The sequence below is a fragment of the Dermochelys coriacea genome, chromosome 8, assembly GCF_009764565.3.
Source record: "Dermochelys coriacea isolate rDerCor1 chromosome 8, rDerCor1.pri.v4, whole genome shotgun sequence".
NCBI lineage: Eukaryota > Metazoa > Chordata > Testudines > Dermochelyidae > Dermochelys > Dermochelys coriacea.
The window spans coordinates 15,632,317-15,685,575 of NC_050075.1; the positions used below are offsets into that span (position 1 = coordinate 15,632,317).

At 42.9% G+C, this 53,259-nt stretch overlaps 1 protein-coding gene across 8 annotated transcripts; it reads right to left on the minus strand.

Moving 5' to 3' along the window:
- Positions 1-17,034: 17,034 nt before the first annotated feature.
- KIF3A (kinesin family member 3A) lies at positions 17,035-52,860 on the minus strand. Of its 8 annotated transcripts, none has more exons than XR_006283185.1 (20): positions 52,702-52,860; positions 48,218-48,500; positions 46,619-46,763; positions 46,240-46,324; positions 44,064-44,169; positions 42,778-42,917; positions 41,907-42,104; positions 39,564-39,738; positions 37,795-37,902; positions 35,491-35,562; positions 33,545-33,553; positions 29,624-29,780; positions 28,405-28,585; positions 27,927-28,037; positions 26,636-26,761; positions 24,701-24,754; positions 23,296-23,364; positions 22,183-22,273; positions 20,796-20,840; positions 17,035-18,560 (listed from the first exon to the last, which is right to left on the minus strand). XR_006283185.1 is itself a non-coding variant. In XM_043520462.1 (20 exons), exons 1-20 carry the CDS (start codon positions 52,705-52,707, stop codon positions 18,545-18,547), a joined length of 2,211 nt encoding a protein of 736 aa, XP_043376397.1. In that variant the 5' UTR covers positions 52,708-52,860; the 3' UTR covers positions 17,035-18,544. The 8 variants fall into 8 exon arrangements, 6 of the variants coding, with proteins under 6 accessions (XP_043376397.1, XP_043376399.1, XP_038269225.1 ...); XM_043520462.1 differs by having other exon boundaries at positions 22,183-22,307; XR_006283184.1 differs by having other exon boundaries at positions 17,035-20,840.
- Positions 52,861-53,259: the final 399 nt, after the last annotated feature.

Sequence of the window (53,259 nt, forward strand, 5' to 3'; positions counted from 1 at the left end):
CAGTTAGCTATAGCAAAACTCCAAACTTTCCCAGCACGGCTCTATGCTCAGCATTATTTCCGGATGCAACACCGGTGTATGATGCTGAGGAAGGTATTGTCTGAATCCCCCATAGTCATTGTCACAGTACTATTTTCACAGCCTGATTTTTTTCCATAACACTTAGTTTGCTAGCTTCTCTTTGTAGCTGATTTACAATAATTGCTTGCAGTAAATGTGCTGGTCTGAAGGCGAATATGTGAAGCAAGCCAAAGTAGTTGCTTTTATTTGCGATTGTGTGTGTGTATATGGGAGGAAAACTCTGAGTCCCACCTGGCTAGATGCTAAGGGCTCAACTCCCACTGACTTTGATGGGAGTTTGTAGTAACTTGACCATCTTAGTGGAGTCTCACCAGGATCTGTCCTAGGTCTGGTACTATTCACTATTTTCATTAATAAGTCAAACACTGGAGTGGAGAGTACGCTTATAAAATTTGTGGATGACACCAGGCTGAGAGGGGTTGCTAGTACTTTGGAGGGCAGGATTAGAAGTCAAAACAACCTTGACAAATTGGAGAACTGGGCTGAAATCAACAAAGTGCACGTCAATAAAGACAAGTACAAAGTACTAAAGGAAAATCAAATGCACAACTCCAATATGCGGAATAACTGGCTAGGCAGTAGAACTGATGAAAAGGAGCTTGGGGGTTACAGTGGATCACAAATTGAACTTGTCAACAATGTCATGCAGTTGCAAAAAAGGCCACTATCATTATGGGGTGTGTTAACTGGAGTGTTGTAGGTAAGAGATGGGCAGTACTATCCTGCTTCACTTGGTACTGGTCAGACCTCAGCTGGAGTACCGCATCCAAGTCTGGGTGCCACACTTTAGGAAAGACATGGCCAAATTGGATAGAGTCCGGAGGACGGCAGCGAAAACGATAAACAGTTTAGAAACCCTGGCCTGTGAGGCAATCTTAAAATTGCTGGGCCTATCCAGTCTCAAATCTGCTAACAGAGTCCAAATAAGGTCTGGGCTGCTGTAAACAGGAATGGGAACAATTGGTCTTCATATTAGCAGCCGGTAGGACAAGAAGCAATGGACTGACTATAGTAGTGGAGATTTAGGTTAGCTCAGTGGGTCTCACCCTATTTACCAGTGTGGGCTGCGTATGCGGCCCACAGTGCATTATGTGGGTTGCAGATTGTGAACCACTGCATCAGACACACACACTGGCCCACCCAGCCCTGCACTGCCAGCCTGCCCTTTCTCCTTGGTGGCATGCCTGCACCTCACTGACCCCCTGCCCATCAGCCCTCTGACTCCCTATACCCAGTGTTCCCTGCCCAGAGACCCCTTCACAGAGTGGGGCCAGGAGCTGGGACATCACGGCTCAGGGCCGGGAGCAGAGCCCCAGGTAAAACCTAGGCGTGCTGCAGCACCACCCTAAAACTCCCCAGAGACCCTCCAGAGACCCACTTTCCTGCACCCTGCCACACTCACCAGCCCTCACTGCTGGCAGGGCTGCATGATGCTGTCTCCCCTCACCCACCCCCGTCCCCTGCCAGAGGCAAATTTTGAATTTATTTTTTGCAAACAGCTGGACTGCAGCTGTGTGCTAATTGGGCCACATGCGGCCCACGGGCTGAGAACCACTGGGTTGGATATTGGGAAACACTTTCTAACTATCAGGTTAGTTAAGCACCGGAATACGTTTCCAAGGGAAGTTGTGGATACCCCATCATTGGTACTTTTTTTTACAAACAGGTTAGCCAAATACCTGTCAGGGCTGGGCTAACTAAGGCCTTGTCTACACAACACAGTTTTGTCAATGCACATTAAGTGGCACTCCTCTCGGAGGCACGCATCCACAGTTGGTGCTCTATCATCAACAATGAGAGCAGTGCGCTGTGGGTAGTTTTCCCACTCTGCTACTCACCACCTTCTGCAGCTAAGAGTTGTGGGAAGGTGGCATGGATAGCAGTGCATCATGGGTGTGGGCTCAACGTCCCATAATGTCATGTTTTTTTTTCCATCCCAGCATTCCATGGACTTCTGACTGTGTTTTGTGGCATTTTTCAATGCCCCCTGTTTACTATGCACCCATCATCTCTGTCTGAAAGGATGGATCCCACACTGCTCTCATGGTCACTGTTATGAACACATCACGCATAGTCATGCAGTAGATCATGAGCTCCAAAGCTGAACCTGCTGTGTTCCATGGAAAGAAACACTACAAGATTACTTTTGGCACTTATGGAGCAGCTGAACATGGTGGACATGGTATGTGTTGTTAATTGGTATTTAATAAAAGCAAATTCTCTGAAAGATAACGAAGCTTTTGGGCTGGGGAAACACGCACTGAGTGGTGTGATTGTATGCTTATATAGGTCTAGGATGATGAGCAGTGGCTGCAGAACTTTTGGATGCATAATGCCAGCTTCCTGGGCATGTGTGCAGAGTTCGTGCCGGCCCTGCAGGGCAAGGACACCAAAATGAGAGCTGCCCTGCTGATAGAGAAGCATGTGGCAATTGGTGTGTGGAAGCTGGCGACTCCGGACTGCTGTTGGTTGGTTGCGAATCAGTTTGGAGTTGAGAAGGCAACCACTAGGGCTCCAGTTATGCAAGTGTGCAGGTCCATTAAGCACATTCTGCTATAAAAGACTGTGTCTCTTGGCAATGTGCGTGAAATAGTGAATGGCTTTGCGGCAATGGGATTCTCTAACTGCGGCAGGGTGATAGACTGGACCGGCTCTAGGTACCAGCAAAGCAAGCATGTGCTTGGAGTGGCACAATTCCAGGGGCGGCATTCTGGCCACCCTTTTTTTTTTTTTTTTTTTGGTTGGGCAGTTGCGCTCTCAGAGCTTGGGGTGGCAAAAAAACCTAGAGCCGGCCCTGGTGATAGATGGCATACATATCCCAAATTTGGCCCCGGAGCATCTGGTGATGGACTACCTCAATAGAAAGGGATACTGCTCTATGGTATTGCAGGCACTTGTGGCTCACCATGGGAGTTTCACTGACATCAATGTGGGGTGGTCTGGGAAGGTGCATGCCGCATGCGTCTTCAGGAGCACTGGCCTGTACAGAAAACTCCAAGTAGGGCCATTATTTCCAGACAAGAAGATTCCAGTGAAGGATGTTGAAATGCCCATAGTGATCCTGGGAGACCCAGCATATCTTTACACTCAATGGCTCATGAAGCCTTTCATGGGAAACCTGGACAGCAGCAAGGAGCGCTTCAGCAGTTGGCTGAGCAGGTGCAGAATGACCACAGAATGTGCCCTTAGCAGATTAAAAGTGCGCTGGTGCTGCCTTTATGGCAGGTTAGACCTAAATGAGGAAAATATTCCCATTGTCATAGCAGCCTGTTGTGTGCTCCATAATATTTGTGAGGCTACGGGTGAAAAGTTTCCCAGCGGTGAAGCATCTGGCTGCTGAAATTGAGCAGCCAGATACCTGGGTTATTAGAAGGTACAACAGAGGGGGGAGGAGGAAGGGGTTATGCCCATGTGTTATTCGAATCAGGGAGGCTTTAAAGCAACATTTTGACAATGAGCACCATTCATGTGTCTTTCTATACAGAACTCTGCCATGCTTTGTTCACTTACTGCTATACATGAAAATTGTGATGATTCCTGACTGGGATTTATAGTCAGCAAATGATCAAATTGCCACTTTGTATTACTACCAGCAGCAACCCACATGTATAGGAGACAAATAAAGCTTCGTTATCTTTCAGAGAATTTGCTTTTATTAAATACCAATTAACAACACATACAAAAGGCTTGGTGGGAAGAGAGATAAGAGTGCAGGTCAGGGCAAGATTAGGCTCTCATTCTGAAAGCGGCCCGAAGGGGTGGAGTGAATGGGGTACTGAGACGTTTTGGGAAGTTGCAAGGAATGTTTGGGAAGAGTTTGGGGAGTGCATGGAAAGCACTTCTATATTAGCTGAGGGAGTGGGGGGGGGCGAGCATACTTGTATTCTGCCTGGAGCATGAGTAGGAACTTCAACATCTTTGTTTGCTCCTCCATCACTTTTATCATCCACTCCTGGCCCTTTCCAATGCACTCCTTACTCTCCTTTCTCTCCTGCCTTTCTATTTTAAATTTTTCCTTCAGGGGCTCTCTCCACTCCCTGTGTTCTCTTATTTCTGCCTCTGAGGATTGGTGCATCTCTCAGAACATGTCCTCCTTGCTCCACCTTGGTGTCTTCCTTATCTGGCAGAGGTGCTCGGCTGGTGTGTAAGGAGTTCCCCTGAAAGCCACATCTGCAGAAGCACAAGAAACTATACACAGAAGCACAATTGTTAGTTCACACACAGCATTGAATCATTATACTAAAATACACCTTTAATAACAAACATACAAATCACTTTCTCACTATCCTTGGGAAGCATACATCTCGATTAACACTCTAAACATGGTGAGTTAACCCCCGAGGAGGGAGTTGCGTGTTCAAGATGGGGAAAAGGGTCTATGTGTTTTTTTAAGCAGATCAGTGCAGGCCACTAGAGACAATATTGTAAATTCTGCCACCATTTTCCACAAGTGAGAATCATTTAGGCCGATATCTCACTTCTGAGGGTAAGCAAGGATGCAAGGGTACATCTCCTGCACACATGCAGCTTCAGACCCCGTCCCTATGCTGCTCACCTGTGTGCCACTTTGGTTCCTGCACCAGTGACTGTTGAGTGGTGCAGGAAAGTTTCCTACACTGGGAGAAGGACCAAAGCATATGTGCCACATCATTCCCAACTCGACCTCCTCGTCAATGACTGCATCCTCAGGATTGCGTCCACTGTCTGCCATCTCCAGCCTCGCCGAACTTAGGGTTGCCAAATTTCTAATTGCACAAAACCGAACACACCCCCTGCACTGCCACTTTCATGAGGCCCTGCCCCTCCCCTTCTCTAAGGCCCCACCCCACTCATTCCAGCCCCCCCCCCCATCACTTGGTCTCCCACACCCTCGTTCACTTTCACTGGGCTGGGGAATGGGATTGGGAGTGAGGGCTCCAGCTAGGGGTGTGGGAGCTGAGTGGCGGCCAGAAATGCAGGGTTCAGGATGTGGGAGGGGACTCCAGGCTGAGGAAGGGGGTTAGGGTGTGGGAGGCAGTGAGAGCTTCGGCTGGGGGTTCAGGTTTTGGGATGCAGGATGGGGCTCTGGCCTGGGGCCAAGTGATTTGGAGTTCATGAGCAGGCTCAGGGCTGCGGCAGGGGGTTGGAGTACAGGAGGGGTTTCAGGCTCTGGGAGAGCATTTGGGTGCAGGAGTGGGTTCCAACCTGGGGCAGGTGGTTGGGGTGAGGGTGGGAGCATGGGGTTTGGGAAGGAGATAGGGTGCGGGACAGTGTTACAGATTGGGGCAGGGGGTTGGGGTGTGGCCTCTGGCTGGGCAGCACTTACCTCAGGTCAGTCCCAGTCAGCAGCACATCAGGGCTAAGGCAGGCGCCCCGCCTGCCCTGGCTCTGTGCTGCTCCCGGAAGCGGCCGGCATGAGGCGATGTGGCCATCAGTGTGGCATGTGCTGCTGGCGCCCGAGGACACCGCCCCCCCCCCCGCAGCTTCCATTGCCCACAGTTCCCAGCCCGTGGGAGCTGCAGAGCCAGTGTTGGGGGCGGGGGCAGCATGCAGCTCTTCTGTGATCACCCCTAAGCTGAGGGGCTGCAGGGACATGTCGGCTGCTTCCGGGGAGCTGTGCAGAGCCTTGGCAGACAGGGAGTCTGCCTTAGCCCCACTGCGCCGCTGACCAGACTCTTAATGGCCATGTTAGTGGTGCTGACCGGAGCCACCAACATCCCTTTTTTGACCGGGAGTTCCAGTCGAAAACCGGACTCCTGGCAACCCTAGCTGAAGTATCCATGGGGATCTTGGCAGTGGAGGTGAGGTCACTGCCAAGGATGGCGTCCAGCACCTTATAGAAGTGGCAGGTCTTCAGTGCAGCAGCAGGGCAATGGTTTGCCACCCTTGCCATCTGGTACACCTGCCTCAGTGCCTTTATCTTTGCACAGCACTGATGTGTGTCCCATTTGTAGCCCTTATACAACGAGCCATGAGAAATCTGACTGTAGGTATCCAAGCCTATGGCTGGAGCGGAGCTGGGATTGCACAGCCTCCTCGCTCCACAAACCCAACAACTCAGGTGTGCTCCAAGCAGGAGGGCATTTGCTGCATGGAGCCACCATGGTCAGCTGGGAAGATGCAATGTGAGTGCACCACACAGAGAAAAACAGGAAGCGGAATTTCAAAAATTCCTGGGCCTTCAAAGCAGGAGGGGCGGAGGCCTGAGTTCCTGGGTGCAGGGTAGCGGAGTTTGAACTGCTGACCAGAGCGGTCAGGATGGGCATTGTGGGCCACCTCCTGGGGGCCATTTACAGTGACAAAAACCAAGTGTGGCATCCACACTGACACTTTGTCACTATAACTTTGCTGCAAAAAGCTCTAGTCCTCTCATCAGAGGCAAGTTTCAGAGTAGCAGCCGTGTTAGTCTGTATCCGCAAAAAGAAAAGGCGGACTTGTGGCACCTTAGCGACTACCAAATTTATTTGAGCATAAGCTTTCAGAGGCAACACATGGTGGGGAAGGGGCATGACAAGGTTCAGTTTCTGCCAGGGTTCATATTAGAACATGTCGAGCAGCAGCCTTTCACCACTGTGCCGGTGGGAACTGACGGGTGCTGCTTCCAGCCGCAGAGGGGATGTTGGAGAAAGGATGACCTGGCAGAGCTCATTCCCCTCCTCTCGCCTGCAGTTGGAAGCAGCTCCCATCCCTCCCTGCCCACATCGTGCCAAAAGGCAGCTAATAGCTCCAGGCTGCTGCGGGCCACCAATATAATCCCATCACTCCTGTCCCCTGGTTGCAGTACGGGCAGGAAGGGGTTAAGCCCTAAGGAGGCATTGTGCACTGGGCCCCAGGGAACCTGACTGCAGGGGCTTCAGCGGCTAGGAGCACAGCCAGAGGTGGCTCAGCGGGGGAGGGTGCCTAGGGGATGGAGCAGCCCACACTCCCTGGGGCCAGGACCAAGGATGCGGGGGTGGGAGAGGGAAAGAGGATGCTAAGCCCCTGCCTGGGGGGCTGCTGTGGAGCTTGCCGTTGGGCTGGAAATCGCTTCCCCTCTCTACTCCAACACACATCTGAGGTGTGGAGAGGCGCCCCCATGCCCGCCTGTGTAGTGTCCAGCTGGTGCTGTGCAGGGCTCTGGGCGGTTCTGGCACATGCAGGGCTGCCTTCCCTGGGTGCCAGCCCAGTCAAAGGCAATGGGGGAGGAAGGAGCCTGCTGGGCAGGCTGCAGGTGAGCTGAGAGCTCCCATCAGGAGCTGGTTCTCCACACAGTGCTGGGAGCAGGACATGCCCTGCCGTGGGTTTATGGAGGAGCAGTGGGGATGGTGGGGGGCGAAGAGGCAAAGCGGGAGAGGACAGCGTGGAGGGTAGCTTGTAAAGCACTGCTGGGTGGGCAGCAGAGGCGACACATGGGGGCCATCATGTGACCTCCAAATCTTTAAATTGCCCACCCTGCACTGTCAACAGTTATGAGTCGCTGGCTCTCATCCAGGTGGTTTTTAATGGCAAAGCAGAAGAGTTTTGTCGGTGGAAGGAGCATTGCAGTGTGTACACCTCCACTGTTTTGTCGATGAAACCTGAATTTTGTCACCAAAACTATGTAGTGTAGACAAGGCTTAAGACAGGCTTATTTAGCCTTGCCTCAGCTCAGGAGATGGACTTGATGACTTCTTGCGGTCCTTCCCAGACCTACATGCTTCTATGATCCCAGCTAGATTGTTTAGCTAAAATAATTTGCAATGATCAAGTTAACATTGTTGATGTTTAAACTACCATCAATAGACTTGGCAATTACCACCACAATGAGATGCACAGAGCAGTTAGCACTTCTCTTCAACCTATCCTTCAGCGTTATAGCACTGATTCACAGTCAGAAGGTTTTCTCTGCAGTTACAGAACTACCTGTAACAGTTGGGTGACTATGCAGCCAAGATTTTTACAGTCTGCTATTGCATTTTTTGAGTCCGTTACTGAATATTTAAGATGTCTGTAGAGACCTGATTTAGAGCCCTCCATGACTTTCCCTGGATTATGGTGGGTTTTGCTCTACCCATTGACATACTCCCTAAAGGTGATTATTTTATTATATCACACTCACTTTTTTGTTCTGATCATTTACCCAAAGGAAGTAAGCAATAAAAGCATTATAGATGTGGCAGCAATTTTCATGGTACCTAGGATGCTTCTTCTCCCATCAGGGTACCTTTAATTTACCATATCAAGATGAAAATATAATAGTAAATGTCCTTCTTTTTATATGTCACCTTTTTCTATAGTGACCATTAAAGGGTCTTTTTTGCACCAGTTTAAGACACTGTAAATAGATAATGTTATGCAATGACCATTGTAAAACAAAAATTTGCTTTATATCAATATTTGTAAATATTAACATTAAAAAGAGGGAGCGAGAGCAATGAAGAGTAGACAAGGTAATCAGAAGTCACTGCAAACCACAAAATTGGGACAAAGCCCTACTGGTGGTCAGATTTGGGATGTTGGTTTGGGCTTAGCTAGGCTCTAACTTTGCTTAAAAACTAATTATACATCGCCTGGTGTAATGACATTAGAAAAACTGCAATTTAGAGTTATTTGTATGCAATTACAGCATATAAATACCATGAAGTAACTCCTATCAGTTGTTATCGGCAGGACGGAAATTTCCTATGATCAATTCAATTGTAAGATTAGAAACAAAAGTCTCATTTTTCCCTTTTATCTATATCCTGGAAGCAGATATAAGCTCATGAACAGTAATGACTTAGCCAGTTGTGCACAAAATCTATTTATATTTTCAGTGTTTTTCCAGCAGCTTCAGCAACTTCATGCCTATAAGTAGTGACACTTTTTCCAGAATCACACAGCAAGGTATTGTAAATAAATCCTCTTGATTCACAATTGCTAGATATTTGAATAATATATAATCAGACATGGGTTGTAAGGTTTCCAGTTATTCTAACTGCTTCTGCTTGTTAGCTTGCAATATCATATGGTCCTGGGAAGGCACAGAATCTGCGGGGGTCACCTATTTAGAGAGATCATCAAGATACTGGACAACATTACAAGCAGAAGGTATGTGAATTCTCAAGAGTGGTCCTTTCACTATTTGATGGGAGGGACAAATACTTTATTCAGATTCTGTACACTGCTGAAGTAAAATAAGCGCTGAGCTGACAGTGGCAGGCAAAAAAAATTGTTAAGCAAACTAGACTGAAATCATCCTCTCGTACCTCATTGAGGAGAGCAGATAACCACAAGTTATCCTGGGGTTATCAGTTTGTCTAGCCTGATGTCTCCTCTCTCTCTTTTTTGCCTTGATCAAGGTTTCCTGTGGTGAGATGAACGTAACAAATATTTTGAAAACACAAGGTAAGAGAAAAATAAATCATCCTAAATTCAGGCATAGCAGATGGTTGTTATGGGCTTCACCAAGAAACCCTGTTCAAAGAATGTGTAGCTGTAACAGTGCCGGTGGAACTGAAGAGTTTCCTCTCTTAGCTAGGAAACTGGACCAAAAATACACCCCAACATACGGATGATGAACAATTCTGTTTCTCATTCTGCTAGAGATAAAACTGAAAAGAACTCCTGAGTTAGAGTTGAGGCCACTATTCAGATATAAGGGGCAGAAGCTTGCAGGCCTTCTTCAGGCAAAACCCTTCCTCCTGGAGGTTTTCAGAATTTAGCAGAAACTATTTCTGATCAGAAAGTTTTGTAAGCGTTTGTTCAGCTCCTTTCAGTGAAGAGCAATCCCACAGAGTAGTGGTGCTGACAGAATTGCTGGGACTACAATAATTGAAAGGCTTTACAGGCTCTTACCTTTGCTGGCACAGAAAACACCACTGCAAACTAAAAAAGAATTGAAACTTCCTTTTTCTTGGAGCTGTGTGTGTGTGTGGTGTCTGTCTCTCTCATACACACATGCCACATCATTCTATATTGCTATTTTGGTTAGGCGGAATATCCCTCTAGTTGCACTTATCTGGAGGAAGCTTGTTTAGTTAGCACATAGTGATTTAATAGCAGATAATAAAGTCTCAGATGCTATTTTTCCCCTCTGAAAACTGCTGCTTAAGTCAAGTATCTCTAGCTCTACAGTTCCTGCATTCATAGAAAGGTGATTGTTACTATATGCGCAGCAACGGCAACTCCTGATACTACTCTGATGCTCATCCGCTCCCTTATGGACGATGCCCTCCACACTGCTGAACCCCTCTTGTGCCTCTGGGCGGGAGGTGACAAGCCCAGGCACTCCACCTTTGTGCCCCACTGAGCTTGGCTCTGAACTGACCTCCAGCTGGACTGGCACATAAGGAAATGAGTGCGGGAAGAGTCACTGGATGCTGGGAACCCAGAATAGGTGGTTGTGGAGATGGTGGCAGGAGGATCGCTGCATTGAGGCTGCCATGCAACTGCAGTTTGTATTGGGGACGGGGAGGTAATGTAGATGTCAGCCTCACCGCCCGTTTGTAAAAAGGCAGGAATGGTATGGAAAGGCAGAAATTTCACCCAGAGCTGTGTCCCTCCCCACACCCAGGCTTCACTTTTGACGCACACCGTTTTATAACAGATCTTGTAAAGTTTTCATTTTCATTCAGTGGCATTAAACATCGGCTCCTTCATGGGGGATGATCACTGAAAAACCACTGGGATGGTGAAATTAGCATTCAGCGGGAAACCACTGTTCACTCAATTGCCATAGAGTTTATCAATGTCGTCAATATGTTTTTCTCATACTCATTTTTACTCAGGATGATCTAACAAACCAACATTCCTTTCTTTCTAATCCAGTTTCTAGCATCTACAAGTTTAGTGAACATACCCCAAGTTCCAACCTGTCCATCCCTCGTCCTGGTAAGTCACATCCAAAGAGTACTTTAATATGGAAGCTTTGGCATCAAAGACTAAGTCTGCTCTGGGCTATGGAAAGCAGAGTCCAGCAGGACATCCTTACAGACCAGGGTAGCAAGAGAGATCTTCAAGCGCATCAGGCTCTGGGTAGAGATGTTATATCGACACACCTGTAATGTAAATCATCTCTTTTAAGGTGTTTCTAGCTTTGTCTGAATCTGTTCAGAGGCAGCTAGCGTCTATTGGTTTTCAGCCCTGGAAGAGGATGGCTTCTAAAATTGTTTAGAAAAGTCAAAAGGACTCTAATAGCTTCTGACACTTCAATTACTTCTAAACTGCCTCCTCCCAAAAATGTTATAGTTAACTTAGGTGGCGCTTTTCCTATTCGAAGCATTTGAGGAATGTTAACAGACTATCCACAACCCTCCCCTCTGAGTTAGGCAGTATTATGCCCATTTATCAGATGGGAAAACAGAGGGAATGAAGTTAAAAAGTATATGCTGTCCACATGCCAGCCTATTTTCACCTTGGAGTCATCAATTCTCAATCTCATAATTAGATAGGATGACCAGATGTCCCAATTTTATAGGGAAAGTCCAGATATTCAGGACTTTTTCTTATATAGGTGTCTATTACCCCCCATCCCGTTCCAATTTTTCACACTTGCCAATTGGTCATTCTATAATCAGATCATTACGATGTACCAGTTGATATTGGAAAGTGCTCCTTGCTTATTCCTCCCTTAGAGTTGGTGCAAGACAGGAGCTCCTGAATCAGGGCTTTCACTTCAACACTCTTAATTAGAGAAAGGCTAACAATGTAGAAGCTGATCTGAGGCATTTTATTTAGTCTGGAGAGTTAAGAACTGCCTTTTTTTTCCTGAAAAGTTGGCACTTCCTTCTCGGCTGCTAGCTGAAACCAGAACTTGTAGGCACATATTACACACACACTGTGAGCAGGAACAAGAGCAGGAAGTAACCATAACTTTTTCAGATCTCATGGTTTTAGTTCAGGATGCAGTTTTCTTCCTTCCTTAGAATCAGAAGTGGATTACATCTTCCCAGTGTTCGTCAACTATTAATAAAGGTCTCTGCTATCACCCACAGTTATGTTATCACCCAGTGAGAGTTTCTAGAAAGGAATATACTTTTTTTTCCCTCTTTCTTTTAGAAAAAGGAGACATTTGATATTTATGCAAAGCTGCAACGGTTGTTGAAAATGCCCGTTGCTGCCATCCCTACAAGTTTCCTTTGAAGGCATTTATGTTAATTTAATACAGCTACTTCAGAAGGTGAGTAATGTCCTTGCATCAGAGCCAGGCTTTTTGGCTGGGGTATGTTACACAGTGGCAGATTAACCACTGGGCCAAGAGGGCCCGTCCCAGAGGCCTCAGCCAATTGGGGGGCCCCAGAAAATGTGTGCTCCTGTGCCCTGACCCACATCGCCCAGTGCTCCTGTCAGGGAGCAGGGTCAGGGCACAGGGGCTTGCCCCATTCTGTCTGCCTGCCTGGCATTCTTGCCAGGGAGCGGGGCAAGCGCCTGTGCCCTGACTCCACCTCCCCAGCAGGAGCCCTGAGTGAAACAGGGCAAGCCCCCACACCCCGACCACGCTCACTGGGGAGGGGGGGAAGAGAGAGAGAGAGATAGAATGCAGGCAGAAGAGGTGGGGAGGGGCCCCCACTTGCTCTGGCCCAGGGCCCCAGAAAGCCTAATTGCTTCTGTACATACAGCACCTAGCAAAACGGGGATTTCTGGTCCATGACTGGGATTCCGAGGCACTACCCTACTTAGAAATAATATGATCCTGTGTTTTCAAATAGGATATATTTTCAAAGTACATTCATCATTTTTCACTTTTGAGGGAACCTTACAACAGAGCTCAACCCAAGTGTTTTTCTACTGATTGGCTGCTTGCATGACTTTTTCACCAAGTCATGGGTGATTCAAGCAAATCCTGATGAGTAAATCATACATTCACATAAACTTCATAATTTGCACCATTCAAGCCACATTTGGCTCTATGTGAGAAAAGCCTTCTCGGAGCAGGTCTAACCACAAGAAAGGTGTTTGTTCTGCCACCAGTTAGCAGCTAAAACCACCACCATAAACTAAGTACCTCAGCAATTGTACTAACATCTGTGATGTGACATTTCCTTTATAGGTAACCCTGTCCGGTGAAGGCAGACAACAATATTAAGTTTGAAACATTTCTAGAGAATCTGAAAGATTTCTCCAAAGAGATAATGAAAGAAAAGTACAGTAGAATTAGAGGATAAAATTTCCATTCACAAATGTTCAGTGCCATTGTATTATTATATTATTATTATTATTAATAATAAAGATTATTTATAATAACCTTAAAGTGGTTTTGAATCATTGTTGCTGATGTGTTATAGGAGACATTTGTTGGTAACCATTTGTAGAGCATCAGCAATGTACTTGGTTTATTCAGAAGACACAGATATAAAGAGAGTCTCTGCCTCATGCATCGTACAACGTAAAGCAGGAATGTGAGAGAGCCAAAATGCGCTGGGAGAAAGATGAAGCATTTTCTCTTCTGTCCTCTTCTCTGCTCACCAACCACACACAACACTGGAGCACAAAAGACAAGCACGTGTGTGTGTGGGTCTTTATTAGGGGTCTGAGGGAGGAGAGTGTTTCTTTCACACTGGAATTGCAAGGTTATTACACGCACAATGAAGGAATGGAAGCTACGAACTTGGGAGAGGGAGAAGGAAAGTAGGACGAGGTGAGGATCAGATGTTTAATTTTGGTATGGTGGACAAGGGCAAGTCTGCGAAGGAATTGAAGGAGGGTGCAGTGTGGGAGGAGCAATGGGTGAAGATAATTTAGCAGCTGCGTTTTGTTAGGCCAGGAAGGGAGTGCTGAATACTACAACGAAGATGGTTTCAGTAATCAAGGGAGGAGGGACCAAGGCAACAATGACTGACAAGTTTTACTGTTACACCAGAAAAGGAGGATCAGATTTTGACAATTGTGTGGTGCGAGCAGTGAGAATTGGTGCTAGCCCAGATGCTCTAAAAAAAGCTATAACTCTGACAAGAGGCCAGTGTTAGTGACAGCAAAGGAGAAAGGAGAAATTGAGCCTGGGAGGAAAGATAAGAAGCGATGTTTGGTTTCAGCTGGCAAAGGGCAAGAAGAATCCCAAAGCACGTGAGAGTCAAATGGATGGTGGGAAGTAGTCATTAAAACCATGAATAGAATATTCACAGAGTTTATTTTGCAAATCAGGTATTCAGAAACGTGATCTTATGCAAGCAAGCTACAGGGATGGCATAACCTAAGGCCAGCAATAGGCAAGCCAGTGGCTCAGAAGTACATAGAAGTTGGCTACGTGCTTCAAAGGGCAATATCAATTCTAGAGCCATGAGGTGGTGACAGATGATTTTGCAGAGTCCTTCATACAGCAGACCTCAGATTTCCTCTTTTGAGTGCTCAACTCGGCGCGCGCGGCCCTATCACCACCCCGTTTTACTACCATCAACAACTCAAAGAGGAGTTTGTGACAGCAGCAGCAAAGGGCAAGAAAGGAGAAGACAGGGAGCCAGAAGGAACAAGAACAAGAAGTCTGAGCTGAACACCCCCAGACTCCTGGGGCATTCAGCGCAGGAGTTTAGTTTCAAGTCTTTCTATCAACAAATGCCCAACGCAGCAGGTTGCACTTAACTTCAGCAAAGTGTGGGAGATTTCTGATGAAACAGCATGCAGTAGCTTTGGAAAGTCCCTGTACTCCAGTAGGGTTCAACTGGTACATCTGCTGAGTCAGAGTATTCTCAATGGAACTGCTCAGTTATCTATCGAAACCCTTTATCTATTGCCTGCACATAGCCCAAGAAAGATTTTCTTCTGCGAAAGGAAAGCACTCTAATACACCGTAGTGTGTGTGTGTGCGCGCGTGTGTCAATAAGTCATTCCTTACAGCAGAGGAAATGGAACTTAACTTCTAAAAACCTCAGCTAATTTTGCAGCAGCCTCGCCACACTGTTTAGAGTATGTAAGTATAGTTATTAACACCAAGAGCACATTTTTAAAAACATGAAATCAAGAGCAGTTTCAAAATGCTCCCCAATCTGTCATCTCGTCTTCTACATGCAGGGACTATTTTTGTTGTTGTGTGTACACAATGCATAGGCCAATGGGCCCCTAATCCAATCAGAACACAAATAACTACTACAAACGGGGACAACACTACCTGTCATCAACTCTAGCCTCTCGCCCCCACCCCCTTTCCAGGAGGGCATATAGGCATTACAGCATAGGAGATGAGCAAGTGCAAGGGATAGAAGGATGGGCTGAAGGGAGAAAGGAATAATTTTCTGAGGTGAGAACACTATTCCAGAGGATGGCTGCTGGCAGTGAGGCTACTAGCAAGGGTGGATTACCATACCAATCAGAGAGTGGTCTCCAAGGACAACAGCTGGAATCCATTTACAGCTTTAAGGATAGATTTTCAGTAGTTCTCAGAACCCAGCTGCCCCTCCAATAGATTGGCTGGGTAAGGATCAATTTTGAAAATTTGACCTGTATACGGAAAGTGTTGGTTTTAATCTATGAATCAAGAAATGAATGGGCAGCCAATACAGCTGACAGAGCCGAGGTAATGTGTGCCCAGCAAGAATCACCACTTCAAAGGTGGGGCAACTCTATTCTGCACAAGCTAAAATTTCTAAATGGTCAAATTACTCTTTCTGCAGTCAACACAGGTGGAAGATTGTGTCTGAAAACACTAGGTATTGCATTTGTGCTATGGTCAGATCTTGGAGCAAAGCAGCATGAAGCCAGCCTAGGGGTGAAATAGAAGACTTCCCAAGAGCACCAAGATGGTGCATTAAGTTGTGGTGGGAATTCAGTAAGTAGCACTTGGCTCTGAGTCATGCCAGGGTGTAAGTAGGGGCCTTACACTACTGCAGGAGCTATCTTTTGGGCTAAAGCCTAGGTAGTCTGACCACATGTTATTAAAGATTTCATGACACTTTTGCCAAAAGTAGATGTAATAAATGTTAGTTTCTGGACAAATTCTAGGGCAGGTAATTCTATTCTTCCTAGTTAAAAGTCCCCCGAATTTAAATTGGACACAATCTTCACTTCTGCTCAACTGCATACACCATTACACAATTTAAGAGCAGCTAGGTTCCTCTCGAGAGCATGCCACATTTCAGTAGTGGGGGTCTTTTAAAAAATAAATAAATAAATAAACAAACAAACTCTAGCCCAACCAGGAGTGTTGGGCTTGAAGCAAGAATCACTGGGTGAAATTTTATGTTGATCAGACCAGTGCTCATGATGCTCCCTTCTGACCTTAAAAACCTATGATCCTTATTGCTTACTTCCCTCACAGTGGGGACTGACTTAGTTAAGACTGGTAAAACTTTGAGATCCTTGGAGGAAAGATGCTCCAGAAGTGCAATTAAATGCTATCATATTTCAAAGCTCTATTGGTGATCTTAGCGACTTTCCTTCTAATGACCATTGGGTGGATCACTCAATGCAGAGTAGTAAGAAGTTGTGTGCCCAGAAGAACAGCCATACTGAGTCAGACCAATGGTCCATCTAGCTCAGCATTTTGTCTTCTGACAGTGGCCAGAGTCAGATGCTTTAGAGCAGGGGTAGTCAACTATTTTTTGTCGAGGCCCAAATTTCTTGGTCAAGGTATAGTTAAGGTCCACATTCCTGAGAACATTTTAAAAAAAAACAACAAGTAAAGAAAGATTTCAGGGTCAGTTCAAAAGCATCAGGACTTGGCCTGCGGTCCACCTATTGACTATCCCTGCTTTAGAGGAAATGAACAGAATAGGGCAATTTCCAGAGATCCATCCAGTCATCCAGTTCCAGCTTCTACCAACTGGAGGTTTAGGGGCACCTGGCGCATGGGGATGAATCTCTGAACATCTTGACTAATTGCTATTGTTGGGCCTATCCTGCATGACCTTATCTAAATTCTTTTCTGAACCCAGTTATACTTTTGGCCTTCACAACATCCCATGGCAACAAGTTTTACAGGCTGACTGTGTGTTGTGTGAAGAAGTACTTCCTTATGTTTGTTTTAAACCTGATACCTACTAATTAAATCAGGTGACTCCTGGTTTTTGTGTTATGTGAAAAAAGTCCTTGTTAAAAAGTTGACACAGAGGAGTTCAAATTTTTATTCGTTGGCAAGAACATGCACCATGTAGACACAATACTGGTATGTAAAATGTAACAAATAAAATTTATACATAAAATACAATGAATAATCAGAAACACCACTTCCAACAAAGTTAGCAAAACAATAAATAGGGAGTAATTGTACAACTAGAATTTCTTGTCTATATACAAATTGGTGAAACAGAACTGAAGAGAAATAGCTATAATTTAAAGTGTGCAGACTACAGTACAAGTCAGTGAAGGCACTAAGGAAGATTCCCCCTCATTCTAGCAATTCCAGGACCAGGAAAAAATTAAATGCAAAATATGCTCTATTAAAAGCAGTGTTAAGAATGTAACAAACTGATAAAAGACCCAGAAAATGTCAGTGTTAAGGCCAACACTTCCTGAAGAGAGGAAACTGGGAGGAAATCAGACAGACACACCCACACAAAAGAGCATGAGTTAAGGAAGACTGAACTGAGACCAGAATAACTGTATTGGCTAAAGCATAAATTTAAAAAAAGATTTAAAATGAGTTATGGACAGAATGAGCCTGCAGATAATCCAAGAGCTGCAGGGTAAATCTGTAGTCAGAAGCATATTTAGCAACTTTAAAAATAATACCCATACTCAGACAAACATTCAACCTTTCAAAGACCAGTCAAGCTTCATAAATATAAACTGAACCTACTTAAAAATATTTCATTTCAAAGTTCCTCCTTTTTAATAGCAAGGGATTTTGTTCTCCAAAGCCGAAGCTATGACAGCAAATCACAGCCAGCAAGTCTATCATGGAGTATGCTGGTTTTATGTGCAAATTGGTATAAAAGACAGAAATGACACAAGAAGCTTCCTTTTTTAACAAACATACATACAGAAAAGCTGTCCTTAACTACTGTTGTACAAGTAATATTTGTTTATCAGGGACTTGTCTTTTACAGATCTGTTCCACTGTAGCAAATGCACTTTTAGAGTTAATCTTTTAATGTTTTGGTATGAGTAGAATGGCTCACAATGGCACCTTCAAGGTGCCATTAATGGTCGGTCTGTCAGACAGACAGACCATTTGGCAAGATCGTTTTTAAAAAGCTTAAGGAGGAAGTGTTTATTTGCCTAGTTGCTGGATCCTACTGCAGCAAGGTCATAATGGTATTAACTTTTATCATAAAAACCAAGGAACTCCAGATCTTCTATTACTGACATTGGTCCCAATCCTACACCGAGCACATGGCTCCAGAAGCCCACATGAAGCTTGGGCTTCCTGCAGCTGCAGAGGTCCTCTTGCATGGACCTGGTGAAGGCCTAGGGCCATAGCAATGATTTCTGAGCCATTATGGTCTCTCTTCAGTCTTTTTAGCATGTATGACAAGTATACAAGTTAGGTACATTAGGACATTTAATAAGTTTACTGCACATTCACAGTAAGATAAGTTTAAGTACCAATACTTTAATTTTTCTTCAAGATGGGAAGAATACCTCATTTTGGGGGAAGAGCTTGATGAATTCCCTCTTATTTAAGTGCTGTGCTATAAAAAAAGAAATCTGCTAGACATTTTACTTAAATCTTGTATAAACTTTAAAATGATAGTTCCAATTGTTTTTAAAAAAACCCACGCAGCATAATAAGTTTTGTTCCTGGGTGAAGACACTGAGTATGCCTACCCTGAAATTAAACACCCACAGCTAGCCCATGTCAGTTGACTTGGGCACACAGGGTTTGGGCTGCAGTGTTGTAAAACTGTGGTGCAGATTTTCAGGCTAGGGCTGGAGCATTCCCCCTCGCAGGGTCCCAGAGCCTGGGCTCCAACCCAAGCACAAACATCTACACTGCAGTATTACAGTTCCTAAGTCTGAGTTAGCTGACACGGGCCAACCACGTGTGTTTAATCGCAGTGTAGACATACACATCAAAAGAAATGGATTTTTCAAAAAGAAAAAGGGCAACAGAGCTTAACCAGAATGCTACTGAAATTCTCAAAGTTAAAGAGGTCCTTGTGAGACCAAATTTTAACTGCCAGACTGTGCATCTTATACTTGCATATAGATCCACAAGACAGAGCTATTGGTCATAGTACTAAGAAGGGAACATGAACACATGGTATTTTGATGCATTTTTAAATATTCTGCATACTACAGAAAGAATATTTCAACTAACTGTAAATCTTGTTACCAGTACGAATGCATGAGACCTGCAGTGGAACAGTGCTATGCTTTTGTTTAGGGACTCCACCTTTTCACATCAGCAGTCACGGCTTTTTACACTCCACGCAACATTGTAAGGTTATGCTGAAGTTACAGACATTAATAATAAACGGGTTTATGAAGATTGAAGACATCTGTAACTGATGTGTTCCTGCACTCGTTACATAACACACAAGATAAAGGAAGAATTTCTCCTATATCCCAAAAGCAATATATTAAAATGTTAAATATTTAGTAGCCGCACAGTATTCAGGGGGATCAAATGAACTAGTAAATCAGCAGCCACTCAATGCAAAGGCTAATGATTTTAGAAGAAATTAAGCTACTCTCTCTAAGCGTAATGGAAAACAACAGGCTACTTGGGTGTAGACAGGACCGATTTTTGTGTGGATGCTACTATTACCTGGAGATGGGAAGTAATGGAAGCACCTCTCTATTTTAAAATTCATCCCTGGTCAATAGAGCATTGCCCCCAAAATATTAGGGCCCAGGGTGCGAAACCTAGCCACAAGCTCTGAAAACACTTAGCCTGAGCTATATCATGGGTTTGTGGGGCATTCTCTTTAACATACTAGGATTTTATCTCTCCATCCATATTGAGAGTAGAGCAATTCATACAAAAAATGCAAGGCTCAGTTACAATCAGAGAGATCAGTTACACATCCTCCACTCAGTACAAGCGCAGTCAAGGTGCAAAGCAGCCTTTTAAAAAGTAAAATATATTCTCTTGCATTTTCTTCAGCGATGGCCACCCTCACAAAAGTAGTCAAAGTTGTTGCCTAGAGAATGTGTGCATTTAAACAGTAAATAAAAGGACAACAGCACTTCAAATAAAATGAAACTAAACAGTTTTGTTTTCATTTGCACTGAAACTAAACAAAACATTGTCCCTTGCCCAATGTTCTTGGTTTAGGTTTTCAGAACAGTCACTCTTTACGCAACAATATACAGTAAGTCTACATACGTCAGTTACTAAAAGAACAGAAAGACAATTAGTCATTTAGCATATGAAATTCAAACAGCAGCTACAAATAGGGAGTATTTAAATAGCCAAGGAAGGGGGCTCAGTATTCTGATTAAGTTTATCATGGATTTATACCCACTACATGAAAACATACAACAGTGCAACACAGGACAACAGCGTAAGCAGCTAGTTTATGTACAAAGCAGGACATGAAACAGAGTTATCAGGATTTAAAGTTCTGGATCTATCCACCACACTGGGCTAATATTTTTAAAATTTAAACACACCTAAAGTTCTTGCTTTCTATACATTTCAACAAGGGTTACTGTCAATGGTTTCCCTGCACAACACAAAGAGTAATATATTGACAATTTTGCAACAACACATATATTGGTTTAACATATGTTAATATAACATACAGTATAAGGGTAATTAGAGAAACAAGTTCATTTTTGTTTACTGATGAGGCATTGTTTTGTAGCCCCTTCTGGTCAAGTTGTGCCAGTTCCTCAAATATTTTCTAATGAACTATGAATTTTAGCAAGGCATTACAACACATTAATCTTTACTCTGAAGCTGAACGCAAAACACCTACTGAAGCAGGGAGTCAATTACGGCTCCTGGCTTTGCTGAACGTTTTCTGTTTGGAGAGGAGGGGTGGAAAAAGACAAACACATTAGCAGTCTACCCAAGAAAAGGAAGGGGCTACATTTTCCAAATCTAAAGTATATAGTATTAACATTTACACAAGTTTGGTTTCTAGCCTCTAAAAATAATATGCTAAAATCTCAACACGGCATATTTAATATTTTAGAAGGCTAACTCAAAGTACAATCTATCTAGGTTTACATTTGGTTATCCATCAGTACCACCCTCATTGGACAGGTAACTTATGTGTACTCTCACATGTCACTTGTGAATCTGACCTCCAAAGTCTATGTATGCTAGAATAAAACACATCAAGTAGCCAGAGGAGAGGAATGTAGTAAGAACTACACACACAGATGTTTAAGGTGTTAAAGTAGGCCACTTCTTAAGTCACTGAGACTTGATTATGTGTCTTTAAGAGTCAAATTTACTCCACTTTATGCCTCTTAACTTGACCCAAAAAGTTAATGTTTCTTGCCAAAGCCAACTCTCCCATGATAAAAAACTACATAGCAGTATGTTTTCTCTGTTGACTATAAATCTGCATGCACTACAGTCAGTTAAAAAGCGTACCTTAAAATCTGGAGTATGTATAACATGACTGAGTAATCATAAGGTATTACATTTGCTGACTTGGTGTTACTTTCCCAATCTTAATGTTGGTGGGCTTTTTGTACAATAAACCCAAACTGGAACCATAAGTAAACTTAGCAACTCCCAAAACTTGACTCAGATTGAGTCTCTACCTCATATCACCTAAGGAACATTATATTCCTCTGTGTAGGCTTCCTCAGTGATTTTAGCATTGTTGAGGCATGTATTCACATACATCTTCCATTTAATTCCATTCTCCATTTTATTTAAATACCACTATTTATACCATGACAAATCTTATACCCCTTTTTATAGTTCTCTGCAGATATAGGACTATTTAGTTTGAAAAAGTTAGTTTTTTAAATGTCAAAATTATTTAAAAAGGGGGGGAAAAGGAACTGTCAATTTTTGAAAAAACATAGGAGAAATCAGAACCAGCTCTAATAATTTGATATCCTGGCAACAGAAAATTGCCTTTAAATCAATAGAGCATGCTTTCCAAGTATTATGACTTTTGATCAGCATTCACTATAGTTCAATGACTTTCTCTCTGGAATGCATTACACCACTGCTCAAAGGGCCTGGGGTCCTGCTGTTCATTCCTTAACTCCCATTCAAATTAAAGGGATGCCCAAATGCAGCCTTACGGACTGATCCCTAAAATAAACCTTTAGTTAGGACTTAAAACTTCACATGGAAGTTCCCAACCACATAGAAAACCATTTCACAAGAACTCTCACCTTCTACTAGTTTTAGGCCTTGATCTTCCCTTTGAAGTCCTTGGCCTCTCTAACTTCATCAAAGACTGCCTCAGGCTTTCTTCTGTGTAAGCTAGATAAACATGGGAAAGGTCCACCTCAAAGGGCTAGGGAACGAATACACAGAATCCATTTTACGACTGTGAGTATATGATCTTCTATAACACTTATCAAGAAGTGTGCTTCATCAAAACACAAAAACTATAAAAATCAGAGTTAGAAAGTTTTACAGCAGAAGATGCAGCAAATATGGTAGGGCCCTACGAAATTCATGATCCATTTTGGTCAATTTCATGGTCTCAGGATTTTAAAAATGGTAAATTTTATGATATCAGCTATTTAAATCTGAAATTTCACAGTAACTATAGGGGTCCTGAACAAAAGAAAAAAAAAGTTGTAGGGTGGTCACAAGGGTTTTTTTGTGGGGGGAGAAGAGGAGGAGTTGTGGTACTGCTACCCTTATTTCTGCACTGTTGCTGGCAGTGGCACTGCTTTCAGAGCTGGGCAGCTGGAGAGCAGTGGCTGCAGGCAGGAAGCCCAGCTCTGAAGGCAGAGCCACTGCCAGCAGCAGTATAGAAGCAAGCATGGCATGGTATGGTATTGACACCTTTACTTCTATGCTGCTGCCTGCACAGCTGGGTCCTCAGTCAGCAGCCACCATTCTCCAGCCGCCCAGCTCTGAAGGCAGCAGCACAGAAGTAAGGGTGGCACAGTGTGGTATTGCCACCCTTACTTCTGCGCTGTTATTGGCGGGGTGCTGCCTTCAGAGCTGGGCACCTGGCTAACAGCTACCGCTCCCTGGCCGCCCAGTTCTGAAGGCAGCACAGAAATAAGGGTGGCAATACCACAATCCCCTTGCAACTCCCTTTTGGGTCAGGACCTCAATTTGGGCAACGCTAGTCTCCTCCATGAAATCTGTATAGTATAGGGTAAAAGCACACAAAAGACCAGATTTCATGAGGGGAGACTATATTTCATGGTCCTGGACGCATTTTTCAAGGCTGTGAATTTGATAGGGCCCTACATATGGGTATTCATTGGCTTGTACACTATAGGTCTATACAGTTTGATCCATATTTAAGAAGAGACACTTACATCTTTTTCCTTTTTATCTGGTACTGGGGTCTGTTTTCTCATGTTGTTCCCTGTATATGCAACACATTTCTTAAAGAAAGAGAAAAATATGTTAGCAAAGTCAACTATATTATAAAACTGATTGCATGACTGGATAGGTTTATATTTGCTTCCAACCTCAATTCAATTAATCTGGGCGTTTACGAGATGAAAGATCCACTTCGCACCTTTTACCCATCATGACAGTTAAGATTAGCTTGGATTAGAGCTGAATGAATAATTTTAAAAAAATCCACTCATTTCAAACCAATTTTTCTCTCTCTCACCAAAACAAAAAAAAATGTTCAAAATGTTTTAAATTTGGGTCAAATCAAAACATTTGACATTTTTTGTCTTGAAATGTGGATTCAAAACATTGTCAAAAAACAGTTCATTTTGACATTTCCTACATTTTTGTTGTCCAGTTTTTTGTCAAATTCAATCCCAAATTCACGAATAATTTTAGTGCCCTGAAAAATGCATTTTTGTATCTTTTTTTTTTTTTTTTCCCTCCCTGCTCAACTGCAGCTGGGATGTTCTTTACAAAATGCCTGAAGCAGAACTTCCTAGGACTAGTGGCTAAATAGAACATCTACAGCTCTTCAACTTTTACTACCCTTGGCAGTTTGCCAGTCTCGTGAACTTCAGGCCATGATGCAAGATAAATATAAATACACAAATATATATTTCTGTAAGCTTTCAGATGATCTTTTCTGTTCCAACAATATGGCTGGCAATATTGTTGGTGACAGCTGCAATGGCTTTGATTAGCTCACGTCAACGAAAGACCAAAATCCTCAAAAAAGACCCAAACAAAAACCTGCCATAACATCTGGGATAAGTAACAAACCCATCTCAGAGATCTTGCAGTCACAGTCTTACTACAATTCCCTGAAAGTCCTAAATTTCCATTGTTTAAAAGATCCTCTGTTGTTATGATAGAGTATGCCTACTGAAGTACCTCTGCCCTGTTAAAACAGGTTTCAAGCAGTCTGCAGCCAAACAATAGTTGCAACAAAGGGGTTAGCTCATCCCTTCACCTACTCCATTTATTCTGATGTGGGGTGAACTTCAAATTGGAATTTTCATTTTAACAGTATTAAACAGAAAGAGGTTTGCATCCTGGGTTGCTTTAGGAAAGCCAGAGAATTAACTGCAAGAGACATGAATGCTAAGTGTTTCAAAGAGCAGAAGTCAGGAAGCGAAGACATGAAGGTTATCAGAGTAACACTGACTCTCCATTATGGCACAATCTAACTCGTCAATGAAAACTGTATAGCTAAGGTTGGCGAGTTAGCCTGAGAATCCTCACTTTCATTTAATACCCCTTGAGAACCTTTGCATTACACTAATGTAGCTACCTGCATTTTCTATCAACTAAGCTTACCAACTGCCATTCTCCAATGTCTTCATTCCAGTGAACATAGTTTTCAATCATTTCCTTAGAAGAAATAAGAAAAATAATTGTTCTAGGTTTGTGAACTTTAACTCTTCATACTCTCTAAATACATCTTCCATAAGGCACACCCAAGAGATCATGAGCAAAGTGAATTTAACAGCATTAAAGCCCTGTTAAAAATGGCTCCTCCTCAAGTCAATTTAACTAAGGCTGATTCACTGATGTGGATGGCCATACCCTGTTAAAAAAAACCACACCCACACACACTGAAGGCCATGGCCTGTGAGGATAGGTCTACACTGCCATAAAAAAATCCGTGGCAGCAAGTCTCAGAGCATAGGTCAACTGACTGGGGCTAAAAATTGCTGTGTAGATGTTTGGTTTCAGGCTGGCGCCCAGGCTCTGAGACCCACCCTACTTGTAGGGTTTCAGAACCTGGGCTCCAGCTGAAGGCTGAATATCTACACTGCAATTTTTAGCCCCGCAACCTAAGCCTGAGTTAGCTGAACTGGGCTAGTCATGGCTGTGCATCTTTTATTGCAGTGTAGACATACGCTTAGTCTGAATCACCTGTTCCAGGGCATACTGGAGTACCCTGCACATGTACAGGTCTCGAGTCATTAAGATAGTTGTCCAGGTGTGATATTCATAAAAACAAAGGAAAAATGCTTAGTGTGTTTTGTACTGGGTGGTGTGAGATATTTAAAATGTCAGATACAATGAATCTCAGGCATACCATAAACTGGGGAGCCAAGAGAACACTACAAAGAAAGTGAAAGATGAAAGTTCTAGGTACTGCCATGTTGTGCGTCTTTTAACATCAAATACTGCTTCTAACTTCATCTTCATCCAACTGTCCCTAGACCAAAACGGGTGCTGAAACATCCCATTAGTCATTCTGACGAATGGATCAATTTTCATTAATTTTCTTGTAGTGAACGGATAGCCCTGTTTTGGGGGATCTGCACCAGTTTTAACACTTTGCCTTTGGGTAGGCTACATAAGCTGGCTTTGTGCCTTGTAACTCCTACTCCCTTTTGATGGGAACTGTTCATCCTGAATCAATAATGCTTTTTACAGTAGGAGGTCCAACAGGAGATCTTCATTTCTGTGAAGAGCAGAGTGAAAGATGAATATTTAGGATGCGTTGGCAGAGTTTGGGCCTGCAGTCCCGTTGGTACAGTCATCAGCTATTTATAACCACTGTTGTCCAAAAGCTGCTCAGTCCTAGGGTGAAGTTGCCACAGTGGACAGTTATGGGTATACATTTTCCTATTGTAGATATGGCCTTCAATTTTAGAAAATACTTCAGATCTTTAGGCAGAGGGTGGGGAGGAAGTGGGATTATCCTCCTCAGATAATCAAATAATTGCTTTACTTCATTAATATACTCAACCAGGCTTTTCAAAGCATTACATAAAGACTACAGGGAGAAAGGTGACCGGTGAAGTCATTCTGCTTAGTGAACAATTGTAATGCTCACCAGAAACCTCTGTCTTGGTATTTTCAAAAAGACTGATTCAGTCACATCTGGGGTCTCTGATACTCATGTTTTTGATAGTGATTTAAAATTCATATGGAAATGTGACAGAGTTGCACCTGGTAGCATGTTCATATAACTGTGTTGGTCTGAAACAAACCTAATTACCTTGATTTTCCTTCTAACTAAATTCAATTAGAGGTTGCTGTGTTTTATAAATACTCTTTTACAAATATATACATAAGTTGGAATCTTATGTGGCTCACTGTTTTTTGTGCGATGCTATTTAATACCTACTAGCTCTAACAAACTGGATACAGAGAGGAGGTGTGCTGAGTCACTCCCACTACTGATGGGGACAGAAGGAATGCTGGAGGAATCAATGCGTGTGTCTAACATTACTAAAAACCCCAAATCCAAGACTAGGCTTCCCTTCCCTTTACCTGGTAGTCCTGAGGAATGAAGTTATCTATGATGAGCATTTGAAGACGAAGCTCCCTGCTAAGCTGCCGAATATTCTCCAGCAATCCTTCAATCTCTCTCTGATGTTCCTGTTGCAGATCTGCCATCTATGGACAATAAAGCAAGCCATCAGGAAGCCAGAAGTAGTTCAAACACAAAAGCCTTTTAAAAAGTTGTTGGCCTTTCATCATTCCATAAGAGCATCTCCATTTAAATTCATAGGCAAAATGAATTCTTTTATTATAAAACTATCCCCAAGAATTGATAAATTAAAACATACCAGCTCAGACTGGCACTTTTTGCCTACAAGACTTCTGCAAATCCCCACTCTGCACTTGTTGGAAGAAACCAGGAGCACAGCAGTCTCGGTATATCCTGTTCAAGGAAGGGACCTGCATAACCTAAAGAAAATCCCATTATCCAAAAGACTACTATGCAGTTCAGGCAGCTACAGGAAGCAGCTCTCGGCCTGAAGACCTCCTGCAGCATGGGCTACAGGCACCAGCCAATAGACATTCTGAGCTCCCACAGGTTGGAGGGAGAGGGAAAGAATGTGGTAATCAGGTGGTGAGTGATTGGGGATCCTGGCCAGAAGGATAGGATAGGGGAAAAAAAAAAAAAAACTACAGAAAAGAGAAAAATATGCTACGGAGATGAAAGGTCACAGGAGAGAAAGAGGAAAAACAAAAAAGAGTGAAATTCCAAGGAGATACAACTAAGATAAATTATTAATTCCATATTCTGTCAAGTTATTACATTACTCTGACAGAAAAGATAAGAGACTATTCAAGTCAAGCAGGAGCAGGGGATTGTGCCGAGCAAATGTGTTGGCAACTGATGATTTTATAACATGTTTAGTGATAATTGGTGATTTTATTAAAGCTCCAACTCCCAGAGTCATATGAATGAGACCCTCCGCTTTCACTTCAAAGAAAAACAATTCTCGCCTTCGTTAGGGTGACCAGGTGTCCTGATTTCATAGGGACAATCCTGATATTTGGGGCTGTGTCTTATATAGGCGCCTATTACCCCCCGCCCCCGTCCTGATTTTTCACACTTGCTGTCTAGTCACCCTAGCCCTTGTGGATTCAAAGAAAAGCTTGAAGATGTAACCCGCAGAGGCTCAATTACCAGTGTTCAGTTAGTTCTCTGAAAACATACAAACCAAGACACTGATAAAGCACTTTTCCAGGGTTACATAGTGTAGGGCACATATTTACAAACTAAGTCTGTTTTGGAAATATTAACTAAACAACTCTTTTGGACACTGACCTCCGATTTTGCAGCCATTAGCATTGTCCAGACTTTCTTCAGCTTCTTGGTCTTGCCCTGTGCCTCTTCCTGCAGGCTGGTGTACTTCTCCTCAATGTCCAGGCGCTCTTGCTGTTTGCAACATTTAAAAACAAAAAGGCAACACACAATTTACTACTGTCAGAGAAGCATTTGGCTGTGGTATAACCAGAGGAGAAACTACTTGGATAAAGTGAAGTGCTGGCTTTGCCTACACCGATCTGTATCACACACGCCCCACTGTTTTTACGCGCTGCTATAAAGCTCATCCTTGCACACACTTCTGTACCAGAGAACTGCCTACCCATTTCAAGTGTCAGTCTCTAGGAACGTTGGCATAGCTCCTGCCATAGCTTCCATATCCAGTGTGCACACAAGGCTGTCAGAGGCAATGGAAGGTGAGCGCAATCAGTCCTGTCACTTAAGATCATCAGCACTACAATAAGGAAGCTAATCAAACCTCTTTTTCCTCAAGCTCTTTGCGAAGCTGCTCGGCTCTTTTTCTTCGCTCTTCAAGCTCCATGTTAGATTCCTCTAGAAGTTTCTCCTGCTCCTCAGCTTTTGCTAGCAAGTCCACACCTCCCACAATCACCTTCTTCTCCAAAGCTGATAATTTCTCCAGCAGCGACTGGTGTTCCTGTCTAATGAGAGAAGGGGGAGAGGAGAGTGGACCACCATGTATTCCAGGCTCTCTCTAGTGATGGGGCCTGGCCTGAACAATGGGCCTGAACTGTGGGCAGTAGGGGGCCTGAACACTCATCTCACTTTCGAGACTGCAAGAATAAGAAAATACAAATCACTGGAGAGAGCTGCAGCTAAAAGTCAAACAAGGCAGCTGACAGTGAACAGTCTCTCCTGCTGCAAATCCTCCCTTCCACTGGTGGCTGCTGGGGCACTGAGATCAGGGAGACTGTCTCCTCCTCCACTTTCAATGCTCCCTCTGCTGGGGCCCAGGCAGCATGGAGACCCAGGAGGAGAGAGAATAAGAGGTGGCAGCAGCAGCTGATTATCCCAGGGCCTTGGTGGCAAGCAGAGGAGAAAATAATCACACATGGGGGCCAGGGGAAGACAAGCAGGGATCATGGAGGCTTCACACGAATCCATTACCTCTCCAGCCCTTGTCCCACCAGCCATGTGCCTCGTGCACCTGCTTGCCTTATGCTCTGCCCTAAGGCCCTGTGAGAACTCACAGGTCACTCTTCAGCTCCAGCCTGGATCAGCCTTTCCACATCAAGATAAGTTCTGTGCCCAGAATCAACCACCTCCATCTCATTAAACTGTATGGCAGTAAAGGCTGTTATGATGGTTCTTAGTACTTGACTAATTCATTAGCAGTCAATACATACAGGAGCTTGTCTGGCTCTTTCATATTTGGATGGGGGTTTTTGGGGTTTTTTTTTGTTTCTTTTTCTTTTTTTTTTAAAGTTCTATGGCAGGTTGAAATTTTGAAAAAACAATTAAAAAATGCAGGTTTTGGGGGTTTTTTTAAATTGGATTTTCTGACCAGCTCTAACCTACACAGGAAGCTCATTTGCTTTAATAGCAGGTCAGGAGAGCATTCATTTTGTGCATCACTGCTTTAATCAACCAATTCATTTGAATTTCCACCAGTCACACACCCCTAATTAGATCCGATTACTGAATTGTAAAAAAAATTGTTCTTATGATACAGTACTAACTGGGCTTTGAGCAGATCTTTCTCTCTCTTCTCCAGTTCAGCCCTGGCTTTGTTTCTCTCTTCCTCTTCCATGTCAAGCTTGGTTTCAAGTGCTTTTCTCTCTTCCTCTATCTTGGCTTGCATCTCTACCATTTTATCTGGGGAAACTTTCTTCTTGCCTTTGGAAAGATTCAGGTTAAGTATGAATTATTTGATGACAAAAATAAAACACCGTCTTTTATTATAATGAAGATTTCTATCTTGTCATCAGATTTCAAATTAAATGTGATTTTCAATAAGAGTTAAATAAAAATATTTCAATAGCAATATATAGCTATACCGTATCTCTGCAGCTACTGGAGTTTATAATAGTACTATTCAGTGCTAATGGATATTTAATAGATGCTGGTGATGCTTCCCAGCTCTGTCAGGAAACCAGCTTGTATCACATCACTGTCCAACACAGGCAACTTTTATACTAAACATTTTAGAGTAGCTTTGTTATTAAGACTTCAACATAGCCATCCAGTGGCACTCTGGAAACTGGACAAGAAGAAAAATAGTAATTGACTTATATGAAGAATTACGTGCACATCAGACTAGTTCCATCTTAGAGATCTAGTGACATTTACAAGCCACTTAAGCTCTGCTTTTGCTATGTATTGCCACTGGGGACACAGAAATATTAAGCTAAGATTAGTGTAGAATATTAAAATCAAATTTAAAAAAAGAATAAAACCGTTATGAAAGACTGCCATCTTAAAAAAAGCCAGAAGTTTGAGACCTAAATTTCTTTAAAGGGATAATGAAAAGTTTGTCTGCACAGTTCAATCCAGAATTTATTTTTTAAGCAAACTTAAAAATGTAATCACTTCTCTTTATAATTAGATGCTAATGTTTCTTTTTGTAGCCTGTTAGAAGAGTTGAGTTCTAAAGCTATGTTCAGAATTCCACTTTCCAAAAATTCACACTGGAAGAAATTTTCTCCAAGATACCCTCCTGTATTGCATTCCCTATCGAGTGTCACTGCGAAAGTTAGCAGTAAGATCTTTTAAAACTGTATTGTCCACAATGAAGAACTACAATGTGCAGAGAAATGCAGAAAAGCCCTATTGGATAAAAGCAGATAAGGGATGGACAATAGCTTATGGACTCAGATTGTCTTTGTAGCAGTGTCCATTCAGAGATTCTGGGGTGGTGCGATTTGTAATCGTCTATAAGGTAGTACTTTCAAGATTTGACCACTGGTAAAAAGTAAACAAACAAACCAATTTTTTACACTACACCTCTGTGATTACAATGGAGGTAACTTGAGCAGCTAACTGGCATTCAGACTGAGTTCAGTAGCCCTATAAGGTCATCTAAAAATAATTCAGAATTCTAGAACAAGAAGAATGGCTCCTATAAATCATTCTCCAAATCTCAGAGATCAACATTAATTGAAAAATAACTTTGGTTTGGGAAGATCTTAATTACAAAACTGCACAATATATCAATGCATGTGAACATGAATAGGTTTTGGATTAATTGCACGAGGGGTGGCAGAGAGGATAACAAGATACCAAGCTAATTTAGATTTCTAGAACTTTTAATGTGTGGAAAATACCCTTTATTTACCCTGTTTTGATTTTTCCCAGCCACTTTCTAACAAAATCTAGACAAAAGAAAACTAACTTAAATGTGTGAAAATCCAAAAGCAACAATTTACCGCTACTGCAGGGTAGAAAAAATAAGAAAAAAAAAAAAAACAAAAAAAAAAAAACAACCCCTGCAGAATACCCTGACAAACATTATCATTCAGTAAAAGGCTCTCCACTGGGCGTACACACACAACTTTTATAAAGACACTGAAACATCACCTTATTAATTTTTAAATTAGGGCTGTCAAGCGATTAAAAAAAATTGCACAATTAATCGCACTGTTAAACAATAATAGAATGCCATTTATTTAAATATTTTTGGTTGTCTTCTACATTTTCAAATATATTGATTTAAATTACACAATAAAAAGTGTACAGTGTTCACTTTATATTTATTTTTGATTACAAGTATTTGGCACTGTAAAAAAAGAAATAGTATTTTTCAATTCACATAATACAAGTACTGTAGTGCACTCTATCTTGAAAGCTGAACTTACAAAATGTAGAATTATGTACAAAAAAAAACCTGCATTCAAAAATAAAACAATGTAAAATTTTAGAATCTGCAAGTCTACTCAGTTCTACTTCTTATTCAGGCAATCACTAAGACAAACAAGTTTGTTTACAATTGCAGTAGATAATGCTGCCCACTTCTTGTTTACAACGTCACCCTAAAGTGAGAACAGGTGTTCGCATGGCACAATTGGGGCCAGCGCCGCAAGGTATTTACGTGCCAGATGCGCTAAAGATTCATATGTCCCTTCATACTTCAACCACCATTCCAGTGGACACGGATCCATGCGGAGGATGGGTTCTGTTCAATACCAATCCAAAGCAGTGCAGACCAATGCATGTTCATTTTCATCATCTGAGTCAGATCTCACCAGCAGAAGGTTGATTTTCTTTTATGGTACTTCGGGTTCTGTAGTTTCTGCATCGGAGTTTTGTTCTTTGACGGCTTCTGAAAGCATGCTCCACGCTTCGTCCCTCTCAGATTTTGGAAGGCACTTCAAATTCTTAAACCTTAGGTTGGTTAGAAATCTCACATTGATACCTTCTTTGCGTTTTGTGAAAACTACAGTGAAACTGTTCTTAAAATGAAGATGTGCTAGGTCATCATCCGAGACTGCTATAACATGAAATATGGCAGAATGCAGGTAAAACAGAGCAGGGGACATACAATTCTCCCCCAAGGAGTTTAGTCACAAATTTAATTAATGCATTATTTAACAAGCGTCATCAGCATGGAAGCATGTCCTCCTGAATGGTGACCAAAGCATGAAGGGCCACACGATTGTTTAGCATATCTGGCACCTAAATACCTTGCAATGCCAGCTACAAAAGTGCCATGCAAATGCCCATTCTCACTTTCTGGTGACATTGTAAATAAAAAAGAAAGGTCAGCATTATTGCCTGTAAATGTAAACAAACTTGTTTGTCTTAGCGATTGGCTGAACAAGAAGGAGGACTAAGTGGACTTGTAGGCTCTGAAGTTTTACATTGTTTTGTTTTTGAGTGCAGTTATGTAATAACAAAAATCTACATTTGTAAATTGCATTTTCACAACAAAGAGATTGCACTACAGTACTTATGAGGTGAACTGAAAAATACTATTTCTTTTGTTTATCATTTTTACAGTGCAAATATTTGTAATCCAAAAATAATATACATTTTGATTTCAATTACAATGTATTTGAAAATGTAGAAAAACATCCAAACTATTTAATACATTTCAAATTGGTATTCTGTTGTTTAACAGTGCAATTAAAAATGTGATTAATGTTTTTGAGTTAATTGCGCGAGTTAACTAAGATGAATCAACAGCCCTATTTTAAATACATACATACATACATACACACACACACACACACACACACACACACACACCAGAAATGGGGTGTGGGGGGGGGAATTATGTAGGTATCTGGGTGTAGTATATAATTTCGTGGCAGGATATGTGACAGTAATTCAGGAATAGGACAATCAAAATAATTTGGTTTAGATTCTATTTGCTTCTCCTGTTGGCCCGATGGTAAGAAGCAGCAACATGTAGGTTCACAGCCCCAGTATTTTGCTTGACCAAGCTTTGGGCAATATGCTTTAGAAGTCTGAGCTTTCTGTGAAATTCTATATAGAGAAATCCTTAAGCAAAAAGGTCAGGGACAGGTGAATGAAGGATCCTTACCTGTCAAAACACATTCTTAGATCTTCTCAATTTTAAAGAGTGAAAGTTAGATTGAGCAGCAAGACCCTTTACAAGCTCTGTATCTGTACTATATCGATCACAAATCAATCACACCAACCTGCTTGATCTTGCATTAAGAGGAAGTAGTAAGCAAATCGCAGATAGGCAGCATATGCATAAAAAAGGGAGGAAAAAGAAAAACATTACTGCTTGATTGTTTTGTGATAAAGATCATCAGTATCAGTATAAGGATTAATCTAAATCTGCATCTACAGACAGAAAAAAATCAGCAGAATAATCATTGAGAAATAAGAGGCCATTAAAGCAAAATATTTGCATTACGATTTATGGTTGGCCAGAGTAAATTTTCTGAACCAAAGGATACTTTTTTTTGCATATTCAGATTAATCTTCAACCCATTCTTGCATTTTCCTATTCAGTTCAATACAACGCAGATTCTATATATGCATTTATATGCGAGCCTGCCGCAAAGATCATGCCCTAAGAAACATCCAAGCGGGCATCTCCCACCCTAAAGAAAGACCGAGTTATGTTTTCAAGGTAGCCAATTTTTTTTTACATTACCTGTAAAACCTAGCACACAGAAAGAAAGCTTGCTTTGCATTTTAGCGAGATTTCCAAGTCAATTCTTTGTTTTACATGACCAACTGCACATACAGGATTTGAGCACAAGATTTCTATGTTCAATTAAACAGGATATTAGTAGGTTAATTTGCAGTAACTGATGCTTCCATAGAGGTATATGACTAATTTTGGTTATTCAAGCAGGTGTGATCAGAATGAAACAGGAAAAGAAAAAGAAAAGAAAAAAGATAATGCAGAAGGAAGACAACATGCAAAAGATCCACACAACATATGAGGACAATTACTATTTTGACTGTAGAACAAGTAGTGTTTATTCTACCACTGACGGTCTGAGACAACTTCCACCATAGTAAATTGAAGTCTCTTCACTGACTGATGGGAGGTGGACTGATCCCCAACTAAGTATTTCAGTAGACAACTTGCCATTAAGTGATTTGCCCACATCCAAATATTCTGGTTAAAAGCAAGTTTGGAAAAGCAAATGCATTTCAATGCCTCCAATAATGTAAACCAATAGAGGGTTTTTACATTTTAAGCCTTCTTGACTGTGACAAGTAAATGGGATTTTATATTTTACTATTGGTGGAAAAATGTTAATACCACCAATAAATGAACATCTTAGAAATTAAGGAGCTCTTCTTTTTAGATATAACTAGAAGATATCAACACCATGAACTATCAGCCTCTCTCTGTCTAAGAAAGGGGAAAAATGTGACTCCGGCTTGCAGAAGTAAGATACAAACTAGTGTTAGAAAGTTCCCACCAATCTGGAATTAGGGCTTTTAAAGAATATTTTGAGTAAAACAGCCATCACTAATTAATTAATTCTGGTGTTTATAAGGGGACCAAAAAGCCCTGCCTGGAGCCAGGGGCAACTAAGCAATAGTTTCTTCATCCAGACCATTGGCCCCTTCTCTGAACAAAGAATGACAATGATGCCCAAGCAAATGATGCTTTACAGTGACTTGGATATCTTTCCACAATAGACAAGTCACATTTACTTGCCACCCTTAAAGATCTGAATCCAGATCTCTTTAGATTAAAGGACTATGAATTAATCAAATGCTATCTAGTCCCCTTTCCAGATTATAAAACTAAAGTAAGATTTTGATTGTTCCACTGATTTGTTCTCTGCCAATGTCTCAATAAAGGAGGAAGCTAATGAAACAAAAACTGGAATTGGATTTTCCATCCTATTTCCCCCCCTCTCTTTACAGTTAGCTCGAACAAAGCACTAACTTGCCTTACATCTTCTCAAACATTAAGCTAAGTTGCATGTTGAACAATTCTTTAAAGCTTGGAAGCAGCAAAAGAAAAGCATGCTTTAGCCAATTTATAAACCCACATTTTTCTCTTAAATAAAAAAGTGGCAGGGAGCAGTGTGGTATTTACAAAATGGAGTGCACAGGTTATGGAAAGGCCAAAGCTTTGTTAAATGACTTAAGAGCTCCCACTCACTAGTGAAGGACTTATCCAGAGGTTTCTCTATGACAGAGCATGTGGAGTCTGAACTACTGGTGCTGCTACTGCCTGGAAAACAAAGAAGTAAGACCCACGGAAAACCCAGGAAAGAAGGAACAAGAATATAAAGAAACACGCAGCTAAAAATTAGTTCCAAAGAAAGAAATCCAAAGAAACCCAGAAGAACCAGCAAACTGGTTTGAAAAGGCAAACTAATACTTATGTTTGGAAGCATTTGCTTGGATCCCACTTAGATTCACTCCTGTAGAGCTACCATTGTATACTCCAAAATATATGCTATAGAACAACCATATTTCAGCAAAAATCCATCCTGACCATGTCTAGTACGAGACCCAATATGCCTAGTTATTTTTTGTTGTAATTGCTCAAAATGAAAAGTGACCCACATGCCTATTTTCACTTTAATTCTACAGATTATGAAAAAAATATTATGCACCATTCATTATGTTATCAGGCACGTGAATCCAAGAAGGATTTGTCCTATAAAGGGTCATAATACCTGCCTGCAAAGGGGCAGTTACTAAAAAGAAGCCTGTTGATCAGTTCACTAAGGTAACTAAATCACAAGAGAACACTTGACCTACCGTGCTATGTATAATCTACTAGTTTAAACGCAGCAACGTAAGTAGTGGTGGTCAGCTTTTTTGCCACAAGAAATGACCCTTGCACAAGAGAAAACTGCTAGGCTACAGATCTACTAAACAATGGTATAGGCAATGAATTTCTAGAATCAATTAATCTTAATTGACAGGAGATTCTCAGCACCATACAATCCTCTGAACTGGCATATGCTGAAGATTTATAGTACTTAGCAACGAAGGGCATATTACTTCACTGAGCTAAATTCTGCACTCAGATAACATTCTGGATTTGCATCAGTTAACCTGAGAACAGAACTTCACCCCCAGAGATACTTCTGTAATTGTACTGAAGACCAATTACAACAATTCTACTTTTTGCCCTTATGGGCTGATAACCCACTATGAACATCGAGTACACATAAATGTAAAATCATCTAACCAATTGAAAGCATGTGAACAAAACAGAAAGGCCACTTGTGGATTTTTAAAAACACACCAGGTAACCATGCCAACAGCACTAGCAGCCATTTGACTGAACACGATAAACAGATGTAACATGAATATTACCCATCAAAAACAATCCCACATAAGCTTGAAATGACTTGTTTAAACCATACTCATATTGTAGATTTAATACAATTATGTTGCAATACTGATAATCAATAATGTGACTGAAGCCTCATTAAACATCAACAATGAAACAAATTGTAGAGAAAGCTGCAGAATTTAGGCTCAGGACACAGTTCTGGGAGTTCACTATGGCAAGATGCACTTTTTACATCTGAGTAAACCTTTAACATAAAAAGGTTAATTAAAACTGGCATTTGAGCTTGGAGCCCCTCTGAAGAAAACAGACAATTTGTAACACCAATGAAAGACAAGTCAAATGTAACAGATTCCTTCCAGCATTAAGTCTGGAATTCTGTTTAAACACATTCTACACTTCAGACAGGAAAGAAGTCTGAGCACTAAAAATAGTTTAACAAACAGGATGAATGTAGCTTGTAATATTAGAGCCCAATCCTACACTGTCTCTACTCCCAGCAAAGAGAAGTCAATGGGAGTTCCTTCATCTCTTCCATATACACAGCAGGCTCTTATTAGACAAGGCCACTAAATTTCCTGTTTTTGGGGTTTTTTTAGAAACTGATCTCTCTCCCTGTGGCAGCTTGTTAGACTCTCCCTCCCAGGGTTGCCAACCCTCCAGGATTGTCCTGGCGTCTCCAGGATTCAAGGATTAATCTTAAATTAAAAGATTATGTCATGTGAGGACACCTTCAGGATACATCCAAGCAAAATTGGCAACCCTACTCCCTCCCACAACTCCATATCCCAGAGGCAGTTCTGTTGTGTGGGTTTGTTATCAGTCTCATAGACATGTGCATATTAACAAGCCACATGTGGCCACCCTGCTGTAACCAGGGAACCACCACATAAGAGAAAGTTACTACAAGCAAAACTACCCAAGTGGAAGCAGATGCTATATAAAGGTATAGCAGTCTAGCTAGATTGACTGCTTCAAATGGCTTAGTTTCTACAAGAGGCATGATAATTGCAGCGGGCACTAGAACTTTACTACAGTCTCAGTTAAGTTCATATTTGTGCAAAGTTGCATACTGATTCCTTCATGCAAATAAATTCCAGGGGTCAACTTCTTGATGACTAAGGACGAGAGAACTGGAGCACATGGATACCTTACCCCTTCGTTTTTTACGCTTTTCCCCATCCTCTCCAACCTCCCCATCTTCTTCCTCTTCTTCATCTTCATCTTCAGAACCACTGATATCAGAGCCAGATATCTCTTCCCCTAAAACACAAATATATGTTTCCACGGCATTCTCTTTCACAGCATATCAGACAATTAATTGTAACAGCAGCATTTTATCTACCTTCAATTTTATTTGAACAGAGTCTTGGCAGTAGGTACTAAATGACTGTACAGGCAATGCAGATTTGGGAAAGATCTGAGTTTTTCCATTTGTTTACTCATGTAATAGGTACACGTTTCTTTTTCAATATATAAAAACCGATAAATATTAAACCAGCAATCTCAGTAAGGCTGACAGTCCAGTTCCAAAATACGCTGACATACCAAAATTCTACCTATAATTATGTATTTTAGAAAGTTTGCGATTGGAGTCTAATATTGCAGCATCTGTAAAGCACGAGAGCCAAGCATTATTACGCTACAATTCTCAAACAAGATATTATTTTACCTCTAAGCACTTTAAATGAAGTTTGAAATACAGAGAAAAATGGCTACAGTGTTCATCAGGAATAAATATTTACACTTTAAGCATTATGCTATATAGATTTTTTTTTTTAAACTGTCCAGAGTCTCTCAGTTGTTTTCTGAAAAGATGAGACTCTGCTGTAACCAAGGTATGCTTTGGTATTTTTAATGATTCAACTTCAATTTGAAACCAAAGTCTGTCAGAACTTTAAAATGTAATTCAGTGCAAAAGTTCAAAAGAATAGCACAGCTGCATCCTTACATCTATGAGTGTCAGTTTTTGAGCTGTACGCTTTAATCAGACTTCTATTTGCAAGGCATTTAGTCTGCAGTGTGGGGTCCAAAATTAGCAAAGGGACTCAACAGGGATTGAAATAATGGGTTAAGAACAGGGGGTGGGAACACTGCTGTACTTTCCATGTGTCTCTCAGACTGAAAAGATTTCCAAGTGGAAATCTCCTTCTCTGTGCCTTCTCCCTTATCCACAGTTGGTAGGATACTGATGTGTCTGTATAAACCAATGGAATCATAGCTCTGCTCTCTCAGGCTATATGCTGCCAAGGACCCCACCTACGAAGAGGCTGATTCTCGTTTGTGGGACGTGAAGGGTTCAGTTGCTCACAGAGCCTGTGGAACCATATGGTTTTGTAGCTTTGCCCCCTTATTCTTTATAAGAAGACTTAAAAGCCATTTCCACAAGTTCAGTTTGAGAGTTTCAGAGGCATTTGTTCCCTTCCCGAGCACTTTTTTCTGCTAGAAGGAGAACATTTAACCCTTTGTCATTATGCTTTTTAAAACCCCAATTTGCATTTGTCCCCAGCCTGACATTAACGTAACATGAACGAGACTTTTAAAATTAGTACATTTCAATTATATATAGGTCACATCCAAACCTAAACCAAGGAGAAAAGAAAAGATGAAATCTGCTAGCTTATATTAGCTCTAAATACCATCTAGTGGACAAATCCAATACTTAACCGAAGAAAAGCTCTAGCTTACATTCAGCATAGAAATGCATGCATGCCACCTATTTCTATTTATGGGTGATCTTTGGGTTTCTTCTCTTTACTTGAGACTAATGTAACAAACTCATATATAAAAGCACGGGGACTTCAGATGTTATTACAAAACTCCTGAAAAGCATACCATGGTAAGTCTTTAAAAAGAAGATGTGTCACACAGGAATAGAATAACCCGAAGGTACAGAGAACATTATTAGGAACAAGGGAAGTTACCTTCCTCCAGCTTTTTTTTAAGCTCTTCAATTTCTTTTTGAAACTGACGGAGCAAGGCATCCTTGGGATCTTCATTAATTCTGGCCTTATTCTTGATGTTTTTGGCACGGTTGGCATATCTTAGCGTGCTGATAGTCTCATCATAATTATAGTCTGCTGGACCAATATTTGCACACTGTTACATAAAAAAAGGAGTTACATGTGTATATGGGATTTAGCATTACGTAAAAGCTTGAATGACACAAATACAAATAATTGCAAGACCAGGAAATGTAAAAACAGACCCACGCCCTGTTCTGCAAATCCCTTACTGTAGTTTCCTGCCTGCAAACTGTACTTTTCTGCTGCCTCCAGAGCATAAATTAAGTCCTGCCCTGGGATGTACAAGCACAGCTTCCATTTGACCCTATGCACCTGGGTACTTCTGTGCTGATCTATAGCCTCCCAGGTCCATGAAGTGAATTTTATATTCAGATAGATGTAAGGCTAAAAGCTGTACAGGATGAGAGTATGTTCACAGGACTGTTGTATACGAGAGACACAGGAGGTAACTGTACTGCTTTATAAGATACTGGTGAGGCCCCAGCTGGAATACTGGATCCAGTTTGGGTGCCACATTTTAAGAAAGATGTGCCAAATTGGAGAGTCCAGAGAAGAGGTACAGAAAATGACAAAAGATTTAGAAAACCTGACCTACGAGTAGGGCCCTACCAAATTCATGGCCATGAAAAACGCGCCATGGACCGTGAAATCTGGTCTTTTGTTGCTTTTAACCTATACTATACAGATTTCATGAGGGAGACCAGCAGCGTTCCCTTTAATTTTTCCCCACGTATATGAGGAATGAATTTTATGATGTGCACAATATGGAGGTTATGTGACACATCACCTCCATATTGGTGTACATAACAAAATTCATGTGGTGGGGCCGAGGGGCTCAGAGCGTGGAAGGAGTCTCAGGGTGCGGGCTCTGAGGTGGGGCTGGGGATGACTAGCTCAGGGCTGGGGCAGAGGATTGGGGTATAGGGAGGTGAGGGCTCCGGGACTATGGGAGGGAGGGAGGGCAGGGGAGAGAGAGAGGAAGGAAGAGGACTCCCCCCAGCTCTCTCTCGCTGCAACAGCACCTGGGCTGGGGGGGGGGGAAAAGAGGCATCTCTCCCCAAGGCAGCTCCGAGGCTAGGGCCGTGGGATAGGCGCCTCTTCCCTGGCTGCAGCAGGTCCAGGGCATCTCTCCCTGCTGCAGCCTTGAGTATCTGCGCAGCGCTTAATAGGCTGCTGCATGCCTTACAGGGAACTTAGGAAACCAGGGTTTCTCAAATTGGAGGTCCTGATTCAAAAGGGGGTCAAAGTTATTTTAGGGGGAGGGTCACCTAGAGTATTGCCACCCTTACTTCTGTGCTGCCTTCAGAGCTGGGCAGACAGAGGGTGGCAGCTGTTGGCCAGGCGTCCAGTTCTGAGGGCAGCACCCTGCCAGCAACAGTGCAAAGTCATGGTAGCAATACCATACCATGCCATCCTTACTTCTGCGCTGCTGCTGGCAGTGCCTCTGCTTTCAGAACTGGGCTCCTGGCCAGCAGCTGCCGCTCTCCAGCTGCCCAACTCTGAAGGCAGCGCCGCTGCCAGCAGCTGAGCAGAAGTCAGGGTAGCACTACCGCAACCCCCCCTACAGTAACCTTGCAAACCCTCCCCCCCCCTTTTGGGTCAGGACACATACCGTCACAACACCCTGAAATTTCAGATTTAAATGGCTGAAATAATGAAATTTATAATTTTTTTAATGAAATTGACCATGACTTTGGTAGGGCCCTACCTATGAGGAAAAGTTAAAACTGGGCATATTTAGTCTTGAGAAAAGAAAACTGAGGAGGGCTGAAAGAAGTCTCAAATATGTGAAGGGCTGTTATAAAGAGGATAGTGAGCAATTGCTCTCCACGTCCACTAAAAGTAGAACAAGAAGTAATGGGCTAAACCTGCAGCAAGGGAGATTTAGGTTAGATATTAGGGAAAACTTTCTAACTATAAGAACCATAAGCACCAGAGCAGGCTTCCAAGGGAGCTTGTGGAAGCACCATCATTGAAGGATTTTAAGAACAGGTTGCACAAACACATATCAGGGATGCCCTAGGTTCTTGGTCCTGCCTCAGCATAGGGGTTGTACTAAATGACCTCTCAAGGTGTCTTCCTGCCCTACATTTCTATGCATTGATGAAAGAGCACAGTCCTGAAATAAAAAAAGGTAAATACAAACATCAGACTATTCCCATGAGAATTTTGCTTCAATTCCACCTTAAAGATATAAACCAGGTTACTGGGACACTGAACTTTGGCCCATCCCATTCTTACCATCATGGTTTTTGAGTTGCCCCCCAGGGAATCCTGAAGAAGTCGAGTCAATTTAGAGTTACGATAGGGCACATGAGTACTCTTGCCATCCACCAGTGCAGAAATAACATTCCCAAGAGTGGAAAGTGAAAGGTTAATTTTTGTGGCTTCCTTTAGTCGTTGCCCAGTAGCACCAGTTTTTGTCTGCCTTTCTGACCCCTGGCGAAAGGAATACACAGGCATTTAGAGGGTGAAAGGACAGGGTCAAGCAGGTCTTAATGGAATCTTTAGACTCATGGTAGCACTGAACAGTGCACAGCAAAGCGACATAGCTGGAAAAATGGAATGTACTATTCTCATATACAAACATTTATTTTAGAAAAACAAACTGTAGCTAATACACAACACTGCATAACACCCCAATGGTAAGTTTTTAAATATGATCTTCTGCTTCCCCTGCAATCAATGCATATGGGGGAAAAGAAACATCTAGTAACTTATAAACAATTACACTTTTACAAGAAAAAAATTTTAATGGAACCATCTAGATGCACATAACACACTTGAGCGACCTCAAAAATCTGACTATTGTATCCCTTGTCCTCCCTCGGCCATCCTCTCCACTGGGAAAGTTATGCATGTCAAGAAAAGGCCCCAGTCCTGCAATTTATTTCACACAGGCAGATCTTTGCATTCAGGCAGAATTGCATTGATTGAAGTGGGGTTCCACAGCAGTCTGTCCCCACAGAAACTCGTACTGCATCTGGGCCTTACATCGTAAGCTCTTTCAGGGAGGGGCAGTGCCTTTTCCCTGTCTTGTTAAGGGTCCAGCATAACAATCAGTAACCATCCCACAACTAGCATTTTGTTAGATCTGTACGTTACTACTTACAGCTAGATCTACAAGGTGCAGCTTGCCCATACGAACATGCATGTTTCCATCAACACCCTTCTCGCTGCATTCAATGGTAATAGTGAAGATGGCATGGGAACGGGAGCTGTGCTCATTCATATTAGTGGCACCAACAGAACCTTTAGTTAAGAGGCCCAAAAACATCAGAACAAACAATGAACTATAAGGTAAAACAATCCCTAATCTGAAAACAGAAAGGCCACAAAGCAGTTATAATTTACAGAGTTTATAATCTTACTTAAAACAACTGAATGCATTTCTTGTTTAACTTCAGAAAATGATAAGACTTAATAATTAGTGTGGAATAATTATCTCAGCTGCAACACCCAACATTTTGCAGTGTTTCTCATGCTGCTAATAAGGGTGATGCATCTCCCCTTAGACCCTATGGTGAAGTATTTTTTTCTAGGCTTGAAATTGCAGCATTCATCTTTAGTCCGGACATGCAATCATTTGAAAGACAAGCAGAGGTTTTGTTTCTAGCTGTATTCCTGCATATGCCTTTCAAGGCCCAATCCCAAAAGGCACTAGGCAGCCTCACACCCTTTCATCTCCTTTGGAAAATACAACTGACTCAGCAAAGACTGCAAATCCAAGAGAGATGATGCTCAGTACCCATTAGGGTCAGACCATTAATCCTGTCTGATTGAGTTGTGTTTTAAGTGTCGTAAAAATATTGCAGTTTTCAATGTAGTGGCAGTGAAAGTCATTAACCCTTGCTTGATTTGTACATTAACCTATAGTACTTCATTCAGAAAACGTCCTGAATGTTAAAATGAGCTGTTCTGTTGCTCCGAGAAAACATGCAATCACATCTCCAGTTTACAATACTATAGAGCACAACACTGGTCTAATGTTTGCTCACCTGGGCAAAGGTGAGAGGAAGAAAAGGAGAATGAATGGGCAAGTTCAAGACCCACCAGGAGTCCCAGTGGTCTCCTCTTGCTTTGCTGTAGTCTCACAACCTCAGTTACAGTCCCACTCTCACACCCTGTCTCACACCATCAAGACTCCACATTGGAACAAGCCTTCCAGTCAAGAAAAGCTGCTGTATAGGGTCTGTCCTACCTTCATTGGCTGCTTCTGAATCACAGGACTTAGCAAGGAGTTATCCCTCTCACTGCACAGCTGAGAGAGCTGTTCCTGAAGAGTTGTGAAGATTGTACCCAGATCCAAAAGTCAGCTATCTACCCGGCAATGCATAGTGCTACACTAAACTGTGCTCTGGACAAGAGTTTAAAACCCTAATCATGAGTGCTACTTACGGTTTTTGTGGCCTAGTGTCATGATTCTATCCATATCATCTGCATTGTTTACAACATAAGCTGAAAGATCTTTGATATAAACTCCCACATCAGGTCTCTCTTTAACCTAAACAAGAAACAGATTTGTTTGGGCACTTCCAGGAGGTGCACAGAGATTATTTTTGGAAGTTGTTCTCTACAGTATTCACATGTACCAGTTAACATAACATAATGCACTAGTGTACTTTTATTTCTAGAAGCATAGTTTCTGTTCTATACAAGTATGACTTATCAGAACCATACAAGCCTATGGAACAAGAGTGTTGTAGCCTTCTACTGCCCCTTCTCCCAAGGTAAATCAAATGGAGGGAACACCAATCAGGAGAAAGCCTCAAATCTCCATAGAGATCATAAAGAGGGGTTCAGAGAGGGGAGTAGGCACAACACATTCAGAGGCAGAGAAAGCACTTGGTCTAATCAACTGTTTCCTGGACACAGGGACCACTGAGAATTTCTGAAGTATTTAATAAATAAAAAGCTGGCTTGTCCATCTCTTATTTCTTCTCTCAAGAGAAGTACTTCAAACAAAGGTTTCAAGGCATTGCTACAATAACTGAACAACATACCCCACATGCCACTCTCCTATTCTGTACAGATGCCCACATCTTTTCTCCTAGCCCTGGGAAGAGTTTTTGTGAAGTCAGCTAAAGAGCCATGGTTTAGAGCAGGGGTCTCAAACACGCTGCCTGCGGGGCTATTTCCTGAGGCCCGCCAAGCAGCCCACACACCCCCCGGCCTAACTCCAGGCCAGGGGTGGGCAAACTACAGCCCACGGGCCGGATCTGGCTGGAGGCATTGCCCCACGTGGCCCCACGCTGCTCCCTGAAGCAGCTGGCACAACTTCCCTGCAGCCCAGGGAGGGGGTGGGGGGCAGAGGGCTCCGTGCATTGCCCTGGCTTCCAGGCACTGTCCCCCGCAACTCTCATGGGCCAGGAACGGGGAACTGCGGCCAATGGGAGCTTCGGGGGAGGTACCTGGAAGAGCCGCAAGGCAGTGCACAGAGCTCTCTGCCCCCCATCCCCCGCGACATGGTTCCAGCTGCTTCCCGGTGCGGGGCTAGGGCCGGCAGGCAGGGAGCCTGCCCTGGCCCCGGTGCATGCTGCTGCCACCCCAGTGCCACTCTAGGTAAGCGGCGCCAGGCCGGAACCCGCACCCGAATCCCTCCTGCACTGCCTGGGGGGGGGGGGGGGGGGGGGAGTTCGGGGAAGAGGTTGGAATGGAGGCCTCATGGAAGAGGTGGAGGTGAGAGAGGCGGGGCAGGGCCTCATGGAAGGGGTGGAGTGGGGGTGGGGCTGGGGACAGCAAGGGGTGGGGGGTTTCAGTGATGCAGCCCTCAGGCCAATGTACTAGTCCTCATGTGGACCTCGTGGTCATTTGAGTTTGAGATGCCTGGTTTACAGCCTGGGGGTCTGCAGACTATATTTAAAGGGTCCATGAAAGGCTGTAATTACCAGAGAACAGTGGTTTTCAATCCATGGTTGCTGGACCCCTTGGGATCTATAGACTATATCTAAGATGTCCAAAGGTATCCACACCTCCATTTGAAATTTTTTAGGGATTGCAAATGAAAAAAGACTGAAAACCACTGGTCTAGAACCAGAGAGTAAATATACCACCCTGCAAACTGCTGGCTCTTATAACAGGTTCATAACTCACTGAACAATCTACAGACAGTCTATCAGGGAGCTCCCAAAAGTCTTTGGGATGATAAGATTGTGAGAAAACTGGCCATAAAAGTGGGAGAAGTTCCCTGGAGGGAATCATAGGAAAAGCACCAGTGTAAAGGACAGAGGCACTTTGGCCACTGAGTTCATTTGACAGCAATACAGGTGCTGATTAGAATGTTTTTGTATCCTATTTTGAATATTTTCAGCTATTCTTCCCCAGATTCTCCTAAGGGGAATTAGTCTAGAGCGTGAGGGAAATAATGTTACATTACGAGACTAAAGGTTAAGCGAGAAGAAGAAATGAGAAAAGGCAAAATACTGATAGTAGCAAAAGGTCACATTTGGTGCTAAGGAAAACTTTTCTTCCCCTCCAAGGTCTGTCTGTTCTTTTAATACTCAGTTCTTCTTGAAGAGACAATTTGTTCCTTTAAAATGCAAAATGTCAGTGATTCAAAACACTCCATCCTCACCTCTAGCCTCTGTGTCTGGTCTTTTCCGAGCAGGTCACGTACTTCTTCATTGTAAATTTCCAAGTAAGACACTCGAACCAAAAATCTAAGATTAAAAATGTCATTTATAAACTGAAATATTTGTTAAATGTAACTGTTTTGATCTCAGTGTACAAAGAAAATATGCAGAGTACTAATACAAACTGACAGCTTACTGATTCATAAACAAAGATGTGCTTAAGCACAAGAGATGAAATCCTGGCCCACAATTAAATCAATGGCAAAACTTGCATTGACTTTAACAGCGTCAGGATTTTACCCAAGATGTCTGAAAGTTTGTGCTTCAATCTTTTGCTTGTCTCGGGGATAGGGGTGAGGCAAAGGAAGAAAATTTGTTCACCTTGTGTCCCCCTCTGCCTTTGCAATGTGACCAAATATATGGGCAAATGAATTGGGGATGATTCCTCTAAGTTCAGGAACAGCTCGTACACCTTCCATGGTAAAAGTTTTGCCTGTGCCAGTCTGTCCATATGCAAAGATGGTGCCTGCAGTACAAGAAAAATATTTATAATAAATCATAATACCAAAGATGGCTGTTTTTAATCATTACCTTGGCACTACCAAAACCACTAGCAACAATGAGTTAGAATTTACCAGCTTTTCCAATACACACTGTACAGGCTTAGAGGAAATGTAAGTGTTGTACAATCTTTGCAAACATGGCTGAACTACTACAAAGACTAATGTGTTATTTCAAATCAAGCACAACGGCTCTAGGAATATGTCTCACACAAACCATCAGAGCTAGGCCAATCAATAATATATTTATTAACAGGGAGAACAAATATGCAAATATAGAATGAACGACTCTTCGTTCAGGCACATTTACTCATTTCCTTAAATTTAAAAAGTAGATTATTTCAATCTTTGTCTTGTACAAAGGCAAAGAAAAGTAATTAACTAGACAAGGGTAACTCATGTTCCAAAATATGTACAAACCTGTTAAGAGAAGCATACTGCAGAAACATAAGTTTCTTTTTAAAAGGGTAACTGGCTACAGAATGGTGTCAACCTGCCTCAGGGCCACTCTCCATGGGTGGGCATCAGCATTCCCTCAACCACAGCTGTAGCAACCTCAAATTGGTTCAGCATAGGCCACACATATGGGCATTTCACAAACCAAGATACAGATTTTCAGAATCATTTACCATTTGGATTACATCACTAATCTGCAAGGCATGGAACTTCCTCCTTCACTTGTATCAGAAAGACTTACCAGAATCATGGACCCAAGTATTGCAAAAATAAGTTTGGCTCCTCAGTCAGATTTATGCTTTGTTGCAGCTAGAAAAAAACCCTGGCCAAAAACAGATACTTAATTCTACTCTACCTTTACACACAGCCTTAACAAAGCTTTTGCCTTAGCATTTAAACTTCAGGGAACTTCCTATATTTTACACCTATACTTACCCCAATACAAATGAAGTATTTCACCTAGATCTTTAAAATCTTCACAACTTACTATTATTTATAAGTGTCCATTTGGAAACAATTTATTTCCTTACCAACATTTTTCTTCCATTATACATACATGCCAAGTTGTTACTGCAGAGTTGCTCACACATGCAGGGCTACTGATATTTTACAAGAAGAAAAGCACTCAAGAACCTGGGTGTGCTAAAAAGATAAATAAAATGCAAATCCTTTACAAATAGAAAAAAGTAGTTGAGAAGTTTGGCCCACTAACCTTGCCAATACCTGATGCTCACAATGTAACTGATAATTACCAATTATAAAAGCACAACCACTGGCAATAGGGAACTCAGAATTGTGAATACCCTTATTGGACATTCTATTTTAAGTAAAATGAGGTTATTGTTAACTATATGAATGATATGGTGCTTTTACCTGCAGTCTTTCTTCAGAAACTCCTACTAAAATCAGATGCAATTTTGACAGCATTAGGGATCCTTAATTTTTAGGACAATAAGGGACTTACCATTGTATCCTTCCAGAACAGAGTCAATAATTGGTCTCGCAGTTAAGTTATAGACATCAAGCTGTTTACTCTCTGGTCCAAAAACTGTATCAAATGTAAATGTCTTTGGAGGTTCGTTGGAAGAGTCTGTTTTATGAACAGTAATGGTTCCCCTCATTTCATCCACATTAACTGCCATCTTGTAGCACATTACTTTCTCTCTTTCATTGAAAGGTCGGCATCGGACGACAACCTTGACATTATCACAGCTGTCAGGCTTGTCCAGCTTCTCAGATTTGTTGATCTACACACATGAAAAACAAAACAAACATCTTCATGTGTTACAGTGTAAGATGTACAGATGTGCTTAAATGTACACATTGAATAATTCCATTACATATATTTAAGTATGTGCAAGTCTTTGCAGGATTAGGGGCCTAAGTGTTCAGAACAGGACTGATTTACAACTGGAGCTAACAGAATAAAGTGCAATAAAGAACTAATTTGATTAAATTAACCTTTTTCTGTTCACAAGTTGTACATGGGTTGTGAAATTCAAATGTATTAGTCATTCAAGATTTGTAAATTTCAACAAATGATTCTTCGCTTGCATACTTTGTTGAAAATATTTGTTCATTTGAAAACATGTTCACTGTACTGCTTAGTTACATTGATATTTTTTTTAGTCCCTGATTGAAAGATGTAAGTAAGTAATGAACACAAACTGCAGATTTTACAATCAAGTATACTGTTAAACATTTGATTTTGAATAGTCAAGCTAAAATTCACATTTTGCAACTATGTACACTAACAACACATGTAAGCTTGAACATTCCTAGAATTCAAATACAGAAGGGTCATGAACACAATCAAACAGATATTTCTTTTGAAGTGAATATTTGCAAAAAGTCCATATACACACTTCATTCAGTTCTACTTCAAGTGTAACTTGGGGGACCATATTTGGGGTGCTGGGTCTTTCATATATCCTAAAATACATGAAAGTTTTCTATTCTGCCATCAAGAATTTTGAAATATGAGTTGTAAGCCAACTGTTACACAATTTGAGGTTGAACACTGCTGATGAAAGACATCTATCACTCATCTTAACACTTACAATTGCCCAGTCAGTACTAAAATCCTATCGCTTGATGCTACAGAGGTTGCTAACTACCAGCCAGCATATAACTTTTGCTAAGCAAGCTAATCAGGATGTTAGCATTTTGAGAGTGGGGTTGGTTTGTTTTTTTGCTACCAGTCAGCAGCCAATATTCTGGATTGCTGTCAAGCTTTAGGCCAAAGCACTATGAGGCAGCATTTGTTTTGCTGGTAGATGAGCTCCTCCAGCCCACAGATAAGAGTAGTGCATGTACTCATCCTGTTGAATGGGTGATCAATTATTGTTCCATCATAGGATCAGCAGTAATAGACACTCCCTGATATGGCCTACAAAACAAGTGGGTTATAATAGGCAACAGTTCCTCCATCTCCAAAGACGTCACCTGCATCACTCTACAAGACTCAGTCCCTTCTCCCATTACTCTTTATGAAGGCATTGGGAGAACTAGTTAAATAATATTGGCCATCAGCATCCAGATGAAAAACTGGCTAAAGCTGAACCCAGTAAGACTGAGGAGAAGGAAATATCTTTAAAAGAACGTTCTTCTTGTATAACATTCCCCACCCAACCAAGGGCATCTGTCCTCAGATTGTTAAATTGGTTACTGTTATATTCCACTGGAACAATGAAACCACTAACCAATAAGGGAAGGGTAAGACACACAGCTTTCCGAGCAGTTGAACCTAGCCTATGGAGGTCACTTCCACAAGGGATAAAAATGACCAGTAAACTCAGCATTTTGAATTAAGCATATTCGCATCAGAACACTACATGTAGCCAGAGCATTTTAAAAAAGAAAATCCCTATATATTAATCATGCTATTTCTCCTGTAAGTTGGGAAGAGAAAGATTTCCATTTCTATTCTGAAATACTTATAAAGAGCTCACATGCCAAGCTTATAGGGGCCTTATAAGTAAATTAGATCAAAAATCTTATCACCAAAGACTAAACCTAGTAAGAGCCAAAGGGTGGGCAAATGTAACAGTTACTTTAGATTATATATTGCAGTTCAGAGTCAGCAGAGGAGTCTAAAAGTAAAGACTTTAAGCGGAGATAGAATCAACAAGGCTAAAAACTTGCAGGTCCTCTGTCTGCAATCCAGTTACAAGGAGAAACCTTATTATTTAACTGAACCATTACTATTAGACAATGGTAAGGACTGCAGATCTGTAGTTTTCTGCTACACTGAATATCATGTACTTGAAATTCCTTGAATTCTCTAGCTCCCTAACATTAAAAAAAAAAAAATCTGTAACTAGTTGAGATTTCACCATATGAAGAAAAATAAGTTGCGGAGCATACATCAGACAGTACATGGGGCACCAATCATTCTGGCTGCATAGATTACCAAAAGCACCTGTCAAAGGGTATTGGAAAGGCAGGATTTTTGGGTCTAGGAAGTATACTACCTTTAAAAAAAAAAAAAAACACCATACATGCAAGCCAAAAATAGCCTTATCACCATTAGAAGCTCAGGTTTATCGTAATAAATGTGCACAACAATCAGGATGACTTTGTGAATAATAAATAGAGACCACGGGAGGCACAAGTGTGTTACTATCTATAATAGACTGAAATATGCATGTCTGCAATCCAGTAATAGGAATATAGTATTTGCCATACTAGATACAAACCACTCACTCAAGAAGCCTAAAGAAAAGGAGTACTTGTGGCACCTTAGAGACTAACAAATTTATTAGAGCATAAGCTTTCGTGAGCTACAGCTCACTTCATCGGATGCATTTGGTGGAAAATCTAGCACTATCCAATGCTTCAGAAGAAGGTGTGAAAAATCTCAACACTTTCATTGTACAATAATCTATTTGATGTGTGGAAGAAATTCCCTTTTTGAACCCTGCAACAACCAGTTTATGCACTGATCTGTGAGATTTGTTTGCATACAGAACTATTGGTAAAAAACATATAATATACTAAACACAGCAATTGGCATGGAGGAACTTAGTTACAAAATAGGATATTATTCTAAGCAATAGTAGAATATTGCCCACGTCTTCCACCACCTACCAGGCCTATCCATTATAAAAGCATCCTGCCTGCTTATAAATGCACATGATTTAAGCTTCCCTGTGTCAAACTTCAACCACCACCTTTGTCTAGCACTTCTCTGCCCCTCCCTTCTCTCAGATTCCAGTACTCTGGCAACACCCCAGGCCAGCACCATCCCTGTTACACCCGATCAGCACCTGCCTACACCAGGAACCCTAGGCCTAGTACCCCAAACCTCCAGAGCCTTCCTGCACCGTGAGCCTAGGACATCTGACACAAGCTGCCCAGAGACAAGCACTTTACCAGGGCCCCTCTGCATCCTTCACCTCCGAGTGGGCACCACTCTCAGGCCAGACCCTCCCGTACCCTGCACTCCATCTCTCAATGCCAGGCCCATGATCCCAGACCCGCTCCACAGACCTGGCCCAGACCCCCCTGTACCCTGCACTCCACCCCCCCCCCCACGCCAGGCCCCTCTCCTCAGTCCCCCCTCCCCGCTCTAAGGCCCCCCGTACCCTGCACCCCACCCCCCCAGTGCCAGGCCCCAGCCTCAGACCCGGCCCAGAGCCCCCACGTACCCTGCACTCCACCCCCCCCACGCCAGGCCCCTCTCCTCAGTCCCCCCTCCCCGCTCTAAGGCCCCCCGTACCCTGCACCCCACCCCCCCAGTGCCAGGCCCCAGCCTCAGACCCGGCCCAGAGCCCCCCCCGTACCCTGCACCCCACCCCCCAGTGCCAGGCCCCAGCCTCAGACCCGGCCCAGAGCCCCCCTGTACCCTGCACTCCAACTCCCCCCCACGCCAGGCCCCTCTCCGCGGTCCCCCCTCCCCGCTCTAAGGCCCCCCGTACCCTGCACCCCACCCCCCCAGTGCCAGGCCCCAGCCTCAGACCCGGCCCAGAGCCCCCACGTACCCTGCACTCCACCCCCCCCACGCCAGGCCCCTCTCCTCAGTCCCCCCTCCCCGCTCTAAGGCCCCCCGTACCCTGCACCCCACCCCCCCAGTGCCAGGCCCCAGCCTCAGACCCGGCCCAGAGCCCCCCCCGTACCCTGCACCCCACCCCCCAGTGCCAGGCCCCAGCCTCAGACCCGGCCCAGAGCCCCCCTGTACCCTGCACTCCAACCCCCCCACGCCAGGCCCCTCTCCGCGGTCCCCCCTCCCCGCTCTAAGGCCCCCCGTACCCTGCGCTCCACCCCCCAATGCCAGGCCTCGACCCCAGATCCACTCCCCCTCCCCGGCCCCCCTGTACCCCGCACGCCACCCCCCCCCAAGCCGGCCCAGGCTCCCCGCTGCTCCCAGGCCCCGCGCCACCCTAGCAACGGCACAACACTCCGTAGCGACGGGGAAGGCGGGACCGCGGGCCGGGTCTGGAGCCTCACCGGCATCCTGAGCGAGTCCCCGCGGGGCGGCTCCGGTCCGCGCCCAGCTTCTCCGCCCGAAGGGGAAGGGCGGGCTCAGCGTGACCCCGAACCCGCTACAGTGTAACAATAACAGGGGCGCTAGAGCCGCGGCGCCTGCGGCTCCTGGCCCCACCTCCACGCGCGAGTGACTGGGCGCTCAGCTAACCCCTGCGCCACGCGGAGGACGCTCAACCAATGGGCTTGGGGATGGGGGTGGGGCGGCTCTACCCCCCGCGCGGCCATTGGTGCAGGGTTCCAGCCAATGAGGGGAGAGGCAGGAGCGGGGCGAAGCGTCCTCACTGCAGCAGCCGCGCCCGATGCTTTGGGGGGTTTGGCTCCGTTGAGGTTGCGGGGCCGGCGGGGCTGGGCTGGGCTGGGCTGGGCCGGGCGCGGGCTGGCGGGGCCACGCGCGGCCCAGAGTGGAAGCTGGATCCAAAAGCAGCTTCCTGGAGCAGCAACTGTCGTCGCCATATTGCGTCATTCATAATAATTAATGCTAATTAGCTCATCATTCATTAGTACTGATCTAGGGTTTCT

Excerpts from the sequence above, each read along its gene's own strand:
- KIF3A (XM_043520462.1), bottom strand. Across the intron at positions 44,170-46,239 it reads ACCAGACACAGAGGCTAGAG|GTTAAAGAGAGACCTGATGT; the intron begins GTGAGGATGGAG and ends TTTCTTGTTTAG. Across the intron at positions 22,308-23,295 it reads CAGATAAAAAGGAAAAAGAT|CCCTTTGAGGTGGACCTTTC; the intron begins GTAAGTGTCTCT and ends TTCGTTCCCTAG.